Source organism: Rutidosis leptorrhynchoides, chromosome 8, assembly GCF_046630445.1.
Source record: "Rutidosis leptorrhynchoides isolate AG116_Rl617_1_P2 chromosome 8, CSIRO_AGI_Rlap_v1, whole genome shotgun sequence".
Lineage (NCBI taxonomy): Eukaryota > Viridiplantae > Streptophyta > Magnoliopsida > Asterales > Asteraceae > Rutidosis > Rutidosis leptorrhynchoides.
The window spans coordinates 187,967,703-188,039,791 of record NC_092340.1 but is presented as its reverse complement, the minus strand read 5'-3'; the positions used below and the strand labels follow the sequence as shown (position 1 = coordinate 188,039,791).

General features: G+C 36.9%; 1 protein-coding gene across 1 annotated transcript; it reads right to left on the bottom strand.

The window, feature by feature from the left end:
• Positions 1 to 14,734: 14,734 nt before the first annotated feature.
• Positions 14,735 to 65,215, bottom strand: LOC139863092 (potassium channel SKOR-like). The gene is made up of 12 exons (XM_071851735.1): positions 64,757 to 65,215; positions 19,070 to 19,294; positions 18,906 to 18,969; positions 18,289 to 18,628; positions 17,888 to 18,183; positions 17,612 to 17,791; positions 17,293 to 17,514; positions 17,028 to 17,216; positions 16,867 to 16,942; positions 16,471 to 16,765; positions 15,725 to 15,846; positions 14,735 to 15,142 (listed from the first exon to the last, which is right to left on the bottom strand). Exons 1-12 carry the CDS (start codon positions 65,014 to 65,016, stop codon positions 14,895 to 14,897), a joined length of 2,517 nt encoding a protein of 838 aa, XP_071707836.1. The 5' UTR covers positions 65,017 to 65,215; the 3' UTR covers positions 14,735 to 14,894.
• Positions 65,216 to 72,089: the final 6,874 nt, after the last annotated feature.

Below are 72,089 nucleotides of genomic sequence, written 5' to 3'. Positions count from 1 at the left end.
ATGAGAATGTTAATATGGTTTCAACGAATTCTGAAAAATCAGCACCAGAAGATGGGAAGGTTTTAGATGAGAGTAACAATGAAGAAGTTACACCACCACCACCCGAGTATGTAAAGCCAGTGGTGGCACCATACAAACCACCCATCCCGTTTCCAAGAAAAGGAGTTGAGTATGAGCAAGTGATAGGTAATAAAGATTGTGATACCTCTGGAAAGAAGAAGAAGAAAAAGAATAAGAAAGTGCAAGAAACAAAAGCCGTAAATATAAACCCGGTGAAGACAGTTCCACCAAAACCTCCACCTAGGGTAGGTGATCCGGGTGAATTTATTGTTCCTTGTCTACTTAGTGATTGTGTCATGTATGATGCACTAGCAGATTTAGGTGCAAGTGTAAGTGTTATGCCTCTTTCCTTATATAAGAGATTAGGTGTAGGTAAGTTAAGTCCAACGGATATGAGTGTTCGACTCTTTGATCAAACCATTAAGCACCCAGTTGGAATTGCTGACAACCTACCCGTTCAAGTAGGCAATTTAACCTTTCTAGTCGAATTTATTGTCATTGACATAGAAGAGGACCCAAACATTCCTCTAATTTTAGGTCGACCATTCTTAGCGTCCTCCAAGGCGTTATTTGATGTAGGAAATGGAAGAATGACACTTAAAAGTGGTGACAAATCGATCACCTTTATGATTCGAAAGTCTAAATCTCCACCAGCCAAAACCGTTGAACCAGCAAAAACGATTGGTAAGAACCATGTGGTTTTACCAACTCCAACGGTAATACTTAGCAATAATGAAACGCCTAAGTGTGGGGAAAATGAAGTAACACCTAATGATGATATGATAACAAAGAACCCCGTTGTTGATACGAAATTAAATGATCCCGTTATTAATAGTTCAATGAAGAAACTTTTTAAACGGGCTATTGATGCTAGAAGTAAGGGGAACTTTAAGTTATGTAACCGGTTAGTATCCAATATGTCGCCTAAAGAAAGGGCGAAACTAGTTGAATTTTGGGATATTACGGAAGAAGCCGGGCACTGGCTTAAAGAAAAAGTCACAGATATGCAAGTTGATTATGGACCAAGAGAAATTAACGATGAAGTTAATCACAATTTCGATACCCCAGCTACCTAAGTGTGGGGAGATTCAAATGTTCTAAAAAGAAAATGCTGTCTGGAGTTAGTTGTTCTGTTCTCGTGTAGTTCCGAGAATGGAATCCGAGTGGTCTTTTCCACTAGCAGACACTAAAGAACTAGTTTTCTCCCCCCATTCTGATTTTTTTTTTATTTTGTAGGTTTTATATGAAATTAATATGCTTTTTAAATTTAAGTTTTGTGTGAATTTAAAAACAAAATTTACTTTATTTCATTAAGTAAAAAAATGATTTCTAAAATTCGTCGTGAGTTGAAGATTAGGTAGTTGAGCCGAAATTGCTTTACCCGAGGGAGGGACGAGAACTTTTATTATCATTATTTTTAATCTTATTGATTTAAAGTATGCCAAAAAAATTAAAAAATCCAAAAATCTAAGCTTTTAAAACAATCGCTTGAAAATGACAAAATTTTAAAATTTTGTCGAGGGACAGACTAGGGCATCGTCCCGAAACGACCTCGTCTTAAAAAGAAACAAAATTTTTAAAATTTTATTAAATTTTATGTTTTAAAAGTATAAGGTTTTTATATATAAAAAAAAAAAAAAAAAAATACCTGGAAAATACCCCCATGCGACTCGCATGGGGGTAGGCTCTAAATCATGCGACTCGCATGACTTCCAAAAACTGGCCAGAATAGAAAAACCCAGCGATCTGTTCCCTGTCTTCACAAAACACACACACATACACGAACTTACTCCAAAACCCTCTCAAAAATTCATCATTTTTCACCAAATTTCTTGCAAGACTTCACAACAATCATGCCTAGATTCAGTAGTCTCAACCCCTTCAGGAGAAAGGTAAAGATTTCACCCCTAATCTCTTTAAATTCGAATTTTTTGTGTTCTTGAGCTAGAAAATTTATATTTTGATTTTGTTAAATTTAGGTGTAATTAGAGCTAAATTGTTGTTATATTATGCATGTATATCCTAGATAGAAGCTATTTAACATGAATTGAAGCTAAAAACTTCAAATTTTTAAGAATCTAGGGTTTGTGTTCTTGAGCAATTTGGGGCTTTTTGATATAAACAGGTTATGGCCGATTTTTGTCATGAATTGTTGCTAAATTAAGTAGTGTAACATGTTTAGGTAGTTAATTGATCCAAACTTTGAGCCTAAACATGATTTTGAGAATTAAAGTAGACTTTTTAAGTCTAAAAATTCATGAACTAGGTTAAATTGATATAAAGGCCATTTGAAACTTGTTTCATTGCTAGTAGTGATTATTTTGGCATGTTATTTGAGATAAATGCTTATGAAATTGATGTACATTTTTCGTATATGCTTATTTGACAAAGTGTAGACTTGACAAAAATATGAAAATGAGCACTAGTTTGATTTGAATGCCATGTAACAAGTGTTTAATTGCTATAATGATTATTGTTGACATGTTTAAGAGTTTAAATGTGATAAAACATTGTACACATTTTCGTATGTAAAAGTGTAGAATTGTTATTGTTAAGAAAATGTGTATAAAATGTGTTATGAATTGAACATGTCATCATAATTGTTTCAAGTTATTATTTTGCTAACACTAATGCATATTTGGATGCACAAATTTTGTGTTTAATGTGATTTGCAGAGAAATACAGATACGGACGGTGCATCATCGTCCAGACAACCAGAGCCCGAACCAGAAATGTTTTATGAACAAGAACAACATATGCAACAAGAAGAAGAACAACATGAGGATCAACATATTCCATATCACGATCAAGATCAATTATTCATGAATCAGTTTCGTCAATTCGCTCCACATCAAATGATTCTGAGCTTAGACATTAATGAAGATCAGTTACACCCAAATCTGAGATTTGATCGATGTTGGATAGAGTATCCAGATTATCAAAAGAACATGCACATTCTCTACTTTAAGGTTGTTGAAATGCCAAGGGCAATTGACTGGGTACCTTTGAAAACAGTTGACCTTGCCGAACCGATTCGGGAATTATTGGTGCAAAGGTATGGTAATTCTCAGTTTAACGATTGGATGCGCCTATTTTCAATTCGTAGAACCATATATAGGGAATGGTGTATAGAATTACTTAGTACTATTAAGTTAAACAGTGATGTTAGGAGGATAGATGATAGAAGCTTTATTAGATTTCTGTTAGGTGGACGCATGTACAGAATGTCCATGATAGATTTAGCCAGGGCCTTACAGATTTACACCCCTGCTGAACTTTTGAGCCCCGACTGTAATAGCCTGATTGCCCAAGGAGAAAGGATAGATAGGGAATTTGATATTAACGCCGTCTGGAGGCGTATGTCCCACTTTAATGAATTTCACGCCAGTGGAAATCATACATACTTAGATATAGATAGAGCTGAACTCCGGGTGATTCATAGATTCTTAGCAAACACAATTACACAAAGGGGTAAGAATAAGGAGAAATTGACCGTAAACTATTTGTTCTACCTCAAGTGTATTAGAGACCCGAGGAGTTTCGTTAACATTCCCTATTGTGTTGGTTATTATCTCGCTAATGTAGTTTCGGGGATGAAATCGGGGAGTATTATAGGTGGTGGTATTTTCATTACTCTCATTGGAGAGTATTTAGGTGTGGATAAGCACCAAGGGGGTCCAATGAACGAAATAGAGGACGAAGGTGAAACTATAAGTTCAAACCTTTATCACGGTGCAAGGGTATTATTGATGAGACGTGGTCGGGTATATCGATACGAGGGACCTCAGCGACAGGTAGAAATAGGTTCGGATGACGAAATGGAAGAGGCGAATAACATTATAGGAGTTGTTCGGGAGACTGCTCTTGATTTAGGCGTTCGTATGGAGGATGAATACATGACGAACTATGATAGGCATATGCAGTACGAGGCATGGCAACGTCGGAATGACTACGAGCATTCCCGGCAACGAGAGCATGGCCGATGGGATTATCATCAGCGCCAAATTATAAGCCAGTTGCAGCCTGGCGAGATGTATTATCCGACCCGACCCGCATACTATCCCGCACATCAGCCAGAAATGAGACCACCCTATGATTCATATGATTATGACGCAGCATACCAGTTCACCTATAATCAGCCATGGAACCCGGACGCGAACATGAATTGGGATCCATATCCTAATTTTCCTCCTAACCCACCTCCTGATCAGTAGAGATAAGTTGGTAATTTATATTTTTATTATTTTAAACACTTAACATTTTAATTACATTTATGTAATGTTTGATATTTCTATTATTATTGTGTACTAATATTTTTCTTATAATTTGAAAGTGGGATGCCAAAGTTCCATTTCAAATTACATGTATGATTATATTTGTATTGTATGTATTTTATGTTATGCACAAAACAGGATAAAACAACGCGTTTTCAAAGACTGGCATTAAGTTCAGCAAAAGCAAGTAATTTTGACGACAAGATGCAAAATATATGTGAAATAACAACAAGACGGAATGAACAAATGACGTGCACCATTTATCATTCAGCAAACAAACGCCAATATATTTGGAAACTTTGGTAAAAATTTAATCATTTTCACACAAATCACCCTCAATAATTTAAATTGTTACTGATTTCTTGCAAATGAGGGCATTGCAAGATCTTAAGTGTGGGAAGGGGTTAAATTCTTTCGGATTTTAAAATTTTTTTACTTTATACACTTGGTTACCATTAAAAATACTAGTAAAGCAGTAGTTGTATTAGAATCTAGTGCTCTCTGATAAAAAAGAACAGCCCTAGTCTTATATACTGACTACCCAATTCTAGTAAAATTTTTCAATTAAATGAATTCAAATCATGTTTATACATATTTATGAACGATAAAACTAGGTTTTAACACCGAAATTATTGTTACCTCGGAAAGGACATAAATTGAGAAACAAACTAAAATGTTAAAATTCATTTAAAATGGAATAGAGGACGATAAAAAGGAAAATAAAAGCCAAGTGTGGGAAAATTTACCAAGTTATCTTAACATATGTCACATATATCTGTAACAAATAACTGAAAATACTTTTGCTTTGAACTAAACTAAACTGTTTTACCCGATGAAAGAAAAGAAGAGATGGATCTACACGATGAATCAATTCCATCATTAGAAGGAAGTAAAGTCTTCCGAAAAAGACACGCGCTTCTTGATTTAGGTCATGAAGTTGTCGTCCAGACCAGCTGTAGGTTGACGAAAAATCTAGAAAAGTCATCACTAAAATCAGCAGGAAATCCACGGACCTCAGCATCAAACAGGGTCGCCATGTGGTCAGATTTATCCTAACCATGAGAAGGATTTATCTCGTACAATGGGGAGGCACCGTGCAAATTAGCTTGATAAGACTAATGAATCAGATCCCCAGAAAGGATAATCTCCTTAAAGATTAAAAATCAGCTTTTAAGACTGATATTACTCAATCCTAGAGATTGACCTTAAAGATTGAGAATTCAAACTCATGGAATTCAATGATATCTAAACTCGAGCTTGAACGAGAAAATATTTTGATCAAAATTAAAACCGATTTGTTTTATGAAAATCCATTTTCAATGCGTTCATTACCATTGAACGTAAAATCCTGGGAATTCAACAGAATTCATTAGGTCACCTGAACCAAATCGGGTGTCAACCGTAAGAACGGTGGTTGCATAGCATGGTCGGAGACAGGACCTTGTGCCAGACCGAAAAATTATAGGATGATCTTTACTATTGCTCCTACCAAGGATAGTACTAGCATCCGACACGTTTTTAGACCATAATCAAATGCATGTCACGGGACATTGCCTTAATAGTTTCTTGTTCATCGCTTTCCTTTACAACCGGACGGTAGTTTACCGAAAGGTAATATACGGAACAAGTAAATTGGATGTGTGCTTTCCGATACCGGGATAGCAGTGGATTACACGAGCCTAAAAGTTTTAGCCAAAATAATGATCCACAAATATATTTTGCAACACCGATGATGGATCAAATCAGAAAACTTGTCTAGGGTAAAATCTAGCTTGAATTTTCAAAAGATCAAATGTTTTCATAAAGATCCAATTTCCTAAAGGATCTAAATTTTTATAGTCATGTGGGACTGTAAACCGCCTTTCAAATGTGCACTTTGCTTTGGAAACCGAAAGTAAATCGGCTATTTGATTGCAAGTGTCGTTGACCTAAACCCAAGGCAACTGTGGATGACACACCCACCTTTAACCATGGTTCTATCGTTACTATCATTGTTTATAACACCGTATCAAAATCACTGATGTATAAAGTGTGAAGAATAAAGAAGTGATTCTAGTATGTTTTTATTTCAAGACTGTATTGCTTGAGGACAAGCAACGCTCAAGTGTGGGGATATTGATAAGGCTAAAAAGGAACATATATTTCATAGCATTATCCCCCAAGAAAGACAAGATTTTAGTTGCAATTGTTCCATTTTCAAGTAATATTCGTTTATATTAAATAAGTGCGAAGACAAAAGGCAAAAACGACGAATTGAAGACACAAAGGTCCAAAAAGCTCAAAAGTACAAGATACAATCAAAAAGGTTCAAATTATTGATGAGGAACGTCTAAAAATGACAAGAGTACAAGTTACAAAACGCAAAGTACAAGATATAAAATTGTACGAAAGGACGTTCGAAAATCCGGAACCGGGGCATGAACCAACTTTCAGCGCTCGACGCAGCGGTGTAAAAATTACGAGTCAACTATGCACAAGAATAAAATATAATATTTAAATAATTCATAATAAGAATAATATTAAATAATAAAAAGTTGTTAATTGAGCATAGTTCAGGGGTCGTAAATGAAAATTCAATTTCTAATTTCGCTATATAAGCGATGATATACGATCAAATTGAAAAACCTTTTTCGATCAACTTTTCTATCTTTTTTTTTATCCGATCAAATATCTATATCAATTATCAATATCTATATTCTATATCTCTATCATAATGTTAACTTAATAAGATATAACAATAATCTTAATTTTAATTTTAAATTATGATAATAATAAGATTTATGATAGAGATCGTTTGAGTGTGTAAGTCGAAACTCTGTCCGTGTAACGCTACGCTATAAATAATCATTGTAAGTTATGTTCTTCCTTTTTAAATTAATGTCTCGTAACTAAGTTATTATTATTATGCTTATTTGAGCCGAAGTAATCGTGATGTTAGGCTAAAATATTAAGATGGGGTTATTGAACTTTGGACCATAATTAAGGTTTGGGCAAAAGACCGACACTTGTGGAAATTGAACTATTGACTATTAATAGATGGGGGGTATTGTCTAATTGAGTGACAACTCATTGGAGTCTGTCGAACCTATCTTCAAATTAATTAACCTAATAATTAATAATGATTATGGTTGTCCTATTTAGTGATGTTCATATGGAATCTGTTATAATCATTTAATTAATCAATTGGGTTGGGTAATTGATTATTCATTCTGATCAAGTGGATGAATTAATATTCATAAACTAATTAAAACAGGGGTGGATTACATACAGTGATAACTGGTGTAATTGTTGACAGAAGTGATAACTGCGTCACAGTTTAAATCCTTAATCAGTTGGAATATTTGACTTCGGGTATAAGGGTAATTTGACGAGGATACTCGCACTTTATATTTATGACCGATGGACTATTATGGACAAAAACCAGATAGACGTATCAAATAAACCAGGACAAAGGACAATTAACCCATGGTAATAAATTAAAATCAACACGTCAAACATCATGATTACGGAAGTTTAAATAAGCATAATTCTTTTATTATATTTCTCATCGTATCTTTATTTACTGTCATTTTATTACTCGCAATTTTATTTACTGTCATTTTATTTATTGTCATTATTTTACGCACTTTAATTATCGTCATTTATCTTTACGCTTAAAATATAAAATCGACAAACCGGTCATTAAACGGTAAAACCCCCCTTTTATAATAATATTACTACTTATATAATTATATATATTTTGTATAAATATAGTTAAAAATATAGTAAGTATCACCAGCTCCATGTGGAACGAACCGGACTTACTAAAAACTACACTACTCTACGATTAGGTACACTGCCTATAGTGTTGTAGCAAGGTTTAGGTATATCCCATCCGTAAATAAATAATTAAAACTTGTGTAATTTGTAACGTATTTCGTAGTAAAATATAGTACTATTTCGTACCCTCACGCTACAACATCAGATGGCTCGAAGTTCTTGAAGCAGAATCATGACACGAAAACAAGTTCAAGTAAGATCATCACTTAAAATAAGATTGTTATAGTTATAGAAATTGAACCAAAGTTTGAATATGATTATTACCTTGTATTAGAATGATAACCTACTGTAAGAAACAAAGATTTCTTGAGGTTGGATGATCACCTTACAAGATTGGAAGTGAGCTAGCAAACTTGAAAGTATTCTTGATTTTATGAAACTAGAACTTTTGAAATTTATGAAGAACACTTAGAACTTGAAGATAGAACTTGAGAGAGATCAATTAGATGAAGAAAATTGAAGAATGAAAGTGTTTGTAGGTGTTTTTGGTCATTGGTGTATGGATTAGATATAAAGGATATGTTATTTTGTTTTCATGTAAATAAGTCATGAATGATTACTCATATTTTTGTAATTTTATGAGATATTTCATGCTAGTTGTCAAATGATGGTTCCCACATGTGTTAGGTGACTCACATGGGCTGCTAAGAGCTGATCATTGGAGTGTATATACCAATAGTACATACATCTAAAAGTTGTGTATTGTACGAGTACGAATACGGGTGCATACGAGTAGAATTGTTGATGAAACTGAACGAGGATGTAATTGTAAGCATTTTTGTTAAGTAGAAGTATTTTGGTAAGTGTATTGAAGTCTTTCAAAAGTGTATAAATACATATTAAAACACTACATGTATATACATTTTAACTGAGTCGTTAAGTCATCGTTAGTCGTTACATGTAAGTGTTGTTTTAAAACCTTTAGGTTAACGATCTTGTTAAATGTTGTTAACCCAATGTTTATAATATCAAATGAGATTTTAAATTATTATATTATCATGATATTATTATGTATGAATATCTCTTAATATGATATATATACATTAAATGTCTTTACAACGATAATCGTTACATATATGTCTCGTTTAAAATCATTAAGTTAGTAGTCTTGTTTTTACATATGTAGTTCATTGTTAATATACTTAATGATATGTTTACTTATCATAGTATCATGTTAACTATATATATATCCATATATATGTCATCATATAGTTTTTACAAGTTTTAACGTTCGTGAATCACCGGTCAACTTGGGTGGTCAATTGTCTATATGAAACCTATTTCAATTAATCAAGTCTTAACAAGTTTGATTTCTTAACATGTTGGAAACATTTAATCATGTAAATATCAATCTCAATGAATATATATAAGCATGGAAAAGTTTGGGTCACTACATCTACCACCTATGATGGGTCTTCAACACTTGGATTACCCAGCTACACACTTCGTGCTTGGTCTTCTTCCTCAACATCACCGATTGAGTCTTCATTAGATGAACCTTTAGCTTCTCCTTCAAATGCATTAACCCAATCTTTTGGTAGAACATAAGCCACAAATACTTTTGGGAGGTAGGCTTTCTTCATCAAATTCAGGAAGAAGCTCATCATCTTCATCTTCTTCACAACTTGAAGAAAATAATGGCTCAAATCGAATAGTTTGATGATCTTTAGATTGAGTTTTAGCCCTTTGTTTATCAATGAAATCTGGTTCAAGTTCTGCTGCTCTAATAATCATATAATATGTATGCATGCCTTAGAATCCATCCCTTATACTGAAACTTTGATATTTTACCTAGAATTAAAATGTCGAACTTAAATCATATCATCATACCTGACTCCGAAGATGAAAGTGACATGATTAGAGGTCGCATAATTGCATTGCCGGAGTTCAGCTTTTATTTAAAAAAATTTCATTGTATTTGTACTTTTATTACTTAACCTCGTGGTTGAGGTTTCTGCCGAGCTTGCTGAGGAGCCCATTAAGGTGCCTAGTATGGACGACATTTCTGAGAGGATATGTTCTGCCGCTCAAACCATTCCACCGTTAACTGGAAGACCCAAACTGAACATCAAAAGGAAAACATGTAGTCATTACCCAGACTCGAGGATTTATTCATGAGAAACCTAGTCTAGTTTCACCCATTGCACATGTTTAAATAACCACCCATATTAAGATGATGTGAGCTAGATCTTCCGTAACCCTCATATCGGGCTACACATTAAACATATCCCTCAAAATCAGCCTGAATAAGACGAATCTCAACCCTTGTTCACACTTACGGTCTATAATTTCACCCTCATCTTTCCGACATTATCGTGATTACCTAGTTGGGTCGCTCAGATGGTACATTCATAGAAGAATTATCGAATGTCATTAGTGGATCTATACCTCATACACTTTCATCAGTTTTCTCAAATGTTATTTTCCACCATCCACCAAAGATTGAATGCCCGCGGTTGGACTATGATGCGCCCGCATCCGTCGTCTTTTTCTTATGGGTGATGGGGTGTGATGTGATTAATGATACGCATAATGATCTGTCTCAAAATAGGCAAGCATCTCGGCAAAAACCATACCCGGCACTATGCGTCCCGGGTTGCCAATTCCTTCTCTCATCATCCGTCTGACGTCTTCCCGGATATTCCCTCATGACGGACAAATGGAAAAGCTAAAGAACCTGGATGACATACACGCAACCGGTATCATACAGCCGGTCATGACAATCATAATCAAGCGTCGCGAAACCAGTCATCATAATCACAACCGTGAAGAAACACTTGGAACAAGTGTTCGGCGAAGACCCACCCGGCTAGACTGAGAGCACTGTGATGCCTTAACCGGAATCAACCTGCCATCAGTTCCATCACGGCATTCCAACCCGACACGAAGATATTCTCCCGGGACAAGCGCTCTGTCCCGGAGAAAGTGCACTATCCCGGAGAAAGTGCACTACCCCAAAAAATATGCTCTGTCCCGGAATGATCACCTGATAATGGAACGAGCATGCAAGCAAGTTGCATGCCACGTCAGCCCATAAATCTAGGGAAGTTCGTTAGGATCTGTTATTTCCCACGAAAGGGACAGGTGCCACATCACCCCTCGGGATTGACCAAGTTTGTTACAACCATGAAAGGGACATGTACCACGTCATCATTCCCTCCATAACATCTATAAATACACAAGTGAAATCCTTCATTTGGAGAACACTGGATGCATAAACGTTACTCTGCCAAAATCAATGGCGACAACGTCACTCCAGTCGTTAATTTAATTCCGATCGATGCTCCGATCACCATCCGAGTTAATCCACGCTAAGATATTAACTTATTCAATTCCGATCGAATAAGGTTAATTCAATTGGTTGTTTTACGCCCTTGGAATCTAGATTCCAAATCGGGGTTTGCACAATTATTGGAGTTAAAACAATCAACCTACTCTTTTTCCCAAATTAAGCACTCAAACTCGAAATCCAATTACACTTAATGATTTGGTTTGATCAAATGGCGCTATCTAAAGGTACGAAATTAATCACAACTTTCCAAAATGAGCTAGAAAACGAAGAAACAAGCATACGCAGCACCAGCGACACCGATGTTCATATGATTCATTCATGGGTCGTGGGACAGAGACAGAAATCAGGGGTGTTAGATGAATGGAAACACGAACCCATCATTTTCCCCTCATTATTTAACATCAACCCATCTTCAGACCCTGTTATCATACGAGCACATATCTCCAATTGCCAGATCGGGCGAATATACACCGACACTGGTGCGGGAGCTGAGCTCATGTTCGAACATTTTTTTCTGCAGCTACCAGAAAACATCAGACGACAAAAGAAGGCAGCAACTTCGCCACTAGCAGGATTCAATTGCACTGCAACTTGGCCGGTGGGGTCCATAATCCTAGAGGTGGTTTTGGGAACATTTCCCTTTCAAAGTGCAGCAGACATAGAATTCTCTATTGTCAAAACAGACTCACGGTATAACGTCATCTTGGGACGTAATGCCATGCAGAAGTTTGGCGCAATTGCCTCCACAGTCCATGGTATGCTGAAATTCCCGACTCCAGCCGGAATAGCTACAATCCGGACACAAGAAATGGAACCAATTAAATGCATGCAAATATTCAACGGAGCAAGCGATATCGTCGTCCATGACGACGGTTATGTATCCCCAAATCCCAAGCATCCTTGACCAACGGATACAGATTGGTACTATTTTGAGCACAAATGCAAGGGATACGCTCTGCAAACTCATAGCATCAAATATTGACGTCTTCGCCTGGGAACCATCGGACATGATGGGTGTCCCACGCGACATAGCCCAACATCGGCTAAACGTAAACCCGAATATCACACCAGTTGTCCAGAAGAAAAGGGCAATGGCGTTAGAACGAAGTGAATTCCTGGATAACGAATATCACACCAGTTGTCCGAATATTACACTTAACGATTTTGGTTTGATCAGTGATGGTGGTGTGTAGGTCGGTCGAATTCTCCTGGACGTTCACTCGTGACAGTCGGTCCCGTTTGCGTCTCTCTGGTCGTTTGAAGAATTGGGTCTTTCAGATTTTCAGAGAGCGAGACATGTCGCACAAGTGCATCAGAGGTATTAATATTTATAATTTCTAGGGCCTTGACATGTACTCACAGTTATCTAACAAGTAGATACCGTAAGTATAACCTAGGTTCGTCACACGACTCAACAGTTGGACCAGAATTACAAGGTTTTCCTTTATTAAATTCGAGTTAATATGTTATTATAATTTTGTGAGTACTTTTCGGGTTTTATATTATAAGTACTTAATAATTTTGTGTTACGTTTTCTGTTTTAAAACCTAAGTATTTAACTAATAACTATATATATATATATATATATATATATATATATATATATATATATATATATATATATATATATATATATATATATATATATATATATATATATATATATATATATATATATATATAATGGTAGGATTAATTGGAGAAAAAATGGAAAGAAGTGAGAAAAAGCATTTTGAACCACAAATTTAGAGAGGTGAATGTGTGAGATGGGACAATATTCTAAAACTAAATGTAGGTGACTCTGTGTTCCAGGATGCTTCCGGCCACTTCCCAACTTGTTAGTCCCTCTTTATCCTACCCTTATTTATTACAAATTTTAAACTTTAAACCAATGAACATCTTCTATATATAATGCAACCTCTATTGCCATTTTCCATTGGAGCAATTAGTACAAACTTAACTCTATACTTCCATTTTTTCAAAGAATATGAGCAACAATCAATCCAAACCCGAAGAACTAGGAGCTAAGCCTAGCAAGCATCACAATACGCAAAGTTCTTCAACTTCCATTTTTAGTTGTTTTTGTTAGCCGATGCTATTTTGTATACATGTATTGTTAGCCCATTTATATAAGGGCGCTTTTATTATTATGAGTCCATTAGATTTGGGTCCCTAGTCTATTTATTTAATTGTGATTGTGTTGTTCATCATTGCTCCTCTAGCATACACATAAATAAATAGACTAGGGACCCAAACCTAATGGATTCATAATAATAAAAGGGACCTTATATAAATGGGCTAACAATACATGTATACAAAATAACATCGGCTAATAGTTTTCTGGATGCCCTCTTCTTTTTCTTCTCTCCCCACGATGATGATAATCGGTGCATACCTGGGGACATGAATACTGGCGAAGAGAGGGTTGGTTGTTCTAGTATTGTGGCCAAAGGCATTTTCAACAACTTCATCAAATAAAAGGACCATAATCATTGAACTTTCATATAAGCTGATAATATGTCCATTTCTTGCCCACCATGTTCTCACGTCTCCCCATCTATTTAGCTTACTTGTCAGTTCATTTGTGATTTTTTGGTTCCAAATTAAGTTGGACTAAGTTGGGTGACTATGGGTAAAATACTAAAATGATACTCTAGTAATTGGAATAATAACTTTGAAGTGTCGAGTTTTGAAGATATGGAACCATTTGACGTCCATCCTCCGCTATGGTTATTTGGCATCCCCTTTTCTTTCTTAAGATATTGCCATTTGATAGGTTACTAAAAGAAGATATATATTGTATATATGCAAATCAAATCAAAAGTTATGTGTAAGTCAATAAGTTTAATTCTGAATACCAAGTTTTTAAGCATATGTAAAAACATTTAGACTCGTGCTTTTGTTACTTACTGGTTTTATGACAAGTGAAGTTATCACTATAAATATATATTTTTAACTACTCCTATCTTTCAAGAGTATAAGTATCATTCTATCAAGATAATTAGTGGGGAATTTGTGTTGAGTCATGGATGCTAAAAGATAAGAATCTTATCTTATATCTTATTGGAGCATAAATTAAAAGTGGTAAAGTGAATTTATTACACGTATATTAATGTCCAAGTAAATTAAGGCTGGTAACAAGTATTCAAGAAAGCTTGATCAGAGTATTCAAGAAAGCTTGATCAGAGTATATATATATACGGGGTCTAAGAAAGCTTGATCAGAGTATTTTATAATATTACAAAAAATATATATATTGAGACACTGAGTAACATGTGTTTTCAGTGGATACATAACATACACTCTGTAAAATTGTAGTATACTCATTTGTATAGCACACTAACAAATCTAGGTAATTTAACACAACTCAATATGTAAACCATGAAATAGAAAATGGAGATTGTAGAAAGATTTGAAACTCTATATATGAAGACGGAAGACAATCATGTTTAAGTAGTGAATAAGTAGAGTTTTTGTCCATCGGTAATCATATCTACATCAACAAGTTTACCTGCATCTTCTGTTACGATACAAGTAGTAGGATGAAGGTCCTGCTTCAAATGATCTGCTGCTGTTTTAATGAGCTCGTTAATGGTGTCTGGAACCCACAATACAACTCCATACTTTGTTTGATCTTTTGGTTCCCATGGCTGAAATGGGTATACGGTACACTTCTTCCGTGCCATTCTATTTGTCACTAAATGCCAAATAGATTAATCATTAATCAAGCTACATGTTTTCATATTAAGTAGGCAAACTTTATCGACGATGGGAACGATATATGACTATTGATTGTTTCTAGCAATATGATAAGATTGAAAAAAGTTCCCAAAATTTTACGAGGATGAAAACGATATGTCTATTAATCTAATAGTGTTACAACTGATTCATACCCAACGTCTGATTGATAAGATGACCCCAACGTCTGATTGACATGACCCTACGGTCTATTTGAATAATATTTTTATATGATTGCAGAAAAACAAGTTTCGTGAAGTGTTTGACTTGAGTGAGTTAGAAACTTAAACTCAATCAAAGCAATCTTTGAATTATTTTCTTAAAATTTCAATCTTATTTATTAGTGTATAATTTCAATACCGTCAAATACTTTTTCATTGTGTAGGATCACAAACTCTGTTTTTATTACAGAAAATATAATCTAAACCACATTTCTTAAGTTTGGCCAAACTGATGCCTACAATTATATTTGGGCATTTATGCAAAGCTGATGATTAACTTGAAATTCGTAGTCAATAATTTTGAATATAAATATAAATACCTGTTGGTTGTTGAGAAGATGATGGGAATTCGGACAACTCATGAGATTTGGTTTCTTCCAACAGTTCGATTAATAACTTGTTTCCAGATAATCTGGCTTCATCAAATGCAGTGTTACCCCATCTGCACATATACATCATAAACTATGTTACATTATGCATGGTAGAGTATATTATAACGATAGTCCTTGTGTTTTAAAAGAAATTACACCAACCGTCCTTATCATTTAAAAATTACACCAATCGTCGATGACTTACTTTAAAGTGTACGTTGATGGTTCCTGATTTACTTAAAATGCACGTTGATCGTTCCTCCTATTAACGCGCATTTTTAATAAGTCCGGAACAATCGACGTAAACCATCCTTATCATTTGAAAATTACATCAATCGTCACTGACTTACCTAAAAGTGTACGTTGATGGTCCCTGATTTACTTAAAAATGCACGTTGATCGTACCTCCCATTAACGCGCATTTTTAATAAGTCAGGAACAATCAGCGTACACTTTTAAGTAATTTTAAAAAAAAATTAAAGGACGATTCATGTAATTTCATGAAAACCACGAGACGACTGCCGTGCACTAACAAATCGCGATTGATGTAATTTTCAAGACATAAGGACGGTTGATGTAATTTGAAGTATCTGTACTCGATAAAACATGAATACTATTATCGTAGTCCCTTTTCATTTATTCAAAAACCTCAATCCACAACGGTATATAAGGTTGATACAATCATTAAAATCTACCTGTCCTTCAATAGAACACTAGCTCCAGCTTCCACAAGCAACTTTGCAATAACATACGATCCCTGTGACGTCGCTACATGAAGCGGTGTTCTAAAATCGTAGTCTTTTGAATTCGGGTCAACCCCATTTGCAAGAATCCGTCTGATAAATTCAATATCTCCTTTTGCGACGTACGAACACAAGAAACTTCCAGCATCATTCATCATCAATAAACCGCCCGCCTTTACTATTAACGAAGCAATATTATCATATCCATTCTTGAGGGCTTCCAATAACGGCGTGTTACCAAAATTATCTACCAGTAACATTCAATCAACTAGATTAGCTGACGTACATAACGAAAAAGTTTAAGCATCATAATATTCATAATCTTTGTTTGGAATGATTGAAGTTTACCTAAAATGTTAACTTCTACACCATTTTGAATAAGAAAACGTGTTATATCTTCATGTCCTTTTGATGCAGCAAGATGCTGTTGGTAGAACAAACTTTTTTAGTTGCTAGAATTAAAAATTTGATTATAAAATTTAAAAATGTGTTCCAATAAAAAAACATACCAATGGTGATCTTCCATCATAGTCTTTCTTGTTTAGATCAGCACCGGCTCGAACTAAGCTATTTAGCTGAGACAAATCACCATTACAAGCTGCACTATTGACCCTTAATGCGATTTCAGCTTCTTGCATTCCGATATGAACTGAAATATCTGTCACCATATGCTTCATTCGAGTATCACTTTCTTTACCCTGCAACGATATATATGTATCCAGATAAAGATTGAATGATTATATAAGCCACTAATATAGTATGTTAAGTTATCACCTCTAGTAGGTTGTTAAGAATTTTTCGTCCATCGTGAAAATATATCTCGAGGATGTTAGAGAAAGCTTGTTTATCAATCCGTAAAAGTCGACTAAGGTCACGAACTCGAACTGTGTACGGCTGAGAAATATTGCATAAAATGGAAATGTCTCCAAATGAGTCGTAAGTCTTTAATATCGATACTATTTCTTCACTTCCATCTTCGCATACAACAACCTCTTCCTAAACAAAATATAAATATAATTTATATTTATTATACTTCAATATTAAAAAATTTGTTAAAAAAAAAAAAAAACTGTTGTAATCTTGGAAGTTATACCAGGTTTCCGTGACAGACGAAATAAAGTTGATCAACTACGACCCCTTGTTCCATAATAACTTCACCAGGAAGAAAAAACTCTTCATGCACTCGAGTTACAATATGATTTATGAACTCTAAAGAGCATCCCTTAAAAAGAGACACTTTTTCAATGTATGACTTGTATAGACTTTCAGATATCTGCAAGATATAAACGCATTTATAAATATCAAAAAATTAAAATACTCGAAGTTTAGACTTTACGTTAAATTAACATAAGTTGTTATGAATGAGTACCTTAGCACGGATAGAGCTAGGAAGGTCTTGAATAACAGCAGAATCAGTATAACTGCTATCATATTGTAACCGCACGTGACCTTTAATTTGATTGCGTATGTCTCGTCCTAATCTATTTCTATCCATATATTTAATAAGATCTTTCATTCTATCTCTGTATCTTTCGGTTTTTGATCCTTTCACAATCAAAGCAGTCATGTTACCAATCAAATACGCACCAAGAACCATGTCAAACGAGACATAAACCATCACAAATATCATCTCTCTCAAATTTACCGCATGAATGTCACCATAACCTGTATAACAATCACAATTCCACATATTATATGTCATCATAACTCTTGTAATACAAAAGAGAAAATTAAATAAAAAAGATTATAATGTCAAAATAAGGAACCTACCGACTGTTGCCATAGTAACAATAGCGAAATATAACGAAGTTATATATCGTTTCCAAAGATCGATCTCTCTAAAGTTTGAGTAACTATAATCACCAAGTGTTAGGCTACCGATCCATGTATATTCTTCATGTGAAGGTGGAAGAGTTGTTGCCAAATAATAGAAAATGCATGCGGCTGTATGCGTGCAATAAAGCTCGACAGCAATAAGTTTTATAATCCTTGAAAACAAGTACTTGACTCTAATGTCTTTTTCCAACTTGGAGAAAAACTCTAGAACCTTTCGTGCTCGCACCAATCTGATTAGTAAAAGGTACCTCACTTCTTCTTTTTTCCCAGAAGCCTGATCAAGGTTACAAAAATTGTTAGTACTCGGATGTTGACTATGTTTGACTTAAACTGATTTTGACAGAGTGTTGACCAATTTTGACTGATTTTTCGATTAATCCCGATTTTGACCGATTCTCCGAGTAATTGAGTTTTGGACAAGTATGACTAAGATTTGACCGAGGTTGACCGAGTATACCCCGAGTTGCAAAACCCAATTACTCGACAAGTAATTTTGAGTTCTGTAACACTGGATCCTTTAAACATTTGTAACGAGATTAGGAAAGTAATACCGTGTAAATGATATCCCAAGGCATGCAGGAAAGTAAATCAAAGATGAAATGGGATTTTAAGTACCTGTATGTATTAAGAAAGTAAACTGTGGTTAATTATATTCTATGATGACATAGTTATACTATAAGAAATTGGTCCACCAAATAAAAATCTAAATACTGACCGAATAGCGATGAGTTGTCGATTAAAGATCATCTTATAAGTCTGACTGTCTCTATAAGCAACAAAGAATTGAAGGAAAATGTCGACGAAGAAAGCGACCTGACTAAATATGTCTAATAAATAGAGGTGATTAGGCAATCCCCTGAAGAATCCAAATTCCATGGGTGTGAAAAAAGAAGAATAAATTGCCCATAATAATATGAATTTCTCCCAAGCGCGATACCATCTGCATCATATTTCAATTTCTTTATTATTGCATTCGAAATAATCAACTTAATAGTTTACTATGAAATAACTTGCCGCAAACGCAGAGAGTATTATAGTTTACTATGAAATGACTTGCTGCAAACGGAGGAAGTATTAAAGTTGGTCAATCTACATTATAATATACGGAAACAATTAATAACTGTACTAATTATAATAACTTTTTCCAATTCGATTACTGTACTATGGCCTATTGTTCAAGTGGATTTGGAGATTCGCTAGTGCTAATAATGAAAATAAGTGGGCTGCGGTGTTGCGAGCCATCCATGGACCTAATGCAGGTTTGGATGGTTCGAATTTAGCTACGAACGGTTTGTGGTCTAACATGCTCACTTGTTTCAGGAAAGTGAAAAATAAAGGTTTACTCCCTGACAATGTTCTACGAATGAAAGTGGGAGACGGTCGTACAATCAAATTTTGGAAAGACATTTGGAGGGGAGACGGGACCTTGAAGGAGAGATATGGCCGACTTTTTCGATTAGACATAGATCCGGATTGCACTCTCGCAGACAGAAGGTTAAACGAAAGCTGGAATTGGTCTTGGAGTAGAGAAGAAATTGGTCCTACAAACGTGGCTTTGGTACAGTCCTTGTGCGATGAAATTGGTCAGGTAAACTTGTCCAATATTGTTAATAAATGGATTTGGCTAGATGACGATGAGCATAAGTATTCGGTCAGTGCTTCTAGAATTCATATTGATAACGTGAGCTTGTCTACGGGTTCAACTTTCACGAGATGGGAAAAGTTGCCGAGGAACAGTGGCGGATCTAGGAATCGTAGTCACTGGTGTCACTAGTTCAAAGCTCAAAAAAATTTACACTATCCAGTTGTGTCACACAAAAAAATTTACACTATCCAATGATATCACTAGTTAAAAGCCCGGAAAAATTTCCACTGCACTGCGTATTTCAGTAGTAGCCCGTGCTACCACTGGCCATTAACTAGATCCGCCCTTGCTGAGGAAGATAAACGTCTTTATTTGGAGGTTGGCTATGAATAGACTACCTACTCGGCTACTCGTCTCAACTTGTCTCGAAGATGCATAGAGATTCACGAGATTGTATGCGGGTCATGTGGTTACGGTATCAAGTCTTCACACCATGTCATGTTTCGATGCAGTGTGGCGGCAGATTTATGGTCTAGAGTAAGAGTATGGGTTGACATAGATATGCCTATGTTTTCAGAATGGGCCGACTATGTATCTTGGTTCGAGCATTGGAGAGCTCGCGAAGAAACGAAGACAAGATTGCACGTGATCATAGCCTCTTTAGTTTAGTTTGGCATATTTGGAGATTCAGAAACAACATTTTCAACTCTCGGGCTATAAAAAATTAAAAAATTCTATTTTTGATTCTATTTGTCATTTTGCTTATATTTGGTTAGTTAATAGAGGCAAAAAAGATGTAAGATGGACCGATTGACTTGTTAAATCGTTATAATTTGTACCTTTCTATGCTTTTCCTAGCTCCTTGCTGGGAGGGTAAGTTTGTTTAATAAATTTGCAGTTCAAAAAAAAAAAAAAAATGTACTTGCTATCGAGTATTTAACATAGTTTGGATATAGCATCTATACTTTTTCATTTTTCCAATATAGGCTATATACCCAAAAAAAACCATTGTTGGTCACATACTTTCAAAAACTGTATCGATGTATACAAAATGTAACCTGCTACCTGCTAAACCGGTCATCTTCATCATCTACAAGAAAAATCTGGTCATCTTCATCTCCATCCATGGCCACTTATGGTGGTGCAAATCGAAACACCTCAAAACTAGACCAAAACTCATAAAGAATTTGCAGTTAGTTGCGGTAGATCATTCTAAACATAAACCCTTAGTTGCGGTAGATCATTCTAAACATAAACCCATTGATGGATTTCACAAACACATAATGTAAGACCCGAATATTTGTTGTGTACACATGTGTAAATAAGCTACTTGAAGTGGGGTTCTTGTTGTACATTTAAAAAGAAGTCAGAATCTGGCCTGGTGATATTGCGCGCCGCGCAGCCTTCTGGCGCGCCGCGCCACTTGCCTGCGACAGATTGCCCTTTCTTTTTAAATTAGATATTTTGAGGGTATTTTGGTAAAAACACTTAAGGGCCGAATTAAATGCCTTAGATCAGTTTTGGGAGCTTCATTACTCCATTCACAACCACCAAATCTTCTCCACTTCAATTTTAGAGAGAGAGTGCACTTCAAGAGTGAGAAAGCTCCATTAAAAGAAGAAGGGGGTTGAATCGGGTCTAGGTGCGTGTTTTAAAGTCGTTCATCTAGTCGCTAGCTACGTAGTGATTGTGTTGGTAAGTCCTAAAACCTAGATTCTTACTTTAATTGCATTAAGGGTTAGGGTTTGGGTTAGTGATGCACACAAAACCCACTTGCTAGTAATTTGGGGGTTTTGGGTGAATTTGGGTCATGTAGACTCAAAGGTAACTAATTAGGGTTTTCAAAGTGTTAATTTATGTTTATGAACCTAATTAGTTAGTTAAAGTACTAGAACACTTCAATGATATGTAAATGGGTGTTAATTGGGCATGGATGACCCAAATGGGTGTGTTGACCTTGAAATGGGTCAAATGGGTCTTTAATGACCTAAGTGGCCTATTAATTATGAAAACGAGTTAGCCTTGTGACCTAAATGTGTTTTTAAACCCATCTTGACGAATGATTAGGGTTTTGGTGTGTGTTGACCCAATGTAGGGTTAAGGGTGCAAATGGGTTGAAATTGCACTTTGGGTCAAAATGACTTAGGAAGGGTGAAAGAATTGGTTGACCGACTTGAGTTGCGTTTGATAATATGTATAATGTGATAGGTACGTTACTTTGAGGTTTCGCAAGCTCGGGTATCTTTTCACAAGACTTTGAGGTGAGTGGAATGATTATATGCGTATGTATATAATGTATCTATTTGTTGTAGCGTGAAAGGTGTAGTGTCGAGGTGTTAAGACACCACGTTTCACGTGAAGAGTGTAGCATCGAGGTGTTAAGATGCCACTCGGGTGTAGCATCGAGGTGTTAAGATGCCACCTAGGAGTGTAGTGTCGAGGTGTTAAGACACCACTCCGTAAAATAATGAGTGAAGCATCGAGGTGTTAAGATGCCACTCGGGGTGAAGTGCCGAGGTGTTAAGGTGCCACACTAGGGGTTAGTGGTGCGAGGTGTTAAGTGCCCTAACGGATGTTATGAACACCGATGGCGTTTTCGCGAGCGCCGTTCCCTTGTACTATTGGTTAACCATGGTTATTTGTGTTGTAAGCATATTATATTATTCGAGTTATATTTATATGCGGTTGTTATGCTAGCTTGTGGTATGGGAGAATTATAGCTTGATATTGCGACGATAAGCTAATGTTGTTTGCTAGCATGTTTGCGGTTGTGTAAGTGTATGCAAGTAGGTATAATTATATATGTATTCGTATAATTATTGCATTCACTAAGCTTTGCTTACCCTCTCGTTGTTTACCATTTTATAGGTTCGGTTTTGGACAAGGGTAAGGGCATCGTTTTGGACTAAAGATCCCGCTTGATGCTAGGGGACGCTTTTGGCTTTAGTAGCTCTTGGAGTTTGACCGATAGTTGGGTAGTTTAATCCCAAACGCCATGCTCATTGTGTAGTTTGGAACTTAAACTTTTTGGTGGTCGAAACTCGTAAATTGTATTAAACTCGTAAAACGGCCGATGTGGGCCCCGCTTGTAAAACTTAAATTTTATGTTTGAAACATGTTAGTTTTACATATTTGGTTGTATGGTAAAAAGCGTTTTGTCTAAAAGTGCCGGGAACTAGTCAATCTTTTCGCGGTTAAAAGTCCCGGGGACAGCCAGATATGGCGCGGCGCGCGGGCCATATGGCGCGGCGCGCCGATGGTCTGCAACAGAAATTTTTTTTATTTTATTTCGTATTTTCACAAGGTTTTGTCGGGTGTTGGTTTGGGTTGTTACAAGTGGTATCAGAGCATGGTCTAAGGGATTTAGGTGACTTGAGATAGGCGCCTAGACTTAGACTTTTTGTGTGCGCGTTTATGCGGGACTTGTAGGACTTTGGGTCGGATCGGGATTGGTTTGTGCATAGGTTTATGTAACTAATCATGCGCTATTTGTTATGTATGTTTAGCGAGCATCGAGCGAGATGGACGTTGTACTAGCAAGTTAATGCGACGTGCTCGCGTAACAATGATTAGCTACCATTGTTACGGGCGCAAATCGTGTCAAACAAGTAATGTACGACGATTGTTGAGCGAGATGGAGTAGTGTGGTATATGTATGTCGTTCCTTTTCGTTTCGTTGTTTAATCTATATGCATTCTTTAGAATGAAGACGGAAGATGGAACCGGAACGGACGCGCCTATTCATGAGGGGAAGGATGAGTTAACATTAAGGATTGAGGCGGAGTTTGAACGCTATATCTTGATTTTCGCCAACAAGGTTAAGCAAGTTCTCCAAGAGTCGTTCGAGGGAATAGTGACCGAGATGATTCGAGACCGAGTGCCTAAGGTCGTGAAGGAAGAGTTAGAAAAGAGGTTTCCTAAACCTCAAGGTGACGGTGACGAAGGAGCAGCTATGGGGATTGAATCTCATGCTTCAAAATTTGCTGATCACTCTTTGGGTAAGAGAAAGTTAGAATCAAGAGGTGCTCCTAGTAAAAGGGCGAGAAGTACGCCCGGAGGTGTTGAAAAAGTGAAGAAGAGGAGTAAGACAGGTTATGGAACTACGTGCTTTCGGTGTGGAGGACGTGGTCATTTTGCACGGGATTGTACGAGTGTACCTTTAAGCACGATCAAGTGCTTTATTTGCCAAAAGAAGGGACACCGTAAGTCAGAATGTTCCGAATCGTTTGTAGATCAGGTTAGGAGGTTAGAGCGTGACTATCTGATGATCAGTGGAGAGCAAGGGTCCAACGATGATGTTTCAGGTATTTTCGTCTTTGGTACAAATATGCCTTATTATTGTTTATTTGTGCCGATGGATTCGTGTTTGTATTAGGGACTTAAACTTTGCTTCGAGATCTATTTAGACTCAAGTGAACTCGGTGAAGATTCGATTTGTTGATGGTTTTGATGATAGTGCACCAAGGTAGCGCCTGAGTCATTGACTCGTGGAAACGCGCCCTGGGGACGAATGCATAGTGGTAATACGTAGTATTGATGCGGGTGACATTCCTAATGGAAACACCCTATGATGACATTTGTATTGACGGACGAGGGCGTAAGACTTGGTGCAATCAAGCATTTCTTAGTGATAGGGTAAATGAATCCACTAAGCCATGAGAACGAACTTTGGCGTTAGGTTGTGAGCGCGTGTTCGCGTTTGTAGTGAAGTGGGTGAAACCCTTGAGAGCATGTGTGTATCGTTGACCGGATGCTTTCGTAGTGGTAACGGGTAGAAAGGATTTGATAGTTGGAAAAGTCTACCTTGCGGGTAGCGGTAATTTCGTTCTAAAATGATACGTGTTATGTTGACATTGTGTCATCACTTTAGTGGCGCAATCGGGTGACGGTAGACGTTAGTATTTATTATTATCGAATTTAGCTCTCGAGAATTCAGGAAGAGGGACCGACGCCAAGTATGGTCGTGTACGACGGTAAATGGCGAAATCGTTTGACTTTATAATCTTGACGATTTGATTTAGGAACGAGGTTCTACGTTGGGAAGTTGGTAGTGTTACATCAAAGAAATTGTGTCGACTTTATTAGGATTTATATTCCTACCGAGGAAGCGTAATGGGATTTGAGAAAGGGTACGATGCCTCGTTGTCGTATACTTTGGGTAGTAGTTACAAAATAGCCATTTTGTGTACTACGAGGAAATTAGATATATGTGTTTATTTGGGGTCATCTCTCTGTTGACCGCGTTTGACCTGTGATAGGTGATGAGGGATATCCGGAAGGATTAACTCTTCGTTACCACCCTTGGTTGTGATGGATGGCAAGCGGCTCTCGGGAAGAACCGTTACTTGTATATTTACGATTTTAATTGCCCGTAGGAATTGTGCACATAGCCGTTTTGTGCACATGGTTGTGAGTAATAGTCGGTTTTACTCACACATTGGTATTAATAGTGCGGTAGCCGTGTTTCACACACATATTGTTGGTAGTGTTGCAATAGCCGTTTTTGCGCACTACAGATATATCACGATAGTCGTTTTTGTACACCTTGAGTTTTGTATTGAATAACCTTCTTATTGTTAGTATTGAAAACTACTGGTTGTATACGCCGGTGGTTCGGTCATGAGGACCATGTTGTGTGACTAGTGATACAATAGCAGTGTTCTGATCAAATACTTGTGGTAGATGCGTATTAGCCGTGTATGCGTACTAAGAGGGGTGTTAGGTGGAAGGTGTTATCCATAAGGATTCATTTTTACTTGGCCTTCATCTTTTGGGTTGTTGGCATTAGGTTGAGACTTGGTGGTTGTTAGCATTGTACTTGGTAAGGGTACGCTAGGGGATTGATATCTTGGCACGAGATCGGTTAAGTTCTTCCCGATATAAGGGATTGAGCAAACTTTGTGCTCGGAATTGTGGACTTTAGTAAATTGCGGGTGACAATTTGGTTATTAATGTTGACTCTTAGAGAATGATTGCCTAGAGAAGTTGGAAGAATACGTGACGACTTCGCGTATTCTAAGTGATCATTATAGACTTCGGATGTTGTGTGTATTGCACGTTTCGGAATGCGTGCAAGTGTGTATTTAGTTATTGGAATAATCTTCGAATTAATGATTAATTGACGATTCAATTTCAATGGCGGTTTTGTGATTGTGTGGCGAGTGTTGTACGCTCTTGACGGCCACTCTTTTCTTTTATGATTTTGGGGGTGTACGCGGTGTGCCGTTCTAGAGGCATTTCCGTTAATCGCGTTCGTGTGCGAGTAGAGTCTTGGTGGTTAACTATCCTTATGTATGTAGGTAACCGGGTTAATGGTTAGGACCAAGTTGGAAAGGTGTAAGCCTTGGTGTTCCAAGCGCCTCCTTAGTGTTGAGATAGAATATAAGTAGACTAGCTATGCGGCCTAGGTGGATAGTGACTAGCAGGTGCCGCTAGGAAGTCATGGGTGTCGAGCCGTAAGGTTCGTTAGATTTGTGTGACCGCGTGTAGTTAGGTGACGTGTGACATCAGGAGTAGACCCCGTAAGGGTCGAGTCTGGGAGACTCGGTGTTAGTAATCGGAGTTGGATAACACAACGTCAGGTGCCTCCTTATACCTACTAGTGTAACTTTTGACCCCGATGATGTGACTGCTTTGATTTTGATTACCGGTGAGAAACTCGAATTTACAACGGTGGTATAGTGTGATGTTTAGCGAGCGTTGACACTCAAATGATTTGAAAGACCGAGGTTCGAATATCTTATAGCGAGTCCTTGGAAGGATTATTTAGTATGACCAACGCCGGAGAATGCGGAAAAGTTCCTATCTAGTAGACGTGATGAGCGAACGGGTGTCGCTCATTTAGGAAAGGAAAGCTTCGATGGTCTTCGAAAAAGTCCCAAGTTGGACTTTGGGGTTAATTGCGAAGGTAGTTAGCAACGTGAGACGGTATGGCGAAGTTCCCGATAGAGGGATACGAGAGATTTTCGAAAAGTGTCGGGATGATTCCCGAATATTCCACGATTGTTAGACGTGACGACAATGATTGTCGATGGATTGTACTACTTTTAGGACGATTGTGGAGTGTAGGGTACTAGTTTGGATACTCGGCGTAGGAGCAAGCAGTTGTGGTTGTTTTGTCGGGTTGATTACCCGATATCGTTGTTATGATAAAATGATAAGGCTTTTGGAAAAAAAAAATATTATGGTGTTTCCACGGTATACTTCCGAGTGAGTGGTGAGAATTTTGATCGAATGGAAATGAGAACCCGGATGGGTGATTGCTACATGTGCAATTCCGCATTGGAGACGGAAATGTTCAAGGTAGAAATGTTTAACTTCTAGTTTTGGTGCGGATCACGAGGACGTGATCTAATCTAAGTGGGGGAGAGTTGTAAGACCCGAATATTTGTTGTGTACACATGTGTAAATAAGCTACTTGAAGTGGGGTTCTTGTTGTACATTTAAAAAGAAGTCAGAATCTGGCCTGGTGATATTGCGCGCCGCGCAGCCTTCTGGCGCGCCGCGCCACTTGCCTGCGACAGATTGCCCTTTCTTTTTAAATTAGATATTTTGAGGGTATTTTGGTAAAAACACTTAAGGGCCGAATTAAATGCCTTAGATCAGTTTTGGGAGCTTCATTACTCCATTCACAACCACCATATCTTCTCCACTTCAATTTTAGAGAGAGAGTGCACTTCAAGAGTGAGAAAGCTCCATTAAAAGAAGAAGGAGGTTGAATCGGATCTAGGTGCGTGTTTTAAAGTCGTTCATCTAGTCGCTAGCTACGTAGTGATTGTGTTGGTAAGTCCTAAAACCTAGATTCTTACTTTAATTGCATTAAGGGTTAGGGTTTGGGTTAGTGATGCACACAAAACTCACTTGCTAGTAATTTGGGGGTTTTGGGTGAATTTGGGTCATGTAGACTCAAAGGTAACTAATTAGGGTTTTCAAAGTGTTAATTTATGTTTATGAACCTAATTAGTTAGTTAAAGTACTAGAACACTTCAATGATATGTAAATGGGTGTTAATTGGGCATGGATGACCCAAATGGGTGTGTTGACCTTGAAATGGGTCAAATGGGTCTTTAATGACCTAAGTGGCCTAGTAATTATGAAAACGAGTTAGCCTTGTGACCTAAATGTGTTTTTAAACCCATCTTGACGAATGATTAGGGTTTTGGTGTGTGTTGACCCAATGTAGGGTTAAGGGTGCAAATGGGTTGAAATTGCACTTTGGGTCAAAATGACTTAGGAAGGGTGAAAGAATTGGTTGACCGACTTGAGTTGCGTTTGATAATATGTATAATGTGATAGGTACGTTACTTTGAGGTTTCGCAAGCTCGGGTATCTTTTCACAAGACTTTGAGGTGAGTGGAATGATTATATGCGTATGTATATAATGTATCTATTTGTTGTAGCGTGAAAGGTGTAGTGTCGAGGTGTTAAGACACCACGTTTCACGTGAAGAGTGTAGCATCGAGGTGTTAAGATGCCACTCGGGTGTAGCATCGAGGTGTTAAGATGCCACCTAGGAGTGTAGTGTCGAGGTGTTAAGACACCACTCCGTAAAATAATGAGTGAAGCATCGAGGTGTTAAGATGCCACTCGGGGTGAAGTGCCGAGGTGTTAAGGTGCCACCCTAGGGGTTAGTGGTGCGAGGTGTTAAGTGCCCTAACGGATGTTATGAATACCGATGGCGTTTTCGCGAGCGCCGTTCCCTTGTACTATTGGTTAACCATGGTTATTTGTGTTGTAAGCATATTATATTATTCGAGTTATATTTATATGCGGTTGTTATGCTAGCTTGTGGTATGGGAGAATTATAGCTTGATATTGCGACGATAAGCTAATGTTGTTTGCTAGCATGTTTGCGGTTGTGTAAGTGTATGCAAGTAGATATAATTATATATGTATTCGTATAATTATTGCATTCACTAAGCTTTGCTTACCCTCTCGTTGTTTACCATTTTATAGGTTCGGTTTTGGACAAGGGTAAGGGCATCGTTTTGGACTAAAGATCCCGCTTGATGCTAGGGGACGCTTTTGGCTTTAGTAGCTCTTGGAGTTTGACCGATAGTTGGGTAGTTTAATCCCAAACGCCATGCTCATTGTGTAGTTTGGAACTTAAACTTTTTGGTGGTCGAAACTCGTAAATTGTATTAAACTCGTAAAACGGCCGATGTGGGCCCCGCTTGTAAAACTTAAATTTTATGTTTGAAACATGTTAGTTTTACATATTTGGTTGTATGGTAAAAAGCGTTTTGTCTAAAAGTGCCGGGAACTAGTCAATCTTTTCGCGGTTAAAAGTCCCGGGGACAGCCAGATATGGCGCGGCGCGCGGGCCATATGGCGCGGCGCAGCGCGCCGATGGTCTGCAACAGAAATTTTTTTTATTTTATTTCGTATTTTCACAAGGTTTTGTCGGGTGTTGGTTTGGGTTGTTACACATAACCAAATTACTGAAATAAGTCGATTTCAGTAACAATTTTATCGAAACAAAAAATGTTCATAACTTAATGAAAACTTTGAGTTAGCCTCTGAGATTTTGAGGAAAGATTCACTAGATGATTACCAAGCTTTCCTCATTTTTACTTTTCTCGGATTCATGCTAAAGTGGGAAAAAAAAAATTGACGGAGTAAGAATAAAATAGGAAGTAAGAAAATAAAAATCAAATACGGAGTAAGAATTACTTTGGATCTTAAACAAATAGGTTGATCTTATTAACTAACTGGAATTTTTTTACCGGAATTTGATCGGAGAAGATGACCGGAAAACTGACGTGGCAATGAAGATTTTTCGAAACAAGTTAACAAGTTATGTTGGTTTATATTAACACTATCTTTTAAAGTATATAGCCTACACTATATTTTTTTGAGTATATGGCTTACATTGGACTAAAATGAAAAGTATATGATTACTCAGTAGCATAAACCCTTCATAAAAATAACACCTTAAATTTTACGGAGAATCACTATTAACCCCAAATAACAAAAAATTAATGAATTAATAAAATATCAAAGTAAATAGATAGTATCTGAATTATGCCAAAAAAAAAACGTCGTTAAAAAAAATCAAAAATAAATAGTATCTGAACTATTCATGAGTGTGTTAAGATTAAAACTTATATATGAAGACTAAAAGTGGACATTCAATTAATACTAAGGTTCAATATGAAATTTATTATACAAAATTATACTTATATATAGTGGGCTCATCTCACCACTCATCTCACCACTTATCTCTCCCTCTCAAGTTACTCTTCCATTAAAATAGCTTCAGAACCTAGGTCTGACCGCCTGCTCCTCGGGATGGTTTAAGGTTCGGATCCCTGTGATGCGGTTTGGGTTTCCTGCCTTTCAAATGAGAGTATTCGATGCCAACAATTTGCCTTTCAAAAAAAAAAAAAAAAAAATAGCTTCAAGTTTTTTTTTTTTTTTTTTTTTTTATTATGTTTTCCATCCACAAACCTACATATAAATATATTAACAGAATTCAAGTCATCGAGGGCACAATTATATTAAGGTGGCTCTATTCCTGTCAATAGCTCACTTTGCCGAAGGGCATAAATTCATCTTACTTGTTTTTAATTGGAAAAGAGGATCACTCCTAGGCAATCTGTCTAGTGTCTTATATATATATATATATATATATATATATATATATATATATATATATATATATATATATATATATAGTGGTAGGATCAAGAGGGAAGTAACCATTCGGAGGGAAGCGGGGGGAAGCCAAAACTTTTTTTTTTTCGTTTTTTGAAAAAACTTTGTTCACGAACATTATAGATGAGATGAAAATATGAACATTTAGTAGAGACACTTTGTGATAAATGTTTTTATTTTGGCGGGAAAACGCCGAAGAAGTAATATATAACAATTATCGTGTTTTTCGAGCGTATTTTGAGGTTTTAGCTATTGGGGTTTAGATATTAGGGTTTAGATATTAGGGTTTATAGGGTTTAGATATTAGGGTTTAGAAATTTAGGGTTTAGGGTTTAGATTTAGGGTTTAGATTTAGGATTTAGATTGAGTTTTTAACACAAACGGTTTAGAGTTTAGGGTTTAGGGTTTAGGGTTTGGTGTTTTGGGTTTATGGAATAAACCCAAAACATCAAACCCTAAACTGTAAGACCCAAATAATTATTGTACATAATGTATTTATGGTGTACGATGCGTGTATGAAGTGTACGAAACATGTACGTGTTGCTTGCTCGAACGTCGAAAGAGACTGTACGTTGTCTGAAGTGACAAGGTGTGTAAGTATCTTTTCAACCCCAAATAAACTTTGTGTTGATGTTTCAAAGCCTTACCATTGAAAAGAAAATCTTATTACGTTTCCAACGATATTTGATTCATCGAAAACGGAGCTACGATCAAAAAGTTATGGCCAAAATAAGTTACTGAAAACTGACCTGAAGGTTGGAGCGGCGCTCCACCTTATGGAGCGGCGCTCCGAATGCGTCTGATGCAATTTTCAGCATTTTTAAAGTGTTTAAATGAGGGGTACTTTGGTCTTATCACTTGGGGTCGGTTTGGGGTCATCAAAACTGATCCATTGATCATTCTTATCCTCATTTCACCCACACAAACACTTTCATCAAACCCTAGAGGGAGAAACCCATTTTAATGAGAGAGAGAGAGCTCCAATTGGAGAAGAAGAAGAGTGTTTCGGGTCAAACCTCAAGTATTAAAGTTGTTCATCTCGTCAACGGCATCATTTTGGCGGTATTGGTAAGTTCAAACTCCGAATTTCATTTGTTAGATTTGATATTCAAGTTAGGGTTTGAGATTGCTAGTTGTAAAACCCATTTAGTTGATGAAGAGGGTTTATGGAAACTTGCTATTTTGATATTTGGCGGGTTTTGGGTTGGTTAATGATTTAACCATGTTTAAGACTTGTAAATGGTGTATAATCACTAGTATTAGTGATTATTGATGTTTTGGAGACCATTAGGGTTCTTGTGGTTGACTAATTTTGACTAGAGTCAAAATTAGGGTTTGTTGATGATTATGACTCAATTGTCGAGGTAATAAGGTTTATAAACTTAAAATGGATTAAGTTGAAGTATAAAACCGAGTTAAATATGTTTTGGTGTCAAAACTTGCTAATGGCGCTATGTTGACTCCTTATGGGTCAAAATTAGGGTTTAGGTGTCATTTTGGGCAAGATAGGTGTTTAACACATATGATTGGGTCTAATGGGCGTATTAGGACCATTCTCACTTGCGTTAGTGATTATTGGTTAATTTGGGCGCGGTTTGTACTTGGAAGTGCATTTGGGTCAAAATTTCACTAGTTGTCAATTTGGGTTGATTTGTAAATCCACCCTAATTGTGTTATTGTATTTGTGATAAATGGAATAGGTACATTCCATCGGCGATTGCGGATTTTGGTTTGGCATCCATCAAGACTTCAAGTTGAGTGTTAATATCCTATGTGCATATGTATGTGTAGGATGGGTGCGGGTCGGGTGAAGTGATTCTTGGCTATAGAGCTCACTTCACATATAGGTGGATTTGATGGACTTGTGTATAGGCCCATTTGGCACGGTTATGCGTTTTGGTTGACCACCTTTGGCGAAGTACACATTTTGTGTGTACATTATCACACATGGTTGTGATGTGGATGATATAACCCCTATGGCGAAGGGTTTTGATGTTGAGAAGTGAGTCGCGTGTAGTTCGGAGGTCATCTCATTGTATTGTGAAAGTGAATCTCGTGTAGTTCGGATTCATGATGATGCGTGTAGTTCAGTCATCTTATTGAGGTAGTAATCTCGTGTGGTTTCGGATTACTAAGGCTCGTGTAGTTCGGCCAACCTCGATGTTGTCTTGTTGAAGATAGTAATCTCGTGTGGTTTCGGATTACTAAGGCTCGTGTAGTTCGGCCAATCTTCATTGTGGTAATTGGTTTCGGTATTGGGTTAAGGGGTTAACCTTATTCGTTTATATATTGTTATATATATATATATTGTTGTATTGTCGTGATGTAGCTAACCCTCCGGGTGTAGCTTCTTGGCGTTGTTCACATCGTCGTTGGTGAACTTATGTTTGTTGATGCATATTTAGCTTGTTACTTAGTGATCGTACGGTATTCTTAGATTAGCTTGCCTTTATGCTTGGATGCTCCGGTATGCGGTATTTGTTTATTTATGTGGCGTGTCCATTTTATGCATATATATGTATGTAGTATATTTTCACTCACTAAGCGTTAGCTTACCCTCTCGTTGTTTACTTTTTTATAGATGTGCATGGATGCGGTGGCTCGAGTAAGCATGGGAATTAGTGGACTTGCGTAGTTGCTTAAAAGACTTGCTTTTGGATTTGATTAGGATTGGGTAGCGTATTCCCAATCGCCATGCTCGGCTTTATTTTGTAATAAAAGTCATATGGTCGAAGTTTGCATTTTGTACAAAAAGGGTAATTTGGGCATATGTGGGCCCGGTGTCGCATAACTCATTTTATTATTGAAACGTGTTAGTTTTAACTATTATTTAATGTTGTGAAAACCGTTTCGTCTAAAAGTGTCGGGAAGCGGGAGATCCTTTTGCGAGAAAACGACTTTTGGGACAGCAGGGATCGGAGCGGCGCGCCCCTATATGGAGCGGCGCTCCATTTGCCTGTAAACTTGATCTTTGTAAAAAAAAAATGTAAGCGTGTTTTGGTTGGATAACGGGTTGGGATGTTACAAGTGGTATCAGAGCATGGTCTAAGGGATTTAGGTGACTTGAGATAGGTGCCTAGACTTAGACTTTTGTGTGTGCTTAATTGTTGCGGGACTTGTAGGAGTACGGGTCGGAATAGGTTGTAGTTAGTGCCTTGTTTGTAGGTGGACTAACGTTTATATTAGTAATGCGGATATTATTAATATATTATTGTGTTGTGATAATAATTCTCGCGTGTGTTTATATCGCGTAGAATTTTGTTTGTGTTTGTTTATATCATCGAGCGAGGCGGTCGTTGTACTAACGAGTTGATACGGCGTGTGTGCGTAATAAGGACTTGCAAACCTTATTACGGGTGCAAATCGTGTCTAGCAAGTGATGTACGACGAGTGTTTAGCAAGATGGGAGCGGTATAGTGTGTGTTCTTTTTACGTTCGTGATCTAATTGCTTTTGCATTCCTTAGAATGGCGACGGGAAACGGGATCGAGACGAACGATCTAGAGTTTAACGCTAGAGTTGCGGCCGCCGTTGCGGAGCAAATGAGTGCGTTTCGAGAAGAAATGGATAGGAAGTATTCCGAATCTCGGAGTAGTGGTGAAATGGAGCATTGTCTTAAGAGCTTCATGAGGACTAAACCCCCGATGTACGACGGAAAATCGGATCCTTTGATAAACACAACTTGGATCTCGGATGTCGAAGGGTGTTTTCGTACTATTGAATGCCCTCCTGAGAAGAGGACAAGACTCGCTACTAGTTTGTTGCGGGGTAGGGCAAAGGATTGGTTGGATGGTAAGATTGATCTTGTCGGTGGTGAACCGTTTATGGCGTTATCATGGGACGAATTTAAGAAGGAATTCTTCGAGGAGTTCCGAACTTCAGCCGATTTGTCGAAAATGCGAAATGAGTTGCGAAATTTGCAACAGGGTTCTATGGATTTGAATACTCTCAAGACGACCTTTATGGCGAAGGCTCGTTTTTGCCCGGAGTATTTGGGGAATGATCATTTGTTGATGGAAGATTTCTATCGGACCTTGAATGATGACTTGAAGATTAAAATTCGCCGGGGTCAAGCGAAATCGTATGCAGATTTATTCGACTTGGCTAGAGGTTTCGAGTCGTATTCACGATCCAAGAAGGGTGAACCTTCAAGTGAGAGAAGGGTTGTTTCGTATGGTGCTCCGAGTAAGAGGACTAAGGGTCCGAGTGTGAGCACGGTTGGTACGCGGACGGGTATACCGGATTCTAGTGCGTCTAGATGTTACAATTGTGGCATGAGGGGTCACAAGTCTTGGGAATGTTCAGTACCAAAGGGTGAAGGTATGGTGTGCTTCCATTGCCAAGGAGAAGGACATCGTAAGTCGGAATGTCCCAAGTTAGCGGGGACGGGTGCGGCAAGGAGACGTTAAGGTACGTTTCATTTTAATAAATATGTCCTTTGATTATTTATTAAGTGTCGTTTGTGTTTGAGTTGTAAAATGCCTTGTGTTGTACATATTGTTGTTATGGGTGACGTTCCTAATGGAAGTACCCTATGGTGACGTTTGATTAACGGGCGAAGGGCGTAAGACTTGGTGCAACCAAGCATTCCTTAGTATTTGGAAAATGTTTCTACCAAGCCATGGAAATGGGTTTTGGTGTTCGATTGTTAAGCGCGTGTTCGCTTGTGTGTTGAAGTTGATGAACTATGAGGTTCGACGGGTGGGATGAAACCCTTGAAATCGAGTGTTTTGGATCTCGATGTATGTTGGTAAAGGAGTCTACGTGACGCGATATTAGGTGCCTCTTTTATACCTACTAGCGTGGTGTTCGACTCCGATTATGTTGTGGTTACATTGTACTTAGGGTACCGAAGTGAAACCCTTAGGTACATGAGTGACTAGGTGGAAGTTGACAAACTAAATCAATTGGATGATTGTGAGGGTATGGTTTGTGTAATTGGTGGTACACTTTTCGTTCGAAGTGTTTAAGGATAGGTTAAGATCCTTGGTATGCTCAAGGTTGGAGCAAGAGATGGTGATGGGTCGTGTGAACCCAATTGTTGGTAAAATCTACCTTTGGTAGCATTGTACGGTTGTACGAGATGCGGTTACGGAACGTAGTTCCAAGTGGGGAGTTACACTCCCGCACGAGGAGGTTTTAGTGTGAGATTTCGGATGATGTTTTGTTAGATCCGGAAATCGTGTCGGGACCTAGTTTTGGTCGATTTGTGGTGGAGTACAATTTCGTTTAAATTGTACTTATGGTTTGGATTTAAATTATCACCGAGGTGGTAATGTGGTAAATCTCGTTGAGAGATAAAGGACGTGTTTGGCGAGCAAGGTGAAATCCCTCGGTTAAGGGATGTGCATATCGGGTTCTCTCTTGGGGAATTGTTGTTTTGTACCTATGTTCGATATAGGTGGTTCTTGCTCGATTGTGTGAATGGTTAGTAGTATCCGTTAGGATTCACTATGGCGTAGCAGAGCGCGATGTTACGCTACTCGTTGTTCGAGGCCAAAAGGGCGTTGATTGGTGAAGCATGACCTTCGGGGTCCGCTGACTTCATCATGGGATTATTGATTGGTGAAGCATGACCTTCGGGGTCCGCTGACTTCATCATGGGAATACGTGATTGGTGAAGCATGACCTTCGGGGTCCGCTGACTTCATCATGGGCGTATGTGTTATATCGGTGAAGCATGACTTTCGGGGTCCGCTGTAACGTCCTCCCAATAGGGTCTGGAAGAAACGTTACTAATATCAAATAAACCAACATATTATAATACGAGAACAATACTAAATGAGAAAATTTAACTTTATTGAGTACGCAGTGGAAAATGAAATGTCGTTACAATAATGGAAATAACGATAAAGTAATTGTTCATATGCAGAAAAGTAAATATGCGATATCTCTTGATCCTAGCCAAGTAAGTCATCACATAAGCAGTAGATATAGAGGTCCTGATCATTCAGTACCTGAGACAAACATGCTAAAAGTGTCAACCAAAAAGGTTGAGTGAAATTCATAGGTTTAACAAATATGTTTGAGCGTTTGTTTTTAGACCACAAGATTTGTTATAAAAGTAGATCACGCAGATCCAAAAGTAGTACTGATTCGTGATATTTTAGACTAAACGTTTGTTTTGTTGCCCCGATGATAAGTTGGCAGTACCTTATCACCATGTTTAAATCATTATTAAGTAATACAAAGACATCACGGTCAAATATATCGGGGACGTTACTCCCGATAGGCCTACCCCCAATAATTAAGAATGCCTTATCCTGAAAGCAATTAAAAAAATATCACTGTGGGGTCTTAGTAGCATAAGCTAGTCATAGTACAGTTTAGGTTCGTACTTGTGTCTAAGTTGTTTAAAGTATAAAAGCAGCATGTGTCTCACCCCAGTAAGTATAAAAAGTGCTATAGCAATAAGAGTGGGGCTATGAAAGTCACCTTAGTAAGTAGAGAGAGTTATTCCTCGGAATAAAGAGTTGAACGAGTGAGCAGGAAAGTCAACCTATTGACATTTAAGAGTAGTTAAGTGTTTTGGCCATGTTTAAGTTTAAGTATGTGTTTAAGTATAGTTTGTTTTACTAAGTTTCTATTCCTAGTAAGTTACTATTTTTATAAAGTTTCTATTTTTAGAAAGTTTCTTATTTTACTAAGTTTCTATGACTAGAGAGTTTCTACTTTTATGAGTGTTTTCCATTTTAGGATACTTGCCGTATTAGATAAGCTTCCAATCACCCCTTTCCCTTCGAATGGCTAATTTAGATCTAGGGGCTTGAGCCATAGGACCCTTTAAATCGGAAATCCAAACCCTCTGCCTAGAATCTCATAGAAACCATTCGTCAAGAAAGTTCGAAGATCTATACATCTCTAATACATATCCCAAAATGTTTTTGTGCTACAATATAAGTAGTAGGTTATAGGTGCTAGTAATAGTAATAGTGTATACATGTTAAGTACTAGTATAAGTAGTATTAGGGTTTAAGGTTTTAATATGTATATATATGTATATATATATAAAAAAATATATATATATTTTTTTTTACATGTATATATGTATATATAAATATAGGTGTGTTTATGTATATACTTATGAATAACAAGTTTATAATATGAATATGAATTAACAAAGATTAAAGTTTATGTAAATAGTTTAGGGTTTATATTATACCTTTGAAGATTCAAGATAATTAACAAAGAAAAGATGAACACGATGAAGATGGAAGATCAAAGCCTTGAAAATCTTGAAGAACTCCTTGAAGATTCTTGAAGAACACGAAGAACAAGCTTGAAGATCTGAATACCACAAGAGAGGGAGAGATTGTTTTTGAGAGAGGATTTTGGTGTGATTTGTGAATGAGAAACTAGGAGTTTATATAGTGCAAGTATTAGAGTGTTAGTCAACATAAGGATGTTCTAATTAATGATTTTATTTTATTTTATAATTTTTAGTCAACAATAGGTGGTACTAGTTTATATATATTTTATTTTAATTTTTAGTCAACATAAGGATGTAATTGTTTAAGATTCTTTAGTCTCATTATTATTACTATTATTACTATTATTATTTTTTTACATTTACTACATGATAAGTATTATTTTCTTTTTACTAATTCATGACTTGTATATATTTAGTTCCCAATTGTTTTATTATTTATATAAATGTCAATTTTTATTTATTACTTATAGGTTATTAGTTATAATATTACATAAATGCATAAATTTTAATTAGCAGTGAGTGTCGACTAACAGTTTATTATTTTCATCTTTTATTAACTTGTCAATTATTGCACAAAGTTAATTAATATGTTTTCTAACTCTTAATACTTAACAATTGTTGATTAAAGTTTAATCATTAAGTTTTGATTATATTGTTTGGGCATTTAATATTGGAAAAATATAGAATGGAAAAATGAGGGTCGTTATAGTACCTCCCCGTTATTGAAAACTTCGTCCCGAAGTTTTTAGGTAGTTTCCTCGTTTGCATCAGCAGTTGAGAAGAGATGGGGATATTTCCGTTTCATATGGTCTTTGCGTTCCCAGGTATATTCGGGGCCTCTACGCGAATTCCAACGGACTTTAACGATAGGTATATTGCTTTTACGCGTTTGTTTGACCTCTCCTTCCATGATTTCTATAGGTTCTTCAACGAAGTGCATTTTATCATTAATGCGAAGATCATTCAAAATGATGATGTTATACAACTCATTTCAGTAAATTGGATACATGAAATGTGTTATGAATAGTGTTGAGCTCATTTAAAACCTTGAGCATTTTATGCCACAATATTAGGGCAGACAAACAGAGAGGAGTTCATGAAAATCACAGTCATGAAATTTGATAGAGATCTTCATTGTTTACAACAAGAATATTTTAATGATGAATATAAGTTGAAAAATAAAGTTTTATCACTATTGAATAATATGGAATAAATGATTCGTTTATAGGAAGAGTATAAACGAAGCTATCATAAAAGAGTGAAATGAGAAAATTAAATGTTCGCCTTAACTTTTGACGCAGTCACGATTGATTTCCGGAATTCAAGGAATTAAAGGAAATCTTCGTAATCTATAAGATTTGATTATCCGGTAATTAAGGAATTTGAGATTTTCTTTGATTAAATGCGGTGGATTGTCTCGATTGTTGTGTTTGGAATTTTGCTATAAATTAGCTTCTTCCGTTTCATTATCTTCACCACTTCTATACTTTCTTCCTCAATTCAAACTTCCAAAAGATTAAGAAATGCTTAATCCAGTTCTGATCCTGGTTATTATATTGACCATATATGCAGTCATTCTTCTTTTTCTTTTACCGCCAGAGGAATCTGTTTACTTCTACTATGCTCTTGGGGTTATAGTGTTTTTAATTATCCCGTGTCTTTATATTGCTATACGCATTGATATACACGGTTTGTAATTTCGGAGTCGTTATCGGGCTTTATATTTTCCCTTATATGTCGGAGCTTTATGCTTTTGTTTCTTCTTACCGACTTCAAGTCAAGCGAGTAATGGTCCAGAATTCATAGGTATGAAGTTTCGAATGATCATAATATATAAAGTAGAAAGGAAAGGAAATAGCACGATTTGATTTGTCATATTACCAGAATATCCGGAAAAGACCGAATCATCAAGAAAAATATTTTCTTGATATGTTTAGAGGTTAAATAGAATGTAAGAGTCGTGTAACATAGCAAATGATGATTATAAAATCTATGAATCATCATCTTCCATTAAAAACTTAGCATGACTTACTGTAATATAATCACGTTGGCCTGACGTCATTATATTATACTAACTCATGCTTCAATTCCCAACACTTCTTCAAAGCATTTATAATTTAAACTCGAATTTTACAGAATATAGAAACTAAAACAGTTTCCTTTATAAAGATATCGCAAAGAGATACTTAATTGAGGACATGAATCGTTATGAAGATATGTTCCGAAATATAGAGGATATTTATGATGATATTTTGAAATTTCTAAGTTCGGAAGTTGACGAAGAAAATATTTCCGCAAGCTTTTAACATGACTTCGGAGCAAGATATTCTCTAAAGATTTCACCGGATCCAGAATTACCTGGATTCTTTGAATATAAGGTTTGGCCCTTGTGTTTGTCCTTGGTCTCCTCCATGGTTAGCTCAATCCGTTTTTCAGTTCCAAATTTTCTTTTGAGCTTTTCCAACGTACCATTCTTTATTATCAAACTGTTGGCCCTTAAGACCATCTACAATTTTTTTGTTTCCTCTGCATTTAATGCAGCCATATTTGAATCATCGATTATTAATCCGAGATGGTTTCAAGAAATTTCGTTTTTAGATGATTAAACGCTGATTGCGATCGTCAAGATTCAAAGGATGTTTTCAAGAATTTTGAATTTGAAGTGTTTAAGCATAAGATGCATCCATCAATGGATCTAACGGTTGACGAAGAAATGTTGTGATTTTTAAAAGTAAGGAATGGTAAGTTCGGTGATTTGATGTGATAATTCATCATATAATACGAATGAATATAATTCATGAATGTAGTGATCTTTAGAAAGATAACACTTGCTAAAGCTTTACTTAAGTTCCGATATGTCAAAATCAGAGTATGTAACTGAATTTGTATGAAAATAGTTGTTCTTTGGTGAACATATACATATATCATGTGAATGTAAGTAGTATAGTTAACAACTGCTGAATCAGAATGGAAGAATGTACAATGTAACATATTTATATGAGATATGAATATCTCTCGGGTTTTACCTACCCGTTAAAATATTTTTTACAATTAACAGTTTGTACAAAAGAGAAGATATACTTTCATATATGTATTCTTCAGATGTAATCATGGTTTTAATGAGTTAATATAATATTAAACTCATTTGATTTGCTGTTGAAACGAGAATAAATAATCTCCAAAACCTTAGAGATTTCATAATTGTCGTGAAATATTTCGCTAATGAAGTTATGAATCAATACTTCATCGTTCATTGTTATTGATATACTTCGGTATATGATGTTGGTGCTCGTGGAATTCTCGTGAAATTCATAAGGCACTAATGATGTTTTCTAGAAAGTTTCGAGTACATCGAAAATTAAAGTATACAATCAATCATGTATTTGAGTAATACACTTGGTTTATTACGAAATGGAGTTTATTGTGTTGAAGCAATGATTAACGATTGTTAAGTTATTAACAAAAGATGTACATCATAGCATATTGTGATATGAATTAACCATGTAGTACATACTAGTTAAGATTCACACGTAATAGCTTAGTACGAAAAGATTTATTATTGTTCCAATCCATATATATAAAGTATACATATGTAATTCTTCAGGAAGAATGAGTCAATACATCTTAATTCATTATTACTAATATTCCTTGGTATCTATGGGGCGTATGATGTTGATGTTTGGGGTACTGAGTGTGATGTTGAGGTGTGGAATGCGTGTTGTCGTTGGTGAAGCTGGTGATGTTGGTGGTGATGCCGATGGTACTGGTGGTACTGGTGCTGCTGCTGCTGGTGTTCGTAGGTTTCGCACCATATTCTCCAGAGCCACTACTCGAGCGCGAAGCTCGTTGACTTCTTCTATTATTCCGGGATGATTGGCGGTTCGGACAAGTGGATGAATAAGATCTAAAATTTTAGATATTATATATTCGTGACTGGATATCCTGGAAATGAGGGTGAAAATAGTGTTCCGAACGGGTTCGCCAGTAAGTGCTTCAGGTTCTTCACCAAGAGGTGAATTCGGTTGGTGGAAGGGATCACCTTCTTCTTGTCTCCATTGATTAAGTTTACTACGAACCCATCCCCAATTCATCCAAAATAGATGATGGCTGATTGGTTGGTTCATTCCGGTTACGCTGCCATTGGAGCTCGAAGAGTTCGAGGAATCCATATTATGTGTTTGGAATTAGGGTTTTTGATATGAGATTAGTGTTGAATACTGGATGATATATTCGTCTCCTCGAATACGTGTATATAGCAAAAAGATTTCCGTAATTTACGGAGGGAATTTAGGAAAAGTGTTAGATAAAATCTATTGGGATAGATACGATAAGATATAATAAGATATGATGTGTCTATACTTTAATAATGGCAGTATGACGTGTCGAGATCATAAAGTGATAAGTATGTAATCTAATAATCTTTTGATTAAAGACTTTCAATTCGTATACTGTGATAACCCAATGACATTTTTTTTTTTGATTCGTAAACCGATGCATAAAGGCATAAGGCATATAGGTACGTGATATAACAGGGAGTTATATACGTTTGAGTGTGAGTAGTAACAATTATAAGAGTTTCAAAATCATGGATAATATTTCATGTAATACATATGTAATACACATAACCATGATAGATGACTTATGAATGTCAAGAATTTCTGAAATCATTGTGTCGCATTTAGATGCGGTGGTGTAATTGGATAGTACTCAGGAAAGTGAGCAGAGTTCTTAGATTAGCTCGGCATTCTAAGATAAGTAAAGTTTCTAAAGTATAGTGTAGCATTTAACAGTTAAAGGCAACAATTAAAGGCACTATGGTCAAGGAAAGTTGTAGTCCTACATTAGGAAAGAGACTTTGATTAGAATCTTTAAGTCAAGTTTGGTAAAGCAAGATTGTTAAGATTATAAGGTAATCCTAAGTGTTTTAAGTCTAAGGCAGGAAAGGTTATAGTTTCCTAGATTGCTAAGGCACCCTAGCTAGCAAGTAAGGCACACATAAAAATGCAATCCTGGTTCTCTATAACAGCCTGGTTATGCTCTGATACCAATCTGTAACGTCCTCCCAATAGGGTCTGGAAGAAACGTTACTAATATCAAATAAACCAACATATTATAATACGAGAACAATACTAAATGAGAAAATTTAACTTTATTGAGTACGCAGTGGAAAATGAAATGTCGTTACAATAATGGAAATAACGATAAAGTAATTGTTCATATGCAGAAAAGTAAATATGCGATATCTCTTGATCCTAGCCAAGTAAGTCATCACATAAGCAGTAGATATAGAGGTCCTGATCATTCAGTACCTGAGACAAACATGCTAAAAGTGTCAACCAAAAAGGTTGAGTGAAATTCATAGGTTTAACAAATATGTTTGACCGTTTGTTTTTAGACCACAAGATTTGTTATAAAAGTAGATCACGCAGATCCAAAAGTAGTACTGATTCGTGATATTTTAGACTAAACGTTTGTTTTGTTACCCCGATGATAAGTTGGCAGTACCTTATCACCATGTTTAAATCATTATTAAGTAATACAAAGACATCACGGTCAAATGTATCGGGGACGTTACTCCCGATAGGCCTACCCCCAATAATTAAGAATGCCTTATCCTGAAAGCAATTAAAAAAATATCACCGTGGGGTCTTAGTAGCATAAGCTAGTCATAGTATAGTTTAGGTTCGTACTTGTGTCTAAGTTGTTTAAAGTATAAAAGCAGCATGTGTCTCACCCCAGTAAGTATAAAAAGTGCTATAGCAATAAGAGTGGGGCTATGAAAGTCACCTTAGTAAGTAGAGAGAGTTATTCCTCGGAATAAAGAGTTGAACGAGTGAGCAGGAAAGTCAACCTATTGACATTTAAGAGTAGTTAAGTGTTTTGGCCATGTTTAAGTTTAAGTATGTGTTTAAGTATAGTTTGTTTTACTAAGTTTCTATTCCTAGTAAGTTACTATTTTTATAAAGTTTCTATTTTTAGAAAGTTTCTTATTTTACTAAGTTTCTATGACTAGAGAGTTTCTACTTTTATGAGTGTTTTCCATTTTAGGATACTTGCCGTATTAGATAAGCTTCCAATCACCCCTTTCCCTTCGAATGGCTAATTTAGATCTAGGGGCTTGAGCCATAGGACCCTTTAAATCGGAAATCCAAACCCTCTGCCTAGAATCTCATAGAAACCATTCGTCAAGAAAGTTCGAAGATCTATACATCTCTAATACATATCCCAAAATGTTTTTGTGCTACAATATAAGTAGTAGGTTATAGGTGCTAGTAATAGTAATAGTGTATACATGTTAAGTACTAGTATAAGTAGTATTAGGGTTTAAGGTTTTAATATGTATATATATGTATATATATATAAAAATATATATATATATTTTTTTTTACATGTATATATGTATATATAAATATAGGTGTGTTTATGTATATACTTATGAATAACAAGTTTATAATATGAATATGAATTAACAAAGATTAAAGTTTATGTAAATAGTTTAGGGTTTATATTATACCTTTGAAGATTCAAGATAATTAACAAAGAAAAGATGAACACGATGAAGATGGAAGATCAAAGCCTTGAAAATCTTGAAGAACTCCTTGAAGATTCTTGAAGAACACGAAGAACAAGCTTGAAGATCTGAATACCACAAGAGAGGGAGAGATTGTTTTTGAGAGAGGATTTTGGTGTGATTTGTGAATGAGAAACTAGGAGTTTATATAGTGCAAGTATTAGAGTGTTAGTCAACATAAGGATGTTCTAATTAATGATTTTATTTTATTTTATAATTTTTAGTCAACAATAGGTGGTACTAGTTTATATATATTTTATTTTAATTTTTAGTCAACATAAGGATGTAATTGTTTAAGATTATTTAGTCTCATTATTATTACTATTATTACTATTATTATTTTTTTACATTTACTACATGATAAGTATTATTTTCTTTTTACTAATTCATGACTTGTATATATTTAGTTCCCAATTGTTTTATTATTTATATAAATGTCAATTTTTATTTATTACTTATAGGTTATTAGTTATAATATTACATAAATGCATAAATTTTAATTAGCAGTGAGTGTCGACTAACAGTTTATTATTTTCATCTTTTATTAACTTGTCAATTATTGCACAAAGTTAATTAATATGTTTTCTAACTCTTAATACTTAACAATTGTTGATTAAAGTTTAATCATTAAGTTTTGATTATATTGTTTGGGCATTTAATATTGGAAAAATATAGAATGGAAAAATGAGGGTCGTTATATCCGCTGACTTCATCCGGTGTTGAGTTATGAATCTCGTGTAGTTCGGATTCACGATGACGCGTGTAGTTCGATCATCTTATTGTGGAAGTGAATCACGTGTAGTTCGGATTCACCAATGACTCGTGTGGTTTCGGTCATTGTATTGAGGAGTGAGTCTCGTGTAGTTCGGATTCACAAATGACTCGTGTAGTTCGGTCATTCATTTGGGATAGTGACTCTAGTGTAGTTCGGATTCCTAAGGCGCGTGTAGTTCGGCCAATCCCGATTGTTGTTGTGGTGAAGGTAGTGAGTCGCGTGTAGTTCGGATTCACTAAGGCGCGTGTGTTTTCGGCCAGCCTTCATGTTGTTTGATCTATTGGTTGTTTGTACACCAATGGTGGGGCCGTAAGGACAGTGTTGTGTGATCTATCGGTTGTTTTATACACCGATGGTGGGGTCGTAAGGACCATGTTGTGTGAACTATCGGTTGACTTATACACCGATGGTGGGGTCGTGAGAACCATGTTGTAGGATTAGTGATGCGATAGCCGTGTTTCGCTCACATGTTGTTACGGGTGTGACAATAGTCGATTTTGTACACCTTGGAATTAGCGTTTCCATAGTCGTTTTGGGCGCTATCGGTTTTAGCCGTTTGTTTATGATGTTGTGGTAGTTGCGTATTGGTCGTGTTGCGCACTATAAGGGATGTTTAGTGATTGGTGTTATCCGTAAGGATTCGTTTGGTTCGGTCTTCATCGTTTCGGGTTGTTGACCTTAGGTTGAGACTTGGTTGCTTTTAGCATTGTACTCGGTAAGGGTACGCTAAGGGATTGATATCTCGGTTAGAGATTGGTCGAGTTTTTCCCGATGTGAGGGATTGAGCATGGTTTTAGTGCTCGGATTTGGTGGATTTGATAAATCGCGGGTGACGATTTAGTTGTTAAAGGTGATTCGTTGGGGAGAATTGTTTAGGAAAGTTCGGATTGGGACTTATGATTGAGGACCGTTGTGTAGGTCCGTTTGGTTAAGTGACGAGGATCACGAGGACGTGATCGAGTTTAAGTGGGGGAGAGTTGTAAGACCCAAATATTTATTGTACATAATGTATTTATGGTGTACGATGCGTGTATGAAGTGTACGAAGCATGTACGTGTTGCTTGCTCGAACGTCGAAGGAGACTGTACGCTGTCTGAAGTGACAAGGTGTGTAAGTATCTTTTCAACCCCAAATAAACTTTGTGTTGATGTTTCAAAGCCTTACCATTGGAAAGAAAATCTTATTACGTTTCCAACGATATTTGATTCATCGAAAACGGAGCTACGGTCAAAAAGTTATGGCCAAAATAAGTTACTGAAAACTGACCTGAAGGTTGGAGCGGCGCTCCGAATGCGTCTGATGCAATTTTCAGCATTTTTAAAGTGTTTAAATGAGGGGTACTTTGGTCTTATCACTTGGGGTCGGTTTGGGGTCATCAAAACTGATCCATTGATCATTCTTATCCCCATTTCACCCACACAAACACTTTCATCAAACCCTAGAGGGAGAAACCCATTTTAGTGAGAGAGAGAGAGCTCCAATTGGAGAAGAAGAAGAGTGTTTCGGGTCAAACCTCAAGTATTAAAGTTGTTCATCTCGTCAACGGCATCATTTTGGCGGTATTGGTAAGTTCAAACTCCGAATTTCATTTGTTAGATTTGATATTCAAGTTAGGGTTTGAGATTGCTAGTTGTAAAACCCATTTAGTTGATGAAGAGGGTTTATGGAAACTTGCTATTTTGATATTTGGCGGGTTTTGGGTTGGTTAATGATTTAACCATGTTTAAGACTTGTAAATGGTGTATAATCACTAGTATTAGTGATTATTGATGTTTTGGAGACCATTAGGGTTCTTGTGGTTGACTAATTTTGACTAGAGTCAAAATTAGGGTTTGTTGATGATTATGACTCAATTGTCGAGGTAATAAGGTTTATAAACTTAAAATGGATTAAGTTGAAGTATAAAACCGAGTTAAATATGTTTTGGTGTCAAAACTTGCTAATGGCGCTATGTTGACTCTTTATGGGTCAAAATTAGGGTTTAGGTGTCATTTTGGGAAAGATAGGTGTTTAACACCTATGATTGGGTCTAATGGGCGTATTAGGACCATTCTCACTTGCGTTAGTGATTATTGGTTAATTTGGGCGCGGTTTGTACTTGGAAGTGCATTTGGGTCAAAATTTCACTAGTTGTCAATTTGGGTTGATTTGTAAATCCACCCTAATTGTGTTATTGTATTTGTGATAAATGGAATAGGTACATTCCATCGGCGATTGCGGATTTTGGTTTGGCATCCATCAAGACTTCAAGGTGAGTGTCAATATCCTATGTGCATATGTATGTGTAGGATGGGTGCGGGTCGGGTAAAGTGATTCTCAGCTATAGAGCTCACTTCACATATAGGTGGATTTGTTGGACTTGTGTATAGGCCCATTTGGCACGGTTGTGCGTTTTGGTTGACCACCTTTGGCGAAGTACACATTTTTTGTGTACAATATCACACGTGGTTGTGATGTGGATGATATAACCCCTATGGCGAAGGGTTTTGATGTTGAGAAGTGAGTCGCGTGTAGTTCGGATTCACGATGACGCGTGTGGTTTCGGTCATCTCATTGTATTGTGAAAGTGAATCTCGTGTAGTTCGGATTCATGATGATGCGTGTAGTTCATTCATCTTATTGAGGTAGTAATCTCGTGTGGTTTCGGATTACTAAGGCTCGTGTGGTTCGGCCAACCTAGATGTTGTCTTGTTGAAGATAGTAATCTCGTGTGGTTTCGGATTACTAAGGCTCGTGTAGTTCGGCCAATCTTCATTGTGGTAATTGGTTTCGGTATTGGGTTAAGGGGTTAACCTTATTGGTTTATATATATATATATATATATATATATATATATATATATATATATATATATATATATATATATATATATATATATATATATATATATTGTTGTATTGTCGTGATGTAGCTAACCCTCCGGGTGTAGCTTCTTGGCATTGTTCACATCGTCGTTGGTGAACTTATGTTTGTTGATGCATATTTAGCTTGTTGCTTAGTGATCGTACGGTATGCTTAGATTAGCTTGCCTTTATGCTCGGATGCTCCGGTATGCGGTATTTGTTTATTTATGTGGCGTGTCCATTTTATGCATATATATGTATGTAGTATATTTTCACTCACTAAGCGTTAGCTTACCCTCTCGTTGTTTACTTTTTTTATAGATGTGCATGGATGCGGTGGCTTGGGTAAGCATGGGAATTAGTGGACTTGCGTAGTTGCTTAAAAGACTTGCTTTTGGATTTGATTAGGATTGGGTAGCGTATTCCCAATCGCCATGCTCGGCTTTATTTTGTAATAAAAGTCATATGGTCGAAGTTTGCATTTTGTACAAAAAGGGTAATTTGGGCATATGTGGGCCCGGTGTCGTATAACTCATTTTATTATTGAAACGTGTTAGTTTTAACTATTATTAAATGTTGTGAAAACCGTTTCGTCTAAAAGTGTCGGGAAGCGGGAGATCCTTTTGCGAGAAAACGACTTTTGGGACAGCAGGGATCGGAGCGGCGCGCCCCTATATGGAGCGGCGCTCCATTTGCCTGTAAACTTGATCTTTGTAAAAAAAAAATGTAAGCGTGTTTTGGTTGGATAACGGGTTGGGATGTTACAAGTGGTATCAGAGCATGGTCTAAGGGATTTAGGTGACTTGAGATAGGTGCCTAGACTTAGACTTTTGTGTGTGCTTAATTGTTGCGGGACTTGTAGGAGTACGGGTCGGAATAGGTTGTAGTTAGTGCCTTGTTTGTAGGTGGACTAACGTTTATATTAGTAATGCGGATATTATTAATATATTATTGTGTTGTGATAATAATTCTCGCGTGTGTTTATATCGCGTAGAATTTTGTTTCTAAATCGGGCTAAATTTTACTTCACAAAACATGAAGAAAAAAAACCTTCATATTCTTCACGAACAATATTATCTTGAATGTTATTTTTGTCGATCGTTTTCCCGCCTAAATAATAACATTCATCACGAAGTCTCTTCTAAATGTTCATATTTTCGTGTGATCTTGATGCCGGGAAAAAAAAATTCAAAAAAACAAAAAAAAAAATTGTTTCCCCCCGCTTCCCCCGATTGGTTACTTCCCCATTGATCCTGCCCCTATATATATATATATATATATATATATATATATATATATATATATATATATATATATATATAATATTAGAATGTAGTTAACCCATCTATACAATTAGATTGGGCCATAGTAACCTAACTACATTCTAATACATAGTTGCACGCTACTTGACCTCACCCCAAGATGCGAAAAACATGACTTCATGGCATCATACTTGCCAATGTATATGTTAGTGTGTCAATAATGCACCATCAACACTATTCATCACTAATTATGCAATTTGTTAGTATTTTCGATGCTGAAATCTTCACAAGATCTTCTAGTCGCTGGTATAGGAGGAGATTGCAATAGATTTAGACTCTTAATTTGATCGATTTCAGATTTTGAAAAATCACAGATGAAAAATCATTTTTAGTTCGTTGAAGATGATGATTCAGTTTCTTACAGGATTCGGTATATGGAAATTATTCTTCTGATTCGGTTATTATTCTCATTCGGTATATGATTTGGGTAAAGTGTGTAACATCCTGTAATCGGGCCTAGGTGAAATGACCATTTTACCTTTGGGTATAGCGTAATTAGTGATTTTAGTAATTATATGTTTATAATTATTCGGTGTTTTAGTTGAGACCAGTTTGTGACAAGGGTCACAGAACAGGTTTATTTATTTAATTTGGACCTCGTTAGGGTCGCCTATTAATGTACGGAAGATTTCAGATAATTGGTAAATACCCGTGTGTCATGGGTATTGTGTTTTAACACAAATAAGGTGTATATTCAGCCCATTTCTATCATTTTCTAGAAAATTCCACTTTACTCCCGTACCCACTTTTCTCTCTCAAATCCAAACCCTAACCTCCAATTCTTGTTCTTGGGTCTAATTAAGTGTTAAATTCTTATTCTTCATGTTCCACTGAATCTATCAAGGTAAGAATCAAGTGTTTTCATGTTCAATTCATGTCAAAATTCGGGTTTTTGGTTAAGTTTTACAAAAGTGTGATTTTGGGTCAAAAATTGCTTGAGTTGATATTGTTTGTGCTAAAATCTTGTGGGTTTATGTTCCTAAATGTTTTATGAACAATATGTGGTAAGTTTTGAGGTCAAAAACGAGTCTTGGAGCAAGAATTGGTCGAAAATGGCTCAAACCCGTCACTTTTTCAAGTTTCAGCAGCTCCAGAACACACTCGGTCGTGTGTGTCTAGACAGTCGGTAGTGTGTCTAGACACTCGGTATTGTGTCTTTTCAGCATTTTGTGAAAATTGTTTTGGTCGTAACTTTCAAACCGTAACTCCATTTTTGATGAATCAAATATCATTGGAACCGTATTGACGAGTACTTTTTAATGGTAAACTTTTAAGAAGCTAGATCAAACTGCTTTCGGGGCGGGAAAATAGGTTTTAGTGCGTATGTCCTGTTTTGCACACGCTTGTATGATGATATTGATTAGATACATGAGGTGGACTTATGAAATGATGAATATATGATGATATGACCTAGTTTATAGTATGATTTTATTATATTGGGTTGGATATGTATATTGACTTCATTTGTGTTGTTCTCAGGTGTTAAGAACACAGAAGAAGCTCAGAGTTAGATAACTGAGCTGTTGCTGGTAATCGGTGAGTGGGATTATCTCCTGGTGTAGTATAGAGTAGCAAGTTGCGCTACTGTGTTTATATTGTTGTTAGTTGCCATATTTAGTAGTTATGTTATACCATTGATCGCAGTTTAGGGTTGTCATGCTAGTAGTAGTAGTGGCAGTGGCAGTGGCGGTGGCGGGGGCGGGGGTCGTGGCGGGGGCCGGGGGGGGGGGGGGGGGGGGGGGGGGCGGCAGTAGTAGTATATGCACAAGTTGTTGTTGTTGTTGTCACCTTGATCTGTTAGGTTCAGCTCAGAGAGGTCAACCTAGTTGTGGTTGGGTCCAGTTGGCTACTGTTTGTTGAGTATAGTGCTGAATGACGCATCACCTGCGTATGGATTTACTATACTAGGGATTCAGTAGTAAGGACTATCGGTAGACTCTAGCCTGATCAGATAGTGGTCGTGTGCCCATACAAGCCATCAGTCCTCTAGTTGAAGCATAGTTGCCAGTTGTTGTTTGTTGTATGTGATTGTATAAGTTTTTGTTATAGGAGTACAAGTTGGTACTGTATGCTAGACCTTTTGATAGTTCCATTCACTTAGCCTTGTGCTAACCCCTCACCTCCTCTCTTGCAGGTTTTGGATCTTAGTGCTGGTAGGGACGGGAGTCGGGTTGAAGATGTGTTGGACAAGACGAACTCTGATGTCTTAACTTTTGTAAATATGTAACTAATCGTTTAACGTAACAACTATGGTTTGTAATGAAGTAATTAACTAAGCATCTGTAAGACTCGAAAACCAAAAGTACAACTCGCACGGTGTAAATAACAAAATTTTGGGAATTTTGCACTGTGGCACGCCGTGCCAGCACCTAATTCAGCAATCCTTGTTTCAATTAAAAATTTGACGAGGGCATTTTGGTAATTTCATAATAGAAGTGCTTCGCCATGGGGTGCTCCGATTTTGTTTGTGAAGAAGAAAGATGGTAGTATGCGGATGTGCATCGATTATCGGGAGTTGAACAAAGTGACAATTAAGAATCGTTATCCATTGCCTCGGATTGACGATTTGTTTAACCAACTCCAAAGCGCGAATTTTTTCAAAATTGACTTACGGTCCAGTTATCACCAAATGCGGGTCCGTGAGAAAGATATTGAGAAAACGGCCTTTCGAACTCGTTGCGGGCATTTTGAATTTGTAGTTATGCCTTTCGGTCTTACAAATGCACCGGCGGCATTCATGGATCTTATGAACTGAGTGTGCCAACCTATGTTGGACAAGTCGGTAATTGTGTTTATTGACGACATACTTGTCTATTCTAAGTGTATGAAGGAACATGAACGCCATTTGCGCGAAGTGTTGAAGACGTTGCAGAAGGAGAAGTTGTATGCTAAGTATTCCAAGCGTGAATTTTGGTTAAGGAAAGTGCAATTCCTTGGCCATATTGTGAATAAAGAAGGCATTCAAGAAGATCCGGGGAAGAAAGAGGCGGTAAAGAGTTGGGGACAACCGACTACACCTAAGGAAATTCGAAGTTTTCTCGGATTGGCCGGTTATTATCGTCGGTTTATCCAAGACTTTTCTAAAATCGCTTCTCCATTTACCAAATTGACGAGGAAGAATGTAAGATTCAATTGGGAGAACGAGCAAGAAATTGCTTTTAATTGTTAAAGGAGAAATTGTGTCAAGCTCCGGTGTTGGTGTTGCCGGAAGAGATAGAAGATATGACGGTTTATTGTGATGCCTCATTTAATGGGATCAGGTGTGTTCTAATGCAACGGGATAAAGTCATCGCTTATGCCTCTAGACAATTAAAGGAACACGAAAAGAGATATCCGACTCATGATCTTGAATTGGCGGCGGTGGTTCATGCGTTGAAGATTTGGCGCCACTACTTGTATGGTGTCAAGTGCACGATGTATTCAGATCATAGAAGTTTGAAACACCTCTTTGATCAACCAGACTTGAACAATCGTCAACGTAGATGGATCGATTTGGTAAAAGATTATGATTGTGAAATACTTTACCATCCGGGTAAGGCGAATGTGGTCGCGGATGCGTTGAGTCGAAAGAGTCAACATCCGGCGATACGAGTAGGATCGTTACGCATGACTATTACTAACGATTTTCTAGTAAAGCTTGGTGAGATTCAAATTGAAGCTTTTGTTAACAACAAGCTTGAAGAACGAATCATGGGGCAAACAGAGTCTATTACCTTAGGCCGCATGGTTTGTTGTCCTTTCAAGGTAGGGTGTGCGTGCCACTTAATTGGGATAGTTATCTTTTAGGCATGTCTTATTGATATCCTTGAAATCAATGCACCTTCGCCACGATCCATCGGGCTTTTTAACAAGTACTGGGTTCGCAACCCATGTTTGATATTTTACTTCTCGCAAAATGCCTGCTTTAACAAGCTTAGTTACCTCTCCAGATAACCATTGCATGCGGTCTGGAGCCATGCCTCTGCGCTTTTGAATTATTGGTTTTAGCACGGGATTTGCATTAAGTCTATGTTCCGCAACATTTCGCGGAACGCCGGTCATGTCTTGCTCACACCATGCAAAGACATCCATGTTTGTAATTAGCAGTTGCACTAACTTCTGTTTAATATCTGCATCTAAATTGCTGCCAATTTTTGATTGTTTGTTCTTGATAAGTGCGATTTATGATAACCAAATTATCCTGTGCATTGGCTGTTTCAATTACTGCGCCTTGCATGTTTACATTTGTAAAAATTGGTTGTATCATTGCAGAACTCATTGTTGCAACACCTTTGCATGTTGCAAATTTTATCATTCCGTGTATAGTTGAAGGGATTATACCGAATTTTAATAGCGCGGAGCGTCCCAACAACATGTAGCGCGAAGCAGATCGCATAACATACAGATCCAACCGTGAAGAACGAATCATGGGGCAAAAGTACAACTCGCACGGTGTAAATAATAAAATTTTGGGAATTTTGCACTGTGGCACGCCGTGCCACTTAATTGGCACGCCGTGCCAGCACCTGATTCAGCAATCCTTATTTCAATTAAAAATTTGATGAGGGCATTTTGGTAATTTCACAATAGAACGAGTATGGTAGCATTAAAAGCAGATTTTGGCCTCATTTATCCCCATTCACCAACCTTATCTTCATCTCCTTTAATTAGAGAGAGAGTAGAGAGAGAAAGTAGATTTGTGAAGCTTTCCAAGTGGTTTTTGCTAGATTCGGTTTAATCCTTCGTGTTTCTACCTTCTAGCACCTCTATAAGTGTTGTGGTAAGTCTCTAACTCGGATTTTGTGAATTAATTGTGTTAGTGTTCATATTTGGGTCTTGCAAGTAATTAAATCCTAGATTTTTGTGAAATAGGGGGTTTATGGTTTGGGTGAAAGTGTAATAAACTTAATATTAGTAATTTAGAGTTAGGTGATGAAATTGTTAGTGTTATGAGTTAACATTGGTTAAAGTTTACTAATAAAATTGAATAACTAGTGATTTGAGGTGTGAAACTTGCAAGATTGGTGTTTGACCCATTGTTAGGACAAAATGGGTTTTTGGGTCAAAAGAACACTAGCACGAATTTAATAACCTAGTGATGTGTAATTGGGTGATTTAAAGCCATGGTCACTAGCTTTAGTGATTATTGGTGGTTTAGGCCTAAGATTGGCGTTGTGAGTGCAAATGGTGAACAATTGCACTAAGTGTCTATTTGGGCGGGTCGGAAGCTCTATTTAGTTGTGTGTTGATTTATGTTAATGAAATAGGTGGATTGCATTGACGGTTGAGGTGCTAAATTGCTTATTTTCACTTTCCGGTTAAAAGGTGAATGGAATAATTATATGCGTACGTATATGATGTATTTATTTGTGTAGCGTGAGATGTGAAGTGTCGAAATGTTAAGACACCACATTTCACGTGACGAGTGAAGTGTCGAAGTGTTAAGACACCACTCCAGAACGTATGACGAGTGAAGTATCGAAGTGTTAAGACACCATTCCGGGAAGTTTGACGGGGTGAAGTATCGAGGTGTTAAGATGCCACCCGGGGGTTAGTGTCGCAGTGTTAAGTACGCTAACGGATGTTGTGAACACCAATGGTCTTTCGCGAGCACCATTCCCTTGTACGATTGGTTAACCATGGTTATGTGTTGTAGTGTAGCATATTATATTGTTCGGGTTATATGCTATTGTTTGTGCTAGCTTGTGGTATTGGAGATTTAGCGTTATACTTTGCGATGGTATGGTAATTAGATTGCTAGCGTGTATGCGGTAATTGTGTAAGTGATGGCAAGTAAGTAGGTTATATATGTATGCGTATAATTATTGCATTCACTAAGCGTTTTGCTTACCCTCTCGTTGTTTACTCTTTTTAGGCTCCGGCGTGGATAAAGGCAAGGGTATACGTTTGGACTAGCGAACTCCCCGTTTGATTATGCTAGAGGATTACTTTTGAAGTTCGACCTAGTTTTTGGGTAGTTTAATCCCAAACCCATGCTCGAGTGTCGTTTGGTATCTAAACTTATTGGGTCGAAACTTGTATTCAAATTTGTTAAACGGGTCGAGATTGGTCCCGGGGTCGTAAAACTTATTTTCTTGTGAAAATGTATTTGGTACAACATTTATAACAATGTAATATGGTTGGTTTGCCTTAATTGTGATTTGGGGGTATTAATTGTCGTGTACGAATATAAAATTTTGACCAAAATGGGCAGATTCAGAGTGGCACGCCGTGCCAACTTGAAGGCGCGCTGTGTCATGGCTCGAAAGCTTTGGCAGGATCAAAGTGGCACGCCGTGCCAAATTGATGGCACTCCGTGCCAGGTGCTGTATGTAAAAAAAATAAAAAAATTCGTGTCGAGTTTTATGAAACGAAGTCGGGTCGTTACAGCATCTGTGATAATCACGTTTGAGATTAACTAAGGGTATTTATGTAAATACAGTCTTCCGCTGTATAAAAAAAATGAGGGTGTTACAAAGTAGTTGTTACAAAATATATCATTGATACGATACCGAACGTGATATTGGGCCTCTTGCTTAATTGGGCTTACCGAATGTGAATCTTCCTTACTGAATTTGAATTAGGCCCAACAAGCATAATTAATTCCTTGGACTGCTGTTCAAATGCTTTCCTTATGGGGCCTACCGAATCTGGACAAGCTCAATAGCTTGGAACTTGTTACCTTTTAAGTGGGCCTACCGAATCTGATGAGACCAACAAGCTAATTTCAGTCCAAATATGAGAATCTGGTGAACTTTCAGTTTTAGTCTCTGACAGGTTTCAAGGTTTTGCAAGACCAGTCCCATAACCGAATCTCGCTACATTTTAACACTTTTGGCCCATTACAGAATGTCAGATGTTTCAAGGGTGGTCTCTTACAGAATCTGAACCTCCAAAGCATATTTTTCCACTACTTTTGAGACTCAGATTCACACGGTTTTTCTCATACGCGTTCTTTAAGATATTTTGGGGAATTGCCGGCTACATCAACCATTTTATACAATGAAGCTTTTATTACATGCAAGCATCATTGTGGGGGAGATATGTATATGGTTGATGTTCGTATGACTTCCATACACTCAGTATGGGACTCGGGCTTAACATTGTGACTTCAATACACATACGGTATTGGACTCGGACTTCAAAGAAAGAATTGTTTGCTTTTGGGGTGTGTGTGTGTGTGTGGGGGGGGGGGGGAGCTAGAGACTCGAAGAAGATCCTACATCATATGGGGAGTTTTCTTTTGGCCAATATCGAAAGTATTCTTTGGAACGATGATTAGTTCAAGATATGTCTCGGTAGTAAAACCGACGGTATGGATACCACACATGATATGATTATAGGGACTACCTGCGGGAGCCAATATGATCGAACCATTGATGTGAGCTCATGTACTTTGAGGGGGGAGCTTCTAAAGTATCTAAACAACTTCTCAATGCAAGAAAATTCTAGAAAGACAAAGTCGAAGCATTACTTGTTTGACGAGTGAGCAAAGGAAAATGAAAAGCGACTTCCACATCCTTGGGGGAGTATTTGAGATGTTAGGAACTTCGAAGGAGCCAACGGTCACAAAGCTACCTTATATCGAGTTGAGCGATATAATGACCTAATTCTTGCCCCATATACTTTGTGAGGGGAGTTTCTCAAGTTTTTCGAGCTTACTAATCAAGGCAAGTGTTGGAGGGGAGTTATAGTCTTCAACGACATGAAGAGATGCTACGATGAATGTCACATGGTTGCGCATTTCCGCTGTGCAAACTCAAAGACCATTAGAGGTAGAAGAATTCCAACTTCAAAGATCTACTTCTAACGGCCATGCAAGATTCGTGAGGGGAGCTTGTTAGCAATAACATGTTTCTTTCATGTAATTTTGTATGTATTTCCTATGGAGTGTTCGTTCGGAAGTATGATTAGCTCATGAGGGGATATTGTTAGAACCCTAGAATGAGTCAATCGTACTCCCAAAAGGTCCTTTAGATGAGGGCTATAAAAAGGACCTAGAAACTTTATAGAAACTAATGATAGTCAATATACTTCATATAGATCAAGGAAGCCGTAGAATAGAAAGTCTCATTTTCTCTCTACTTCCTTGATTACTTTATAGCTATTCGTTCCATTCATCGTGTTCATGTTGATTTTAGGATCCAACATGTGGTATCAGAGCGGTTGTTAGATCTGTTCTAACTTCGATCCACTTGAATATCGTGTTTTGAGTCTTTAAATTTGACATTTTTCCCTTACCGAATTTGCATTCTGTTCAAAAACAACAGATTCGGTACCTCCAAAAACCTCCAAAATAAACCTAAATTTATCACAAAACATATTTTGATTATCATCTTCATATCGATTTCATATCATAATCATCAAAACTGAAAAATTGTTCACGATCTTCATCTTGAACCTTTAAACTCAAAATTCGAAGTTTCATAATTCGTAGCTGAATCATCAAAAGGATTACAAGTTAGTGATACTGATCTGAAACCGAAACTTCGACATCAAACAGATTTCATTTTCATTAATAAACGAGTTCCAGATCTTAACTTGAAGGTTTGGAGCCAAAAACGTCCAAAAATCAATTCGTGCTATATTGTTGGAATCGGTGCTTGTTATTGATCAACGAGCATTAGGAAAGTGATTCGGAACAACATTCGTTCAGGAATCATCTTCATAAATGCATCAAATTTAGTTTTTTGGATTTTGTGTTCATCACTTGAACACATTCGGTTAGCTTGAATTCTGCAAATTTGTTACTGTTTTGCTTCAAATTGATACTTGAAGATGTTATTTGGAGCATAAGGATTGAATTGCAGAAGATTTCACGTTTCAATTCGGTCATTTGATTGATTTTGTTTCAGTTCGTACAGTTATATTAATTGAGATTCGGTGGCAGTTATTTTACCGAATTCGAATCTGACACCTTACCGAAACCGAATCTGACACCTTACCGAAACCGAATCCGAATCTAACATCTTACCGAATCTGAATTTGATACTGAATCTGATTACTTTGGTATGAGAATCTAGAGAATTTGTTACCTATCTGAATCTGATTTAACCCCCAAGAATCAAACCCTTTATTCTAAGAAAAAAAAGGCGGGAAACCTCTAGAAAAATTTAAATTTTTCCTCATTTTTACGCGAGATTTAAATTTTCACAACAGAAAATTTTTCGTCCCTGAAAACCACCTGAAATTGCACGATTTCGAATGAAATTTGCCGAAAATTTTTGGAAAACCTCAAAAATTTTCCTCAACCACCCGGAGACATATAAGTTCATATCTCAAAAGTTTCCGACATCAATTTTTCCCAAGAATTTTTAGAGGGAAATCTGATTGGCGATTTATTGGCGATTTGACTGACTTATAGAGCCTAAATTAAATTTCATACATGATTTAAAACCCATGGAAATTTGATTTTATCATTTTCATGCTATCTCAATTTTATTTTTAATTTTAATTTTATTTTTTTAAAACTTTTTTCCTACTTATTGGCCGGAGGTCTACTCGGAAGCAATCTCTCTATCTGTCGAATGGAGAGAGGGATGACTTTCTCTACATTTGAGAGTGTTTTCACTCCGAGTGGAGAAATGACTTGTCTTTATTCTCGAATAGGGGAAGGATTGTCTACATCTCACCTCCCCCATACACCACTTATGTGGTATTGGGTTTTGTTGTTGTTGTTGTTGTTTTAGAGGGGAATCCTTAACCGTGCACTTAACGGAGACTTAAAGGAAAGTTAACGAAAACTAACGAAACGTCATATTCAAAATGTGATTCACGGGAATCATATTTTGAGGGGGAGAAAAAGCTATAATTCTTGATAATTGTTCGACGTTTCGCGTACTTTACACAATGATGTCAACTGATTCAGAGATTTCCAAGCTTAAAGCTTAGATTACGAAATTGAGTCTACTTCTTTCTCAAAGCAAAGTGAGAGAAGAAAAGCTAGAAGCTAAAGTATGTACACTGCAACAAACCTATGATCGACAACAGAGAACGTATATAGAACAAAATACGTGTGTCATGCTAATCATCAAAGGACTCAAAAAGGAAAAAGAAGATTATCTTTCTGAAATTTCCGATTTGAAAGATCAAATTTCAAAGATGAAGTTCAAATCATCTACAAGTTCTTCACGGGAAGAATCATTACCACATTTGAAACCCGAGATGGTGTCAGTAGGAGTTATTACTGATCTGATCAGTGGTGGATGAACCAAAGGCTACGATTCCGGATTCTCCTCAAACGGTTGAGAAGAAGGTCATCAGGACGAAATCCACTCCTCCTACAGTTCCTAAACCCAAGAAATCCGTTTCGTCAAGCAAAAATATTTATTCCAGTTACGAGACCAATGTCAATCGTCCGTTTCTGAAAACCACATATGGGGGAATGGAGAAATTACGGGTTATCAAGATCAATATGGTTGGTTTCCATACAAAACCAAGAAGCCACTCATAAGTCCGAGAAAAACCCCTTGTACCAAAGTTGACCTTGTTTTTAAAACATCAAAGTTTCAGTTTCCGCAACAAGTGTCAAGTTATAAAGGCGCAATCAAAACTGACACCACACCCGATTCTTCATCACCAACCAAATACTCTTTTCAAGAGTTACTCAAGTTTAAGCCAAGGTCCGTGATGATGCCTGAAACTTCATTCCCTTCAGTACCACCAAAATTATTCTCACAAGCTAAACCAAGTATTCCAACAAAGTGGAGCGAATAATCCATTGATGCAATTGATAATACCTACAAGTGGTATTATAAATGAAGATTATTTGACTTCACTACGGTTTCCATATACTTCAGTATGGGACCCGCTCTTCAAAGAGATGTTAAATATCACATGTACCTTGATTGACGTAACTTGTTAAGGGGTAGAAACTGTTCTTACTTCTAGGGGAGCAACGTTTATTCTTTCTAGGGGTAGTGAACACATGCTTACCACAATTCCTGGCTCTGATACCCTATACAATTTTACGCATTCGTTAAGGGGGCGCTATGCATGAAGATGCAACGTCAATTACCTTTGCATAGGCTCTGATACCCTTTCCCTCTCTGATCAAAATATGCTTAAGAGATAATCACATTTTGCGGGGAGATATAAGGGAAAGTAAATGCGAGGTCTTTAGCAATTTGAAGAAGATCCTCAAGAAGTCCGTTGAAGTTCAAGAAATTCAAGAATGTCAAGATCGTCAAACAACGACAACATACATAAATCGAAGACTAGACTAGTAGTTTTAAATTTTTTGTATGTAAATTGTATGGATGCTAAATTTTTGCACACAATCGATGCAAAATGGGAGATTGTTAGAACCCCAGGAATTGCATAGATTGTGTGCTAAGCCTTATAATGGTGGGACATAGACGAGGGCTATATATATATATATCCCACAAGGCATCCTTAGAAGTGAGTCAATCACACACATAGCCAAAGATATGTAAAGAGTTCAAGGAAGTTGCGGAATGAAATAATTATTTTCTCTCTACAATCTTCCTAGATTCATCAATATTCATACGATATTCATCCTAAGGGATCCTACGGGATCAGCAACCAATGATGGTCGACAAACAAGTCATTATTGCACCTATGTTTGCGGGAATCTAGTACCATGGCGCAGCAAGAAGTAATATGTGGTTTCTCGAAGCAGTGCAGAAGCAGAATTTTGAGCAGTAGCTCATAGATTATGCGAAGGTATCTGGTTGAACAGAGTACTTAAGGAATTAAATATCTCAACATCTCCCATCAGGTTATATTCTGACAATGAAGCTGCCTTTCGCATATCATATAACCTGGTACATCATGATCGAACAAAGCATGTGAAAGTAGATCGACACTTCAAAAAAGAAAAAATTAAAGATGGAACAGTATATATGAGCTACCTTCCATCACAACAACAAATCGCAGATATCCTCACAAAAAGCCTTCCTCGACCAGCCTTTGAAACACTAGGATCCACGCTGAGCATGTTTGAAATTCATGCATCAGCTTGAGGGGGGTGTTGGTGAATCACATCTGTAAATGTCAAACCCATGTTTACAAGAATTTGATTTATTTATTTATTTAGAAAATTGCTAGAATTGAGAATTTTGTTATTTAGTGATATTCTTTCCTTGCTATTTATCGATCAATGAAACGCATGCCTTTTCTCAATCAATCAATTTTAGGTTAATACAGGAATTCATATGAATCTGCATTTTTGCAAAGTTCCTGTCATTGATCAGACCGCAAGTGTTTTTATTAGCATTCATTCAAAGCAGGGAGATTTGAGGTCATTAACTAGCGGGCCTGTTAAACTTACTGCCACTGCTGCTGTTTCTTTTATCGGGCCACATTTGAGTTTTAAATTATGGGCCTGGTGGGTCGGGTATTAAGTTTGGCACAGTGGAAGATGATGTAAGTAATGGTTTTGGGCCAAACCTCTCTGTTGGGCCTTCTTCGGGTCCAGATGTAAGTACCAAGGCCACGGGCTCACTTTTATCCGAAGAAAATAATGTTGGTTTAGACGTGATCATGAAGACATTGACAAGAGGTAAGATGTCGACGACGGAAGAAGTTGTTTCTAGTCGGATCGATGATAAATTCATACTGGTTAAGTTTGGTCATGGTGGAAGAAAATTTGTGATTGCTCTGATCCTGCCTGTGAAGGCTTTCGTGGTGATTGGTATCGTTTAAATATAAAAAAAACAAGGATTTACATGTTGGTTTTGAAGGTAATGGGTCGAAAATTAAGGGGAAAGAGACGGTCGTTTCGAGTCATTTAAGCTACAAGACAATGACGACGATGAAGATTTCTGAGAAGTGTTTCAAAATTAGTTAAAGATGTTGATGTTGTTGGTCGGGTTGGATGTTCTCTGGTGGCGGGTCTCAAACTAGAAAAAAGTAGATTTTTTTCAAGATCTTGTTGACTCGGGAAAGCTTCCTCCTTCCACAGCTATTTTGGTTCGAGACGGTTCGGCCAATTTTCTGACTTACAAGATTGAAAATCGGTCCAGGAAAAGGATTATGAGAGAGACGGTAAATAGCAAGTTGAAAAACGCAAGGCCTAAAGGTTGATCGGGTTGTTTCGGCTCTGTCATATTATTTCGTTCGTTTGTTTGGTTTTGCTTGTGTTAATTGGTTAGACGTTTAGTTCCTTTGTTTTTAGCTCGGTTTAGTTTTATTTTGTTTGTATGTTTAGGGAGGTATTTCTTCGGTTAGTTATTGTGGAGGCTTGGTTATACACCGAATTTCATGTTTGTATTTCTTGTGAAAGGCGTCTGAGATTTCGTTTTAAAAAAAAATATATATATATATAATAATAATAAAATAAAATAAAAAATAAAAATGAATCTGTATATTTATCATTATTTTGACTTATTCTTCAATTAAATTAGTGAAGGTTAACCAAGAATATTATAATTTTAAAATTTCACAAAACCATCAACATCGAAGCTATAACCCGGGCATAATGACATTAAAGCTATGAATTTTTAAGAGTTTCTTGTCCTTTTCACTTTCTTATAGTTTATTTCTTTACTTTTTGTGTGTGTGTATTTACCTTATTTTATACTTGTATTAGATTAGATTAGATGTAATTGTAAATTAGCTGAAAGCTGGATATGTGTCAATTGTTTGACTATGATGTGTCAAGTTTTACGGTAACATGGTGCTTTTTATTATTATCTATATTTATATTATATTTATATATTTATGTTATTATATATATTATTAATTATTAATTATTATTATATTAATATACTAGTATACAGTATTATATATTATATATAATTAATTATAATTATTACGAGTAATAATTTAATGTAATGACAATGATCATGTTGTGACGATGATACAAACTTGAAACATGCGAATTGATGAGCCACTAATGTTAGACAGCTGTATTCAAAAGAAAAGAATGAAAGATATAGAACGTATTTAAATATTTAGAAACAAAACATTTAAAAAATTACAGATTTGAACACCATCTAAATTTATGATTTCATTTTTCAAGTCAATCATTAATTAAACCCGACTAAATCACTAAATTTATGTTTTATTTTATTTTATTTTATTTTATTTTAGTATTTTATTTTATTTTTATTCAATTTCTTATTTTTATTTTTTTTTCTACTTATCGGCCGGAAGTCCACTCGGAAAAAATTTCCCTATCCGTCAAATAGAGAGAGATGACTTTCTCTACTTTTAAGAGTGTTTTTAACTCTACTTGTCTTTATTCTCGGATAGGGGAGGGATTGTTTACATCTCACATCCTCCATACACTACTTATGTGATATTGGGTTTTGTTGATGTTGTTGTTCATCCTATTTGTGGAATACGATTGTAGGCGACTATAATCTTGTCGCTAATCGCAAAAAGAACAACGATCAAATAACTGGAAAATAGCAGGAAATGGAAAAAGATGTCAAAGTGTGTATTGGTATTTACAACGAATTCAAAAAGGATTGGCGAAGGGGAGCTAGTGCACGAATTTCATTGAAGCTGTGTGTGTACAATATCGACGTCAGGGTGTCTGTTTATGCATGAAAAAGCATGGAAAGTACTTCGTATGTGTCTAAAATTTTGTTGCCCAGAAAGCGTAATAAGCAATCGCAGACGTCCACTACCTAAACCACCGATCATTTTGCGAGACGACAAACCTTTAAGGGTTGATTCGTACCCGAATCATGCATATTTATACGCGAATGACCCGATCCGTAGTCCACCCGGTCGACTAGCTAGTCGAAAAAGTCGTAAAATTCGGGTTCGCCCGACGTCGCTTCCTCCCGTTGCTCATCCGATGAGGTTCATTCTCAAATTATGATCCAACATTCAAAGGTTGTGCCTCTGGTATCTTTAACTCCGTGCAGGTCAAACAGTTAACCTAAAACATTTTGGGTACGCTTCGCGCGACAGATATGAGGAGTTTCTTCTTAACGGGTGTGTAGGTGGCAAATGAGAGGATTCGATGCTAAAATTGTCGTTAAAAAAAAAAACATGATTATATTCATAGAAGTCATGTGGTCACGACTCATGTGTCATCACATATAGACGTAAGATTATTAGACTATTTTAATTGGGGCAATTGTGAAGCCGCATTCTTTCTATTCGGCACACAAACAACATCCGTAACGAGTTTAATAGGGCTTTATGAGAAATTTTGAAGCGTAGAGTATACCACAACGGATTCCACGACATGGTTTTCAACGATCATATTTTTACTTTCTTTTTTATAGAAAAATTAAATTAAAATTAGCGGTAATTCTAAACAAACCCCCTCCCTATTTTAGTATATAACAAGTATTTAACCCCTAGCCTGCGTAACATAGATTTCATTTATGTCCTAAGTTTTGCATATAAGATAAAAAGAGACAAAAACATATGTAAAAAGTAAAAACATAATAAGTTTTTTTTTTTTTTTTTTTTTTTTTTTTTTGTGTGGTGTGCGAGAGTATACAGTAAATAGAAAAGGGATAATGTAAGAATAGAAACCTGGATTGAGGGTGGATGTAGAAGCCTTTGATACCATCCATAAGTTTGTCTCTGTTTATTGATATTCCTCCGTGACTAGAATCCATTAAATCCCACGTCAGCAATGTCAGCACACTGTTACGTCGTCGTTTTCTTTGGTTCCGACCTATACTTATTATATCATCATCCATTTCGTATTCCACTTCATCCTTCGCTGCCGTCTTCCGCCGCTCTTCCTCTTCCTCCACCACCGTACTCCGCCGCCCGATCTCACTCCTCATTTTGAATTTATCTCAATTGAACGATTATTAATTAATTCTTATAGTGAAAGTGAATGGATAAGCTTATTAACTTGAACTGAAGATGGTTGTAGAAGGCCCTGTGCAATTTATGTAGTAGTAACTCTCAAGAGAACTCACGAGATTTTTAATTGCTGATTTTGTGTTAATTAATATAATATTTTTATGAAAAGGATGGGGAAGCAATTAGTCAATTACGGAGTAGCAGGTATCCGTCACAAAAGCACTAGTACTGTTTTGATTGCCCGACGTTTTTTTAAATAAAAAATAATAATAATTGCTACAGTAAATTTCCAAGTCTCGGCTGATATATATAGTTGAATATATCATATTATTATATTATATTATGTTTAAAAATTAAAAAAAAAATTAAACACTAAAGATTAAATCTATAAATTATGTTTATAAAATAAACAATTGATTAATTAATGAATTTAACTGATAGCTGTCTTATTATATATATGTACACTTGTGACATGCATATAGGGAGCTTGTTTGGGTTTTACTCCGTAGTTATTACGAGCGGCGGGAATGTTTCCGAATTATTACCGCGAAAGTAGAAGTAATAATCTCTTTATTCTATGAATTGAACTAGTAGCCATGAATTCCTCTCAACCTTCAAACCCCCCAATTTCATTCAAACCCTCCTTTCCCAACTCCATTCCAATCAAAAACACCCATTCATATTCTCATCCAGCTTTCACTAAATCCTCCAATAACCATAATTCTTTCTCACAAAAAAACTACCATCTTTTTGGGAAATCTTTCACGCTTTACTAACCCTAACACCATTCGTAGCATCATTCATGATTATGGGACCATTATGGGCATCTCATGGAAAAAAGGCTGGTCATATGCTTTTGTTAAATTGTATAACATCCAACAAGCTATTTGTGTGGTAAAATCAATTAATGGTGTTATTGTGAATGGCATGACCCTAACAGCAAATTATGCAAAGAAGGATTTAAATGTAGTTTTTACCCCCAAAATACATACAACTTTTCCTTCACATAAACAACAACCGGGGTTCCTGAACCTTCTATTAATCTGATCATGAACACAGAAACTCGCAACCGTTTACACTTAACTGCCCTTGTTATTGACAAAACCCCAATATCCGCTATGAAATTATTCAAATGGTTAAAGGGTCGTTTCATTGCCATAGAATCTATTTCTGCTTGGGGATTATTCGGTTATATCGTTCAATGTTCGGATGAAGAGAGTTTCAAAAGAATAACGATGGGACCAACCTTAAGTCAAGAAGAATTTCGTGAGGTCATTCCAATGGTAAAAAGGAAGAACACGTATTCAAGAATAGCCAAAGTGGCAATATCGGGTATTCCCTTTGATTGTTGTTCCCCCAATTGTGCTATAAAGGTTGCACAAAGCTTTGGTAGAATTATCCATCTAAATACAAACTCTCACAGACTCAAACGATCAGATGTCCTATTTTCTTTAATCGAAATGTATAGCCCAGGTCCCATTGAAAAGATGGTTACAGCCACCATAGACAATATCTCTGAATGTAAATTATGGGTTGAAGAGATTAGTTATGAAGAGGTGATTGAGATTGTACCTGATGAGGCCATAACAGAGTACAATCTTGACTTGCAGTTAGTCATTCAAGCGGTAGAGAAGAAGAAACAAGCTGCTCAGCATGAATCTCCGGTACAAGAAAAGATCCAATCCGTACATAATGATTGTCCGGTACAAGAAAATATTCAAACATGGCCTGAACCACCACCTGAGGAGGGAGAGATTATTACCGTTGGGGATTCAAACTTTCACACACCAATAAAAAAAAGTGCAAAGGTGGATGTTCACAACTCAATGGAAAAGCTGATAACATAAAGGCATAATATTCGCATGAAATTAGCATCAGAAACACTGATAACGATGGTTTTGTGAAACTTTTCGTCAAGCGTTCTCCGCTGTGCAGGCTGCTTCCGTCATGCATAAGCCCTTAAGGCCGCCTAGCGCTTAAACCCTGATCGGAGAACGTCACATCCATCGCATATTTCGGATCACAAATAACAGAACGTATCATCATCTGACACGTGTCCCCGAACAATCTGGTGAATCTATCACTATAAATAGACCCCTTGGGTCGTCATTTTACAGATTCAGACATTCTGACAACTCGTGAGCAGAGATTTCATATTTCTTTCTCTTACAGTACTTTCTCTTACTAGAAGTCATCCGGTTAGTAGCTCAACGCTCAGCGGACACAGATTGATTAAGCCAGCCCACAAGTTTCTATACTTGTGAACCGGGTCTGCAGGGATTATTTCCCGAGAGTAAACATCAATCGGCAACACTCCCCCATTCTTAGTTAGATACTTCTAGTATTGTGCTGATACACTAAACCTTACCTCATAAGGAAATAGGTATCAACAATGGCGCCATCTACTATCAAAATGAATCATCGCACCGATACTGACGAAGAAGGTAAGGGTAAAGAATTGGTACCCATAGGTGTAGGCATGATACATCCATGGAAAGCTGGACAACGGAGGAAAGCAGAGGTGTTGGAAGATTGGAAAGAACAATTAATATCGTTTCCTTCTATGTTTAACACAAATCCATCCGATGGTCCAGTGGTTATAGAAGCACGAGTTGCTAATTGCATAATACGCAATATTTATACTGACACAGGAGCTGGATCAGACATTATGTGTGAACATTGCTGCGTACAGCTTTCCAAAGATGTGCAAGAAACAATGAAGGAAACATATGTGCTGTTGGCGAGTTTTACAAGTGAACCATCTTGGTCTGAAGGAAGTATTCTTCTTGAAGTAGTCTTGGGCAAGCCACCCCTAAAACGCACAGCCAACATTGAGTTCCTGGTGGTTAAAGCAAATTCACAATACAATATAATTTTGGGAAGAACTGCCTTAATGACGTTTGGGGCTGTGACGTCAACTCTGCACGGCATGATGAAGTTTCCAACGCCTGGCGGAATAGCTACGCAGAACGACAGAAGTCAATTGAGTGTTCTCAAGTAACAAAAGCAGTAATTAAGCCAATAATACATGATGATGGGTCAATCTCACCAAACCTACAATTTCCAGATCAAAAAATAATAATTGGGCATACGTTATCTACGGCATGTAAAGAAAAGTTATACAACATTTTGGCAGCAAATTTAGACGTCTTTGCATGGCAACCGTCTGATATGACCGGTGTCCCAAGGGAAGTTGCAGAACATAGGTTAAATGTGAATCCTAATATACATCCTGTTTGTCAAAAGAAGCGAGGCATGGCGCCAGAAAGAAGTAAATTCCTCCGTGATGAGGTACAAAGTTTAGTGGATGCCGGAATCCTGCGAGTAGTTAAATATCAAACGTGGGTAGCAAATCCAGTCATGCTGAGGAAGTCGGACAACTCATGGCGGATGTGTGTCGATTTCATAGATATCAATAAAGCATGCCCAAAGGATAATTATCCTTTACCTGAAATTGATTGGAAGGTTGAATCATTGGCAGTATATTGATTTAAATATTTTTTAGATGCAGCTAAGGGGTATCACCAAATACCTATGGCCTTAAAAGATGAAGACAAAACGTCTTTTCACACGGCGGAAGGCATATTCTGTTACATGAAAATGCCTTTTGGTCTGAAGAATGCAGGAGCAACATATCAACGACTTATTGATATGGCGTTTAAGGATCAAATTGGGCGAAATTTGGAGGCTTATGTCGACGACATCGTCATAAAAAATCATACTGAAGAAAAAATATTACGGGATATAGAAGAGACTTTTGTATCCTTGCGAAAAATCAATATGAAGTTAAATCCCAAGAAGTGTACGTTTGGCGTAGAAGAAGGAAAATTTTTAGGCCATATTGTTACAGAACGAGGTATCAAAGCCAATCCTAAGAAAATTCAAGCAATTGAAGACATGAAGTCGCCGGTCAGCAAGAAAGACGTTCAAAGATTACATGGATGTTTAGCAGCGTTAACAAGATTTTTGTCCAAAGCAGCTGAAAAGTCGCTTCCATTCATGAAGGTGTTAAAAAGTTGTCTAAATAAAAGAGATTTTGTATGGGCGGCAGAAGTCGAGAATGCATTCCAAGAGGTCAAGCAATTGTTGAAAACGTTACCTAAGTTAACAGCACCAAAGGAAGGGGAGACTTTGATTTTGTATTTAGCTATCTCCAAAGAAGCAATTAGTTTTGTCTTAATCGCAGAACAGAACGGTGTGCAAATGCCTATATATTTTGTTAGCAAAGTATTGCAGCTCAGCGAAACGAATTATCCACCAATTCATCGCATGGTTTATGCCCTTGTGCATACTGCAAGCCGTTTACGGAGGTATTTTCAAGGTCATCCTATCTTGGTGTTAACGGATCAACCGTTGAAGCAAATACTCCGGCGTCCAGAGTCATCTGGCCGTCTAGCGAAGTGGGCCATCGAGTTGGGTGAATATAAAATCAATTTTACTCCCAAAAATGCAGTTAAAGGGCAAATATTGGCAGATTTTCTTCTGGAAACAAATGAAAAAGTGGAGTACGACAATAAAATGGCACCACAACAGCATGTTTGGGAATTACACACTGATGGGGCCTCCATTGAAGAAGGAACAGGTGCAGGACTGGTTCTAACAAGTCCAGATGGAGAAGAGTATACTTATGCATTGAAATTTTGTTTTTATGCGTCCAACAATGAAGCAGAGTACGAGACGTTACTCTCCGACTTATGCATAGCAGTGGAAATGGGCATAACAAACCTAAGGGCATATGTTGATTCTCAAATTGTGGCCCAGCAAGTTAATGGAACGTTTGATGCAAGAGATACATCAATGAGGCAATATGTAAAGTTGGTAGAAGCAATTTCAAAGAAATTTGATAACCTTGAGGTCGTGCAAATCCCTCGAAATAATAATAAGAAGGTTGACGTCTTAAGCAAGTTAGCTACTTTAATCTTTGATCATTTGCACAAGCGAGTGTTGGTTGAAGAACTTAAGGAAAAATCAATACATGAAAAACCAGTTATGACGATAGTTGAAGGTGCCAAGGAAACTTGGATGACTCCATATTTAAGGTATTTGCACGATGGAGGGTTACCCATTGATAAGGCGGAAGCCAAAAGGATAAGAGTAACAACACCAATGTATGAAGTAGTTAATGGTGTTCTTTATCGAAAGTCTTACAATGGTCCGTTATTAAGGTGTTTGACCAATGATGAAGCATTTAAGATAGTCAAGGAAATGCATGAAGGAGTTTGTTCTCAACACTCCGTCTTCCGCGCTGTAGCATCACGGATTATGCGACAAGGATATTTTTGGACTACCCTTTATCGAGATGTTGCAGAGATCATAAAAACATGTGAGAACTGTCAGAGGCATGGGACAGTTCAGCATCTCCCAAAGTATGACTTGGTACCAGTGTCATCCGCTTGGCCAATCTACAAGTGGGCGATTGATATTGAGGGACCATTCAATAGAAGTACCAGTGTCATCCGCTTGGCCAATCTACAAGTGGGCGATTGATATTGAGGGACCATTCAATAGAAGCACTGGTAATGCTAAGTTTTTGGTGGTAGCAATAGATTTTTTCACAAAGTGGGTTGAAGCAAAGACTTTAGCAAAAATTACAGGAGAAAATGTCAAGAAGTTTGTGTGGCATGATATAGTATGCCGTTATGGGGTTCCAAATGAAATAGTCAGTGATAATGGCAAGTAATTTGCAGAGAATCCATTTCGAAGTTGGTGTGAAGAGCTAGGAATAAAGCAAAACTTTACATCTGTTGCTCATCCTCAAGCGAATGGGCAAGTGGAAGTTACTAACAAAGAAATTGTTGCTGGAATTAAGGCACGTTTGGGATTAAGTCAAACTGGTTGGGTTGACGAACTGCCAAATGTACTATGGGCACACCGGACAACTCTAAAGCGGAGCACGGGGGAAACACCCTTCAGTCTAGTGTATGGTACAGAAGCAGTGATACCAGCCGAAATATGTGTTCCAACACAACACATTATGGCGTTTGATATTGAAGCTAATTCTGAAGCATTGAGAGAAAATCTTAATTTGTTGGAAGAAAGGCGATTGATGGCCTCTATCCGGCAAGCAGATCACAAACATAAGATGGCAAAATATTATAACAAACAAGTGAAGCATACACAATTTGAAGTTGGCGATTTGGTACTACGAGATAATGAGGCAAGCAGGCAGATTAAATTCCGGAAATTGGCACCAAAATGAGAAGGACCTTATAAAGTCACAAGAGTAAATTAGAATGGATCATACATGTTTGCTGCGCCATCTGGCGAGCGATATGAAAGAGCCTGGAATGCAATGAATTTAAAGAAATTTTATGCGTAGTACTATATGCATGGACAACTTGATCACCTGTCAAATGCATGAGATATAGTAATAAATGTAAAAAAAAAATTTAAATATGAATAACAGTAATTATTCTTATGACAATATTATTCATAAATTTTATCCGGCCAAGGATTTATTAGCCCAGGTGTCACATAGCTGTGTGTCATCCCTACCTACAGAAAGAAAGATAACCTTTCGGTGGTAGAAGTACAATCATACTCAAAATGATTGTATCGATAGTGAGACATGTAGAACTCAATAAAGCATCGAAGCGTTAAAGCGAATCTACAAATGTGATGATACAAAACTTATACACAAAATGTAAAGAAAAACAAATAACGGACCATGGCGTCCTGCAAACTAGTTGAAGGCAAAGGTATTACACAACTTTTCCTCATAAATTTCATGATGAAAAGCGTATAACGGAAAATGTTATTTCAATATTTCAAGTCACGATGTCTGCAAAAGTAAAATATCAATATTTTATACATTTTATAACTCAGAAAATGTCAATAACTGTGATGACCCGGAAATTTCTGACCAAATTTAAACTTAATCTTTGTATGATTAACATTTTCGACATGATAAGCAAAGTCTGTAAAACTGAATCTCAAAATTTTTGAACTACTTTTATATATTTAAATACCTTTCGGTTGTTTTCGACGATTCGCCAACAATTATATGTAAATAGATACATATATACTATAACTTGAAAAGGTAACAATGTAT

Bases quoted from the DNA above. Each gene is read 5' to 3' on its own strand.
- LOC139863092 (XM_071851735.1), bottom strand. From the start codon at position 65,016: ATGAGGAGTGAGATCGGGCGGCGGAGTACGGTGGTGGAGGAAGAGGAA. The intron at 17,792-17,887 runs GTACTCATTCAT...TATATCTTGCAG, and splicing joins CTAGCTCTATCCGTGCTAAG to ATATCTGAAAGTCTATACAA. The intron at 17,515-17,611 runs GTATAACTTCCA...TATTTTGTTTAG, and splicing joins TCGTCTGTCACGGAAACCTG to GAAGAGGTTGTTGTATGCGA.